Source organism: Hordeum vulgare, chromosome 4H, assembly GCF_904849725.1.
Source record: "Hordeum vulgare subsp. vulgare chromosome 4H, MorexV3_pseudomolecules_assembly, whole genome shotgun sequence".
NCBI classification, from domain to species: Eukaryota; Viridiplantae; Streptophyta; class Magnoliopsida; order Poales; family Poaceae; genus Hordeum; species Hordeum vulgare.
Genome location: NC_058521.1, coordinates 385,739,325 through 385,811,413, shown reverse-complemented (window position 1 = coordinate 385,811,413; position 72,089 = coordinate 385,739,325). Strand labels below are relative to the sequence as shown.

Below are 72,089 nucleotides of genomic sequence, written 5' to 3'. Positions count from 1 at the left end.
TGAGACAATTTTAGAAATCTCCAAGGACCCATGTAGGTGGTGGCATGACAAGGTGGTGGTGGGAAGTTTAGTCCAACCCCGCTAGTGGAGAAGGAGTTGGACCCCTATATAAGGGTAACTCTTCTACATGCTATTGGAGCATGAGAGGAGAAGAGGCCCTTGCGCACTCCTCCTTCATCGCCCACCTCGCCACGCCATGTCGCGGGTTGCAGGAATGAGCCGAGCCAAGCTCATACCTATGCGCTTATTTTTTTCCGGTCAGGAACAGAGAATACGTAACGGATGTGCCATGATCTGAGACGTCGGATCGTGGGCTGCTACCGACTCAGACGTGGGTTCAGCCCACGTCTCTTCACCGGGCCGCCTATATAAGCAGGGCTAACGCCAACCCTAGCCTTCACGAGATCAGATCGCCTCTGCCTCACACGCTCGTTCCTTTTGCTGTTGCTGCCGCCGGCGACTCCGCCCCGTTCACCACGTAAACAGTCGACAGGAGAGCAGCCCTCCGAAACCCTAGCTCTTCGGATCATGTACGAGGGAGGGGCGATTAGGTTCTTTGCTAGCGATCACGCGACTACTCGCCTACGTCTGTCTGCTTCGTCTACGTCCGTGTCGCCCTTGTCATCGCCATGTCTTCACCAAACGAAGCCGACCATCTCGCCCGCTAGAAGGCCGAAGCCGAGAAGAAGGTGGCAGAGGATGCTGCCGCCGCCACCGCTACTGCTACGGTTAACTAGCCGATCGGAGGGTATAACTCGTTTATCCCATTCCTGTTTATTGTAGCCCTAGTAGTACTAGCTATATGCGTAGATATTCCTGCTATATGCGTAGTACTTGCTAGTCTTCTCTGTAATCAGTATGTCATGAATCTAGTCAATGCCATGTTAGTGATTATTTCGTGGAGTAAACTATTAGGAAAATTGCCTATTTACTCAACATATCGTTCCCCATATTTAAAACACAACCCCCGTGCTCTTCTGAATGTTCTGAGGGCAGCGATCTTGTTGGTGTTTTGAGATGCTCTTGCTGAATCTGTGCCTCTCCAATCTTCAGTTGTATTTGTAGGTGTCACGGGACATGGTAGAGTAACAAAAGGTGGAGTCAGATTCGACTGTGACCAGCGTGGTATACTGACGGCCGACTGGATGACGCGGGCAAGGCAGCCTCGCCATCGGCCACCTCCTCCTGGACTAGCGCCAGTGAACAAGAAGTATCCAAATCCGGTGGCCTCTGGATGAGTACCACGTCCGAATGTCCGTAGGCAGCCCCTCGATGAAACGTGTAAGGAAAAAATAAGGGTGTGCCAGTTCAGAGTAGGAGATCATATGATCAGTGGCGGAGCCAGCTATATGGCAAGCCTTGGCATCCGCCAGACCTAAATCTGCCACAAGTACCTTGTACATATACTTTCGGTACAAACGTAAACGTTCCTATACACGTGCATACACCCACTCCTATATATGAACACACACATGCATATCTTATCCCTATGAACACCTCCGAGAGATTGAGCAGACATATTATCTTCAGATTTACAAAGTAACCGTAGACGTCTTGTCCTCGACGGTAACGTCTCCGCCCACTAAATGCGCTTCACCGTAAATTCTAAAATAAATTCAAAAACTAATACAAGCATCCGGATTTAAACACTGAAGGGCTGGGGATATCACTCATATACTAGTATGCATACGTGTTGCATGTTGATGGAGCTTATGTATAGTAGCCTACAAATACTTTTTATTTATACAACATTGCCTATGTGTTGGGCGTCTTCCTGATGGGCCTGATGTAATGTGCTTGCAACTTACCTACACTGAACTAAAACAAAAATGCACAACAATGATCCAACCGGCCGGCTGCGAGTCGCAACAGCTTCCCCGTTTCAAACTTCCGATGATTTTGAGTGCCAATACTTCAATTTTGGATTTTGTGGTTGTATTTGCAGAACTCTAATATATATATATATATATATATATATATATATATATATATATATATGGTACTTTTCTGAGCTTTCGCATAGTTGCATTATAGATGATTTTCTCTTTCATAAATCTTGCCACACCTAAAACTAATTTCTACCCTCACCACTATATATGATTCATCAATGTCTCAAATTGTTCGATGAAATCAGCCACTGAATGAGTCCGGCGAATAGCGTAAAACTATCTATTCAGTAACTGGTGCTTGTCTTGACCAAATCGAGTGCACAACAGGGTCGTGAAGGACTCCCTATTGAGCCCGGCAATTTTCGTTGCACTAACTGCAACCAAATCGCGGCTGGGCCAGAAAAGTTTAGAATCGCCATAGGCACCGAGTAGGAATCATGCGCAGTAAACATCTGGAAATACTACTCATACAGTGTTTTCCAGAGCTGTGGGTTTTCAACGGCGAAGACGGGAAACGTCATCGGCGGTAGAACTTGCCCACAGAAATAAGGACTTAGAACGACAATGGAGAAGAGACTGGGGATAAGATCATGTTTATACCCATGACCAGGGGCACCGCAGGTGACGCGGGGGTCACTGATGTAGGATCCCCGATGTGCAGAGACGCGTCGTGGCCTGGTTACCCGTGGATCTCGCGTGCGACTGCGGGCGATGGTGTAAGCGGCGTGATCCGTTGGATGTTGTCGTGGGCGGCGATGCGGCCTGGAGAGTCACGACGGAGCGCTCCAATTGCGTGAATTGCGCCTCCAGCTCTGGCTTCCAAGTGATGAGGGCATCCACGGCTTGAAGGATGGTGTTGGTGTCGCTGCCTTGTCTTGCATGTTGGCACGGGCGACGGCATCGTCGCTCATCTTGTCGAGGTAGATCTTCAAGATGGGATCCATGGTGGCGAGGAGATGTTCCCGGGCCTGCTTCCGGCAGCGGGTATCCAGGACGGCGATCGGTGGCGGAGGAGAAGGGTGGTAGGTGGCTATCTGATACCACGATGTTAGGTACCCAATCTCGATCTAGAGCAGAATTCTATTAGAGAGTAGCTGGAATGATATAATTTCTATTACAAGCACTTTTTGAGGGAGAAAGGAAAGGATAAAGGGGGAAAGTGGATGAGCCGAGCCATGTCGTGTCCTGATCCAAGCACGGATGCCCTTCTCTCTTGGTCACCTCGCTTTAAGTACTGTTGATCCACTCCGGTCCCACGAAATGTCTGTTGATGTGATGGATCCTGGTTGGCCTCCGGATGATGCAGTCTTCTCCTTGATTGGTACACTTGGCTGCCAGCTTTTCTTGCGCTGCTGACTTGGCTGTAGCTGGGACGCTCGCATCGTGATCGTATCCATGACCGGAGGTCCCACCAGTGGCTCAAAGAGCACCGATGGAATTCCCCCAGATATATGCTTCTCGTCGTGGCATGATTGCCTATGGAGTTCACCCGGAGACGTAGTCGATGACAGCGTGCGAGGTGCTCCACCCGACGTTGCACTAGGTGAGGTCGGCAACAGCTTGCTCGAGTTGAGCGAAGCGCACCTCGAGATCCGGCTTCCAGGCGGCAAGAGCGTCGATTCGTGCAGTTTGCGCGTCCAGCACCTTAAGAATGAAGGTCGATTTGGCATCCCCGGCAGCGGCACGCGTCGGCAGTTGCAGTGCACTCGCTGGCGTTGGAGTCTAGATGTTCGAGGAAGGCGCGGAGGTTATGATACATGCTAGCGAGAAGAGCTTCTCGAGCATGGTGTTGATGGCGAGTCTCCAGGACCCAGATTGTTCAATTGGGAAGGACGGTGATGATGACCCACAAGTATAGGGGATCTATCGTAGTCCTTTCGGTAAGTAAGAGTGTCAAACCCAATGAGGAGCAAAAGGAAACGACAAGTGGTTTTCAGTAAGGTATTCTCTACAGTCACTGAAATTAGAGGTGACGGATAGTTTTGTAATAAGGTAATTCGTAATGGGTAGCAAGTAACAAATGTAACAATGGTGCAGCAAGGTGGCCCAATCCTTTTTGTAGAAAAGGACAAGCCTGAACAACCTCTTATATAAAGAAAAGCGCTCCTGAGGACACATGGGAATTTATGTCAAGCTAGTTTTCGTCATGCTCATATGATTGGCGTTAGTTACTTTGATAATTTGATATGTGTGTGGACCAACGCTTGTGTGCTGCCTTTACTTGGACAAACCTCCCACTTATGATTAACCTCTCTTGCAAGCATCCCAAACTATGAAAGAAGAATTAAGATATATCTAACCATAACATGAAACATATGGATCCAAATCAGCCCCTTACGAAGCAACGCATAAACTAGGGTTTAAGCTTCTGTCACTCTAGAAACCCATCATCTACTTATTACTTCACAATGCCTTCCTCTAGGCCCAAATAATGGTGAAGTGTCATGTAGTCGACGTTCACATAACACCACTAGACAACATATATCTTATGAAAATATCGAACGAATACCAAATTCACATGATTACTTATAACAAGACTTATCCCATGTCCTCAGGAACAAACGTAACAACTCACAAAGCATATTCATGTTCACAATTAGAGGAGTATTAATAATCATTAAGGATCTGAACATATAATCTTCCACCAAGTAAACCAACTAGCATCAACTACAAGGAGTAATCAACACTACTAGCAACCCACATGTACCAATCTGAGGTTTTGAGACAAAGATTGGATACAAGAGATGAACTAGGGTTTGGAGAGGAGATGGTGTTGATGAAGATGTTGATGGAGATTGACCCCCTCTCGATGAGACGGTCATTGGTGATGACGACGGCTTCGATTTACCCCTCCGGGAGGAAAGTTTCCCATACGGAATAGCTCCGCGGGAGCTCTAGATTGGTTGTGTCGAAGTTCCGCATCGAGACAGCGACGCCTCGTCTCGAAAGGTCTGATATGATTTTTTCCAGCTCAAAATCCTTCATATTGCAGAAGATGAACACCGAAGGCCTGCCAGGGGGCCCACAAGCCTGTAGGACGCGGCCAGGGGGTAGGACGCGCCCCTGGCTTGTGACATCCTGGTGGGTCCCCTCTGGTATTTCTTTCGCCCATTATTTTTTATATATTCCAAAACAATTCTCCGTAGCTTTTCAGGACTTTTGGAGCTGTGCAGAATAGGTCTCTCAGATTTGCTCCTTTTCCAGTCCAGAATTCCAGCTGTCGGCATTCTCCCTCTTCATGTAAATCTTGTAAAATAAGAGAGAAAAGGCATAAGCATTGTACCATAATGTGTATTAACACACCATAATGCAATAAATATTGATATAAAAGCATGATGCAAAATGGACGTATCAACTCCCCCAAGCTTATACCTCGCTTTCCCTCAAACAAAAGACGATATCGATAAATATGCCCACATGTTTAGAGATAGAGGTGTCGATAAAATAAAATACGGACATGAAGGAACCATGATTATCTTTAGAACATCAATACATATTGACATACAATATCTTATACTAGAGTAAAAATTCATTCACAAGGCAAAGTATGAACCAAGAACTCTATTGAGAACTAACGAACTATGATTTCAGTCATTGAAGCAATTCCAATTTATCGCAGCGTAGTAAAGAGTCAATATAAGATCTTGTAAGGAAAATCCACACACTCAATCATCTTATGGTCTTTCATAATTGCTAACACTCACGCAGTACCTATGAGGTCAAAGCTTCAATGGGACACAGAGAAAGATAGGGGCTTACTGTTTTGCCTCCCAACTATTTACCTCAAGGGTAATGTCAACAGTAATAACTCATGATCACCCACATCTGAGTGGATATATCTGTCTAGATAATTCCCCAACACATGACGCTTGCCAAAAGATAAAGGCGAAATAAAGGAAATGATGAATATCACCCCGACTCTTTCGTAAAGGTAAGTACTAGAAAGTAAAGGTAACAAATAGGCACTTCGCAGAGGGAAGCAGAGGTTGTCATGCGCTTTTATAGTTGGATGTGCAATCCCTTAATGCAAAAGAACGTCACTTTATATTGCCTTTTGTAATAAAGAACTTTATTATGAAGTCCGTTGCTTTTATTTCTTCTATATCACAAGTTCGTATAAAGTTTATTTTTCTCGCACTAATAAACCACATATATTTAAAGAGCAATTTTTATTGCTTGCACCTATGACAACTTACTTGAAGGATCTTACTCAATCCATAGGTAGGTATGGTGGAATCTCAAGGTAAAACTGGGTTAAAGGTTTTCGGATGCACAAGTAGTATCTCTACTTGGTGCAGGAGTTTCTGGCTAATATGAGGTGGAAGAAAGCAACACATGTTGAAGGATCTACAACCATATAACTTCTATTCGTAAATAAGCAAACATAACTGGTTATGTTGTCTTCCTTGTCCAACATTAACCTTTTTGCGTATGATATTTTAATGAGTGCTTACAATCACAAAAGATGTCTAAGATAATATATTTATATGTGAACCTCTCTTTCTTTATTACTTTCTTTTAATTGCAACAATGACCAATAGCTTTGTTTGTCAACTCACAAAAAATTTCAATCGACATACTTTTTATATGTGAAGTCATCACTCCCCATAAGACCATTATGTATGCTCTTTTGCTTTTATTCTAAACTTTTTTCTATTTCTTTTTCTCGAGATCATAGCAAGCAAGAAAAGCCCTTGACTCAAAACTACTCTTTATTATATAACTCTTGGACTTGCTTACATAGGGGGAACAAAAATAAAAATCAAAACTAGATCACACTAAAACTTTATTCTACTAGATCATCATATAACTAAAAGGATCGAACGACGAAAAACAAAAAGGTAAAAAGGTGTGATGGTGATACGATATCGGGGGTGTGATGGTGATACGATATCGGGGCACCTCCCCCAAGCTTGGCACAAGCCAAGGGGAGTGCCCATACCCATTTGTTCAGTTGTCTTTCTTTGTAGGTAGTGGTTTTATATTCTTAGCGATGATGCCCCTCAGAATGCAATTCTCCTCCTCAAGCTTATTATTTTGCCGTCTGAGATCCATTATTCCCTTGCAAAGTTTTTCAGTGACGGTTAGAGCTCCGATAACCCATGGATGTTCCAGTGTTGCGGGGGAAAAGGCAACACTCTTTTTCATATTTTCATAAGTAAGAATTAGCATTGTGAGGGATAACCGAATTTGGAATTGCTGAGCTTTGAAGTTCTTCCAACATGTCTTCAGGTTGTAAACAAGATGTAACTTCTTGGTCTTCCTCCATAGCATCTATCTTTTCAAGTCAGCCTCCATCTTTTCCTCAGTGGCCTGCCTGGAGTGGTTGGATTTGCTGAATGTCGCCCCCCCCCCCCCGGTGTCAGGTGAAAGGCACGGTTCTCCCTGACCGACTCTTGCAAAGACATCTTGCTCTAAATCTGCTGTAGAAATAGCTCAAAACGAGAACAGGAGATATTGTCGAGATACGAAAGTCAAAATCTTTGGGAGATTATATAATGATTTTTTGCCGACCCGAAGGAGTATTCCACAAGAAAACGGAGTCCAGAGGGTGCACGGGGTGGCCACAAGCATGCAGGGCGTGGCCACGGGGGTAGGTCGCGCCTCCTAGCTTGTCGCCTCCTCGTGCACGCTTCATACTGCTTTAAATTTTCCTAATTTTTTTAATATTCCAAAATTGGTAAAAATTGCCATTGAAAATGTTTTGGAGTCGGTTTTCTTACCGTAGCACATACCTATTCCTTTTCGAGGTCCGAGCGTTCTGGTAGGTCTCCCTAATGTACTCTCCCAGAGTTATGCTATTGATTATATTAGTTTCAACATTTATGGGAGTACCAAAGATATAATGTTTGATTCTTTGCCCATTTACAACCTTCGGATTTGTGCCTTCCACGTTGTTGATCTTGATGGCACCGGAACGATATACTTCCTCAATAATGTAAGGACCTTCCCATTTAGAGGGAAGTCTTCCTGTAAAAAAAATTTAATGGGAGTTATATAGAAAGACATGATCACCTACATTGAATTCACGCTTTTGTATCCTTCTATCATGCCATCTCTTAACCTTTTCTTTAAACAACTTAGCATTCTCATAGGCCTGGGTTCTCCATTCATCAAGTGAGCTAATGTCAAATAACCTCTTTTGACCAGCAAGTTTGAAATCATAGTTAAGCTCTTTAATTGTACAATAAGCTTTATGTTCTAGCTCTAGAGGTAAGTGACATGCTTTACCATAGACCATTTTATACGGAGACAAACCCATAGGGTTTTTGTAAGCGGTTCTACAAGCCCATAATGCATCATCAAGTTTCTTAGACCAATTATTTCTAGATCTATTAACGGTCTTTTGCAAGATCAACTTAATTTCTCTATTGCTCAATTATACTTGACCACTAGACTCAGGATGATGAGGAGATGCAATTCCATGATTAACATCATACTTAGCAAGCAATTTATGGAAAGCACCATGAATAAAGTGTCAACCACCATCAGTCATTAAATATCTAGGGACTCCAAATCTCGGGAAAATAACTTCTTTCAGCATTTTAATAGAAGTGTTATGATCAACACTATTAGTTGGAATATCTTCTACCCGCTTAGTAACATAATCAACAGTAACTAGAATATGAGTATACCCGTTGGATTTTGGAAAAGGTCCCATATAATCAAAACCCCAAACATCAAATGGTTCAATAACTAGAGAGTAATTCATAGGCATTTCCTAATGTCTACTAATATTACCAATTCTTTGACATTCATCACAAGACAAGACAAACTTACGAGCATCCTTGAAGAGAGTAGGCCAATAAAAACCATAATGTAATACCTTGTGTGCAATTCTATCTCCAGCATGATGTCCTTTGTAGGCCTCGGAGTGACACTTGTATAGGGCATGTCCCTGTTCATGCTCAGGTACACAACATCGAATAATACATCTACTCCTTCTTTATAAATGTGTGGATCGTCCCAAAAGTAATGTCTTAAATTATAGAAGAACTTTTTCTTTTATTGGTATGTGAAGCTAGGCGGTATAAATTTAGAACAATGTAGTTAGCATAATCAGCATACCAAGGAGCATTGCCTGAAGCATTTATGATAGTTAATTGTTCATCAGGGAAGCTATCATCAATAGGTAGTGGGTCATCAAGAACATTTTCTAATCTAGACAAGTTATCTACTAAGGGGTTATCAGCGCCCTTTCTATCAATAATATGCAGATAGAATTCTTGTAGCAGAAGAACCCATCTAATAAGTCTAGGTTTAGCATCCTTCTTTTCCATAAGGTACTTAATAGCAGTGTGATCAGTGTGAACAGTTACTTTGGAATCAACATTATAAGGTCTAAACTTATCGCAAGCAAACACAACTGCTAAAAATTCATTTTCAGTGGTACCGTAGTTTCTTTGAGCATTGTCTAGAGTTTTACTAGCATAATGGATGACATTTAATTCCTTATCAACTCTTTTCCCTATAACAGCACCAACAGCATAATCACTAGCATCACACATAATTTCAAAGGGTAGGTTCGAGTCAGGTGGTTGAACAACAGGTGCGGTGATCAAGGCTCTCTTAAGAATTTAAAATGCTTCTACACAATCATCATCAAAAACGAATGGAACATCCTTTTGGAAAAGATTAATGAGAGGCTTAGAAATTTTAGAGAAGTCTTTTATAAATCTCCTATAAAAACCAGCATGACCAAGGAAACTTCTTATACCTTTAATATCTGTTGGACACGGCATTTTTAGTAGCATCAACTTTAGCTTTGTCAACTTCAATACCTCTTTCAGAGATTTTGTGTCCCAAGACGATGCCTTCATTAACCATAAAGTGGCACTTCTCCCAATACAAGACAAGATTAGTTTCTTCACATCTCTGCAAAACTCGATCAAGGTTGCTCAAGCAATCATCAAAAGAAGTTCCGTAAATGGAAAAATCATCCATGAAAACATCAACAATCTTTTCATGAAAGTCAGTGAATATAGCCATCATACATCTTTGAAAGGTAGCAGGTGCATTGCATAAACCAAAAGGCATACGTTTATAAGCAAAGGTACCGAAAGGGCAAGTAAAAGTGGTCTTCTCTTGATCCTATTTTGATACAGGTATTTGAGAGAAGCCATAATAACCATCTAGAAAGCAAAAATGTGTATGTTTGGATAGTCTTTCTAGCCTTTGAACAATAAAATGTAGCAGGTAATGATCTTTCCTAGTAGACTTATTTAATTTCCAAAATCAATTACCATTCTATATCCTGTAACAATTCTTTGTGGGATCAATTCATCTTTATCATTAGGAACAATGGTAATACGTCCCTTTTTAGGGACACAATGAACGGTACTAGCCCATCTACTATCAGCAACATGATAAATTATGCCTACCTCCAGAAGCTTTAGTATTTCATTTCTTACCAATTCCTTCATTTTAGGATTTAATCGTCGTTGGTGATCAACAGTTGGTTTAGCATCAGGATCCATATTGATTTTGTGCTGACATAGAGTGGGACTAATGCCCTTACAATCATCAAGAGTATATCCAATAGCGGCATGGTGCTTCCTCAGAGTTTTCAATAATCTCTTTTCTTCATGCTTTGAAAGGTTAGCACTAATAATAACATGATATATCTCTTTTTCATCAAGATAAGCATACTTCATAGTATCAGGTAATTGTTTAAGCTCGAACACAGTATCACCCTTGGGTGGAGGAGGATCCCCAAGTATTTCAACAGGTAGGTTGTGTTTCAGAATAGGCTGTTCATCAAAGAAAATTTTATCTATTTCATTCCTTTCGTTCATATGCATACCTTTTTCATGGTCTAGCAAATATTGTTCTAAGGTATCAGTAAGAGGCACAGAGATAGAAGCGAGACCAATAATTTCATCTTTACTAGGAAATTCTTTGTCGTGGGGTTGTCTACGAAATTTAGAGAAATTGAACTCATGAGATGCATCCCCAAAACTTACAGTAACCGTTTCTTTTTCACTATCAATCTTAGCATTAACAGTATTCAAGAAGGGTCTACCGAATATAATGGGACAAAAATTATCTTGTGGGGAACCAAGAACAAGAAAATCAGCAGGATACTTTACTTTCCCGCACAAGACTTCAACATCTCTAACAATCCCAATTGGTGAAATAGTATCTCTATTAGCAAGCTTGATGGTAACATCAATTTCCTCTAATTCAGCTCGTGCAATATCATTCATAATTTCTTGGTATAAGGTAAAGGTAATTGCACTCACACTAGAACCCACATCACATAAGCCATGATAACAATGATCTCCTATTTTAACAGAAACAATAGGCACGCCAAGAATAAGTCTATGTGTACCCTTAGTATTAGGTCTAGCAATTCTAGCGGCTTCATCACAGAAGTGAATGACATGCCCATCAATATTATCAACCAAGAGATCTTTAACCATAGCAATATTAGGTTCAACTTTAATTTTTTTCAGGAGGTATAGGTGTTCTAGTACAACTCTTATGAACCACAGTTGAAGCTTTAGCATGTTCCTTTATCCTAACAGGAAAGGGTGGTTTCTCAATATAAGAAGTAGGAATAACAGGATCAACATTATAAATAATAGTTTCTTCTTCAAATTTAATAGGCTCTACCACTTTAACTTCAATGGGAGGATTATATTTAAACCACTTCTCCATGGGGAGATCAACATGAGTAGAAAAAGATTCACAAAATGAACCTACTACCTCAGAGCAAGTCCATATTTAGTGCTAAAATCACGAAAAGCATTGGTGTCTATAAAGGATTTAACACAATCAAACTTAAGGCTTATACCTGAATCATTACCTTCGTCGAGTTCCCAATCTTCAGAGTTGTGTTAAATTCTTTCCAATAAGTCCCATTTGAATTCAATACATTTCTTCATAAAGGAACCACCACAAGAAGTGTCGAGCATGTATTGATCATTACGAGAGAGCCGAGCATAAAAATTCTGAATGATAATTTCTCTCGGGAGCTCATGATTGGGGCATGAATATAACATTGACTTAAGCCTCCCCCAAGCTTGAGCGATTCTTTCTCCTTCACGAGACCAAAAATTATAAATATAATGTCGATCACGATGAACCAGATGCATAGGATGAAACTTCTCGTGAAATTCCAATTTCAATCGGTTGTAGTTCCATTATCCAATATCATCACATAGCCTATACCATGTCAACGCCTTTTCCTTGAAATATAAAGGAAACACTTTCTTCTTGACATCATCCTTGGCCAGACCTGCAAGCTTAAATAATCCACAAACTTCATCCACATAGATTACATGCAAATCAGGATGTAGTGTTCCATCTCCTGCATAAGGATTAGCTAGAAGTTTTTCTATCATACCCAAAGGAATTTCATAATAGATATTTTTAGTAGGTGCAGAAGGTTGAGGAGCATCTCTTTGTGCTTCCGGTCGGGGTGAAGATACCCCGAACAAGCCCCTCAAACGATTATTTTCCATAGTGACAAGTGATAGTCAATTTTAGCACACTATATAAATTTTTCCTTACCCACAAGTATAGGGGACCTATCGTAGTCCTTTCGATAAGTAAGAGTTTCGAGCCCAATGAGGAGTAGAAGGAAATGACAAGCGGTTTTCAGTAAGGTATTCTCTACAGTCACTGAAATTATCGGTGACAGATAGTTTTGTAATAAGGTAATTCGTAACAGGTAGCAAGTAAAAAATGTAAAAATGATGCAGCAAGGTGGACCAATCCTTTTTTAGCAAAGGACAAGCCTGAATAAACTCTTATATAAAGAAAAGCGCTCCCGCGGACACATGGGAATTTATGTCAAGCTAGTTTTCATCATGCGCATATGATTCGCGTTCGTTACTTTCATAATTTGATATGTGGGTCGACCAGCTCTTGGGTGCTACCCTTACTTGGAAAAACCTCCCACATATGATTAAACTCTCTCGTAAGCATCCAAAATTATGAAATAAGAATTAAGATAAATCTAACCATAGCATGAAACATATGGATCCAAATCAGCCCCTTATGAAGCAACACATAAACTAGGGTATAAGCTTCTGTCACTCTAGCAACCCATCATCTAATTTTTACTTCCCAATTCCTTCCTCTAGGCCCAAATAATGGTGAAGTGTCGTGTAGTCGACGTTCACATGACACCACTAGAGAAGAGACAACATATATCTTATCAAAATATCGAACAAATACCAAATTCACATGATTACTTATAACAAGACTTATCCCATGTCCTCAGGAACAAACGTAACAACTCACAAAGCATATTCATGTTCACAATTAGAGGAGTATTAATAATCATTGAGGATCTGAACATATAATCTTCCACCAAGTAAACCAACTAGCATCAACTACAAGGAGTAATCAACACTACTAGCAACCCACATGTACCAATCTGAGGTTTTGAGACAAAGATTGGATACAAGAGATGAACTAGGGTTTGGAGAGGAGATGGTGCTGATGAAGATGTTGATGGAGATTGACCCTCTCTCGATAAGAGGATCATTGGTGATGACGATGGCTTCGATTTACCCCTCCGGGAGGAAAGTTCCCCTAACGGAATAGCTCTGCGGGAGATCTAGATTGGTTGTGTCGAAGTTCCGCCTCAAGACGGCGGCGCCTCGTCCCGAAAGGTCTGATATGATTTTTTCCAGGTCAAAATCCTTCATATAGCATAAGATGGGCACCGAAGGCCTGCCAGGGGGCCCACAAGCCTGTAGGACGCGACCAGGGGGTAGGACGCGCCCTTGGCTTGTGACATCCTGGTGGGTCCCCTCCGGTATTTCTTTCGCCCATTATTTTTTATATATTCCAAAACAATTCTCTGTAGCTTTTGAGGACTTTTGGAGCTGTGCAGAATAGGTCTCTCAAATTTGCTTCTTTTCCAGTCCAGAATTCCAGCTGTCGCCATTCTCCCTCTTCATGTAAATCTTGTAAAATAAGATAGAAAAGGCATAAGTATTGTACCATAATGTGTATTAACAGACCATAATGCAAGAAATATTGATATAAAAGCATGATGCAAAATGGACGTATCAGGCGACGAGGGAAGAACGGCGACGAGAGGGTGGTGATTGGTCTCTCATACCATGTTGTTCGGTGTCCGATCTAGATCTCGATTAACAATCACTCAGTCATGGGAATACACTTCTTTTTTGCAAAGGAAAACATCTTAAATCTACCAGCTGATTTCCATGTCGCGTAAGCCGTCTCGAATGCATGATACGTGTCCAATCCATGACCTCTCGCATCGTTCTAGCCTTATCTTATTCCCATCCGCATGTTCGCACATTCTTTTTCCCCTCCACCTGTTGTCACACGCGGGAGAGGAGGCATGGTGTTGTAGCATGAAGGAGAAGGTTCAAGCCTGGCGCCGCTCATCATTGGCGTTGCAACTCAACACATGAAGGCCGGAGGCAGGTGCCGCTCATCGTCGGTGGAAGCCGCGTCCCCGTAGATCTCGCCATGGCGGTGGAGCTACAATGCAACACAAGCGGCACCTGTTGGGGAACGTTGCATGGGAAACAAAAAATTGCCTACGCACACGCAATATCCATGGTGATGATCATCTACTAGAGGGGAGAGGGAATCTACATACCCTTGTAGACCGCTAAGCGGAAGCGTATATAATGCGGCTGATGTAGTGGAACATCTTCCTGATCCAAATCGCGGCCCGTCCCGCGATCTCATCACGATCCGTCTCGCGATCCCGTCACGATCCATCCCGATATAGTGCCGAACGGACGGCACCTCTGCGTTCAGAACACGTACAGCTCGATGACGATCACCATCTTCTTAGGGGCGGAGAGGTAGCTGAATTCTCCGGCAACACAACGACATGGCGGTGATGGTGGTGGAGCTACTCCGGCAGGGCTTTGTCGTGCCGTATCGAACTAGCTACGGGGTGTCACGAAGTGGTGAAGGGAGAGAGGGTTGCACTATGGCTTGGGGTGCAAAAAGCCTCCCAAACCTCCACTATATATAGGTGGAACAACAGGGAGCGTTGCCTTGCCTCCTACTCAAAGTAGGAGGGTTCAGCCGAACCAAGAGGGAGGAGTCCTCCTCCAGTTCAGTTTGGTGGAGGACTCCTTCCCCACTTGTCCACCTCATTCCTTTTTCTCCTTTTTCCTTTTTAATTTGCTTTGGCCGAAATAGGTAATTGGGCTGGCCTCACAAGCCCACTAAGGGCTGGTGCGCCACCCATAGACCTATTAGGTCCTCTCCCGGGTGAGTGGCCCCTCCACGTAAAACCCCGGAACCGGTTCATCACTCCCGGTACTTTACCGGTAATGCGTGAAATCTTTCTGGAAGCCAAATGCAACATTCCTATATATCAATATTTGTTTTCGGACCATTTCGGAAACACTCGTAACGTCCGGGATGTCATCCGAGACTCCGAACAACCTTAGGTTACCAACATCAATAATTCAACTATACCGAAACATCACCGAACCTTAAGTGTGCGGACCCTGTGGGTTTGAGAACTATGCATACATAACATGAGACACTCTTCGGTCAATAACCAATAGTGGGACCTGGATGCCCATATTGGATCCTACATATTTTACGAAGATCTTCATCGGTTGAACCTCTATGTAAAGGATTCAGTTAATCACGTATGATGTTCCCTTTGTCCATCGGTATGTTACTTGCCCAAGATTCGATCGTCGGTATTTCCATACCTAGTTCAATCTCGTTACCGACAAGTCTCTTTATTCATTCCGTAATACAAGATCCCGTGACTAACTCCTTAGTCACATTGCTTGCAAGGCTTGTTGTGATCTTGTATTACCGAGTGGGCCCCGAGATACCTCTCCGTCATACGGAGTGACAACTCCCAGTCTTGATCCATGCCAACCCAAGAGACACCTTTGGAGATACATGTAGAGCACCTTTAGAGTCACCCAGTTACGTTGCGACATTTGATACACACAGGGTCTCCACACTTAAGGTTCGGTGTCCGGGAGTTGCATGATCTCATGGTCGGAACAGATACATTGACATGTAGAAAACAGTAGCAATAAAGTGACACGATCATATGCTACGTTCATAGTTTGGGTATTGTCCATCACATCATTCTCCTAATGATGTGATCCCGTTATCAAGCGACAACACTTGTCTATGTCTAGGAAACCTTGACCATCTTTGATGAACAAGCTAGTCAACTAGAGGCTCACTAGGGACAGTGTGTTGTCTATGTATCCACACATGTATTTAAGTTTCCAATCAATACAATTCTAGCATGGATAATAAACAATTATCATGAACAAGGAAATATAATAATAACCAATTTATTATTGCCTCTAGGGCTTATTTCCAACAATGCCCCGACCCTGTGAAGCTCGCTGGCAGCGATGCTGCAGTGGAGCTCTCGTCGGCTATCAAAGTTGTAGTGCTCGCGCCAGTTGTCGAAGTTGCGGTGCTTCAACGCACGCAACAACCATGGGGCTAATCGCTGGACACGAAGCTTCAACATAGCAGCCATGGGGCTGCTCGACGTAAACAAAGCTTGAACGCAGCAACCATGATGGTGCTCGTCGATGAGAGAGCCGTAACGCAACAACGATGGTGCTACAATGCAACATCCATGGTGTTGCTCACTGGCGACAGAGCTGCAATGCAGCAACGATAGTGCTTCAAAGCAGCATCCTTGGCATCGCTCGCCAACGACGAAGCTTCAACACAGCATCTGTGGCGTTGTTTGTCAGCGAGAGAGCTGCAACACAACATCTATGGTGCTGCTCGCCGGTGATAGAGCTGCAAAGGTGTGATGATGGTGTTACATTATGTATACAACAGGATATATGTTTAACGTGTAACCTATTCTATCTCTTCTTCTCTTCCTTGTTTAAACCGAACTACTGAGATCATCATCGGTCTCTTTCTTGTACTCCAAGTTTTGCCCAATATAAATACATAAGCGGCCCGAGCAAAGGGTTCAACGCTTCCAACCTATTTTACATGGTATCAGAGGTTCTTCTTCATATACCGAAGATCGCATCTAGCTACCTCTCCCGTAGCCGAGATCATGTATTCTTCTGAAGCCCTATCTTCCCCCATAAGCTCGCTGACCACCTCTGAACCCTCCACCTTTTCACCATCATCCAGCAACAATGTTGCCTCTCTCGGACCGCCACCTCAGGAGAAGCTGGCGAGGGGAAACTTCCTTCTATGGAAGGTCGTTGTGCTCCCTCTAATCAGAGGTGCACAGATGGAGCACCACCTCGAAGGGAAGAGTCTGGTCCCGTCGGCCACCCTCACCATCACCAAGGACGGGAAAGAAGAACAGATTGTTAACTTCGCCCGATCCCTCTGGTACACATAGCAGCAATAGCTTCAAGGGTATCTGATGGGATCCCTCTCCCACGACATCCTTGCACAAGTCACCACGCTCCAGACATCGGCAGAGGTGTGGAGCGCCATCCACGCCATGTTTGCTGCTCAAAGCCAAGCCCAGGTCATCAACACTCGCATCAAGCTATGAACCTGCAAAAAGGTAACATGACCATGGCTGAATATCTTGGCAAAATCAAGACTCTTACAGATGAAATCACATGCTGCACCGGAGCTCCTCTTCCTGATGCCGAGATCGTCTCCAAAATCTTGGCTGGACTCGATCTGGAGTACAATCCAGTTGTGTCTGCCTTGGCGGCTAGGGTTGAGCGAGTCTCAGTTCAGGAGCTATATAGCCAGCTCTTGAGCTTTGACGCCCGCCTAACTCTTCTCCACGGCACCAACATCAAGCAGTCCTCCGCCAACTCTGCTTCCCGAGGCCGTGGACGCAGACGCAGTTATCACGGGCAGAACTGCAACTCCAACAGCAACGGTCGAGGCTGCCGCAACAACCAAGGCGAGGGTGGTCGCTCTGGTGGTGGCGGTTACAGCGACAACACAAGAGGTGGTGGCTTCAACAACAACAACAACCGCCGCTCCTCTTCCTCTCGACGCTCTCGCTGCTAGCTGTGTAAAAAGACACGCCGTGAGGTCATGGACTGTTGGCGTCGCTATGATGAAGATTACGTCCCCGACGCTCGTCATGCCGCCACAACTATTTGTGAATAAGGAGGAAATGGCATCTGTTTCGTCGACTCGGGTGCAACAGACCATGTCACAAGCGAACTAGAGCAACTTGATGTTCGTGAAAGATACCTCGACAATGACCAAATTCACACCGCAAGCGGTGGGGGTATGGATATTTGTCACATTGATCAAGCTTCTAGCAATTCCCCTACTCTCAAACGTGATCTAATCCTTAGAGATGTCCTTCATGTTCCACAAGCCAATAAAAATCTTGCGTCTATGTCTCGTCTAGCCACTGATAATAATGTCTTCTTTGAAACTCACCCTCATTATTTTTTCATAAAGGACCGGGTAACGAGGGAACTTCTTCATCACGGTAGATGCATTGGAGGGCTCTAACCCATCACATTCGGAGCACTAAGTCGCAAGCGTCGTCAAGACTACTCTGCTATCAAGTCGTCTTTGGTAAGGTGGCATGAAAGATTAGGACATCTGTCATCGATCATAGTTAAACATGTAGTCAATAAAGGCAAACTTCCATTGTCACATAGTCAAATTATTGATTCGGTTTGTGAGGCATGCCAATGTTCCAAAAGTCATCAACTTCCTTATCCCAAGTCAAATAGTGTGTCTCATGCTCCTTTAGAGCTTATCTTCAGTGATGTATGGGGTCATGCCAGAGATTACTTTGGAAGAAATAAATATTATGTTAGTTTCATTGTTGACTATAGCAAGTTCACTTGGATTTATTTGCTCAAATATAAGTCTAAAGTCGTTTCCATCTTTCAAGAGTTTCATAGACTTGTTGAAAGGCACTTTAACAGGAAAATCCTGACAGTACAAAGTGACTGGGGAGGGGAGTATGAAAAACTCAACTCCTTCTTTCGTAGCATAGGTATTCAACATCATGTTTCTTGCCCACATGCTCACCAACAAAACGGCTCTGCTAAAAGAAAACATTGTCACATTGTTGAAGTTGGCCTCTCATTGCTAGCTCATGCATCAATGCCTCTCAAATATTGGGATGAAGCATTCATCACAGCAATCTATCTCATTAATCGACTCCCTAGTAATGTCATTGTCAATTCCACTCCGTTGGAACGCCTATACCATCAAAAACCTGACGACAACTCTCTCAAAATCTTTGGGTGTGCTTGCTACCCCAATCTACACCCATAAAATCATCATAAGCTTGAGTTTCAGTCCACTCAATGTGTCTTCCTTGGTTATAGCAATCTTCATAAGGGATACAAGTGCCTAGAAATTGCAACTGGACGTATCTATATCTCTCGAGATGTTGTTTCTGATGAAACTATCTTTCCGTTTGCCAAACTTCTACGTGCTAAAATAGCACTTCTCCCAGACTATGATACAATTTCTGATCACTTGGGTGAATTGTCTAAAGCTGGTCATGTGAATAAATCCATGCAAAATTGTATTTCTGCTAACTCATGTGCAGAACTGGACCATGGTTTCATGTGCAAAGATGCAGCCAACACAGCTGACGCTTGTCCCAAGGAGGATCTCGCTAGCAGGCAATCTGGAGTGCGATTCCACGGGATTCTTCTCCTCAGCGGGTGGCTGACGACTCAGTGGCCGACGGCATGGCGCTCATGGGCGACTCTCCTCTTGCCACCAGCCCGGCTATTCCGACACGCGCGGATCCGGAGGGCGATCCCAAGGAGAGCTCTAACCAGGCGGATCACGGGCATGGGTCTTCTGTGGAGTCCTCTCCTGCTGCAGAACATGATGCACAAACAATTCCTCAAGGTTCAGCTCCGATATTGCCCATTGCTTCTCGCCGGCATACAAGGTCTCAGACAGGTATCATCAAGAAGAAGGAATATACATATGGTACAATAAGGTATGCCAAAACAAAACGAGCTTTTCTCACTACTGCTGGTGAACCAGTTAATTTGTCCGATGCTCTGGCTCACAAAGATTGGGAGCAGCCATGGACAGTGAGTATGATGCACTTATGAAAAATAAAACTTGGCACCTAGTACCACCCAAGAGTGGTAGAAATATCATTGACTGTAAGTGGGTGTACAAAATAAAAAAGAAAGTCTGATGGAAGTATATACAGATACAAAGTGAGATTAGTTGCAAAAGGTTTCAAACAGAGGTTTGGCATTGATTATGAGGATACCTTCAGTCCTGTTGTTAAATCAGCTACTATTCGGCTTGTTTTGTCTATTGTTATTTCCAGAGGTTTGAGTCTAAGACATCTAGATGTTCAGAACGCGTTTCTTCATGGTGTTCTTGAGGAAGATGTGTTCATGCGGCAGCCACCGGGTTATGAGGATCAAGGTACACCACATTATGTGTGTAAGTTTTACAAAGCTTTATGGTTTGAAATAGGCCCCAAGAGCTTGGTACTCTAGATTGAGTATGCAATCACAGCAACTTGGATTTAGATCATCCAAGGCAGACACCTCACTATTCTTCTACAATAAAGAGAATGTCACTATCTTTGTGCTTGTTTATGTTGATGATATCATTGTGACTAGTTCAAGTTCAAGTGCTACTACTGGTCTGCTTAAAGATCTCAAGTTAGAGTAAGCTCTCAACGACTTGGGAGATCTTCATTACTTCCTTGGCATAGAAGTCAAACAAATAAGAGATGGTATACTTCTCACACAAGGAAAGTATACAACTGACATACTCAGGAGGGTAGGATTGGAAAATTGCAAACCTGTAAGTACACCCATCTCAACTTCAGAAAAACTTTCAGTTGAGAGTGAAGATGCACTTGGTTCAGAGGATGCAACAAATTACAGGAGTGTTGTGGGTGCTTTACAATACTTAACACTTACACGTCCTGATATTTCTTATGTTGTAAACAAGGTATGTCAGTTTCTTCATGCCCCTAGCACTACTCATTGTACTACAGTCAAGAGAATTTTGAGGTATCTTAAGTTTTCGGAAGGGCTTGGTCTTCAAATTACCAAATCCTCTTATATGCTTGTTACTGCCTACTATGATGCAGACTGGGCCGGATGTGTTGATGATAGAAGGTCCACTGGTGGATTTGTTGTGTTTCTGGGAACCAATCTTGTGTCATGGAGTGTAAGAAAGCATGCTAGAGTCTGCAAGTCAAGCACTGAGGCTGAATACAAAGCTATGGCAAATGCCACAGCTGAAGTAATGTGGATACAAACACTACTCTATGAGCTTGGAGTTAAAACTACGAAAGCTGCCAGACTATGGTGTGATAATATTGCTGCAACTTATCTATCAGCCAATCCTGTTTTTCATGCACGCACAAAACATATTGAAGTTGATTTTCATTTCGTCAGAGAAAGAGTAGCCAGAAAGCTTCTTGAGATTCGGTTCATTCCTACAGGAGATCAACTTGCTGATGGATTCACAAAACCACTTACTATGAGGAGGTTGGATGAGTTCAAATACAATACTAACCTTGGCAGAAGTTCATAAGGTTTAGATTGAGGGGGAGTGTTAGATTATGTATAGGATAGGATATATGTTTAACTTGTAACCTATTCTATCTCTTCTTCTCTTCCCTGTTTAAACCGAACTCCTGAGATCATCATCGATCTCTTTCTTGTACTCCAAGGTTTGCCCAATATAAATACATACGCTGTCCGAGCAAAGGGTTCAACGCTTCCAACCTATTTTACAGATGTTTGCGGATCTCATGTGCGGTGAAGTTAGAAAAGCTGGAGGAAGACGAAGACGATGATTGAAGAAGGAATCAAGCGGCTCTAATCAATCATTATGAGGCAAATCGAACGGCTTGCTAGGTGGCTGATCTTTGCCAGTTGATTTGTAGCAAGCCCCTATTGCAAAAGAGAAGGAAAGAACAGAGGAAAGGGTCGCCAAGGAAAGAACATAGGAAAGGGTCGCCGTGTCCCATACCGTTTGCCTGATCCAACTGGATGCCTTTGCTTGTACCACGTACCTACCGTTCGGTTGCATGATCCGAGGTGGCCTGGCAGTGACACGACCTCTCCCTTGATTGGCTCGTGCAGTGTCTTCTGTTGGCATGGCAGTCAGCTGCCATGTCTGACGCTCCTCTGACTTGGGCTGCTAACAGGTAACCTCCCAAAAACATTTTAGGCTTTGTTTGGTTTATTTAAATTTAAAGGGGTTTGGAATGGATTGAAAGGGATTAAATCTCCTATAAATCAAAATCCACCTTAATCCCCTCAAATCTCTTTGTCGAAGGGATTAACCAAACAAGCCCTTAAGGTGTGTGCGAAAAACTCAACATCCAATTTCATGGGAGCAAGGAACACCACCGCGTCGTCGGCATAAAGAGAGGCCCAGGTCAGCATAAAGCATGAAGCTTCAAGGATTTGTTCCAGCATTATCGCTATCTCATTCATATACTGCATACACCAGAGATATAGGAGATTTGTTTTCTTAATCGCTATCTCTCATAGACTGCATACACCAGAAACATAGGGATTCATTGTGAACGTTGTGTAGAGCGGTATTACCCCGCGAACTGAGCAGATTCCACATGAGATAGCGGCCAAGTGACTTCTGTCTTAACAGAAGCTTTAAAAATACAAACAACGTGGCAAAATACGATTTGCCGACAGTGTATCAATCACTCATGTACATAACTTCAAACCCCAGTTCAGCACTCGCAATGTAAAAGGTAAAAGGCGAGTTCACTGATCGCTGGACAAATAAGTACTGTAGATAGATAACTTTTGCTAACGGTCGTCAGCCGCATCTTATTTCCTTTCTCCTTGGCGATGACATGAAGTCTCTTCTCCCTGAGACGAGCACACAGCAGTTTAGCAGGGGACGAATATGGGAGACGGAACAGTTAGTGTGTCTCATCTAATGCAAGCGGCACACTCTTCACCTGCATGAACAAAAGAGACGCCGATCAGAAGAGCATCTTTAACGCACAAGTAGTATGATTCTCTGTTCTCCCTCGTCTCGAGACGAAAAAAGAACATCTCAAGAAGAGAAGAGAAGAGAAGAAGTGGATGCAAGTCAAATATGATCTAGAAACTGTGGTATTGGTATGAGCAATTAGTGCCGAGGCTGAGAGGCCACTGCATACCAGCTCACGGAGTTTCAATATGTAGAACATCTCAAGGTAACGCCTAGTCTCCCGCCTTTCAAGCTTCGAGACGTACTTCCAGAAGCCATAAACCCCAGCCAGTGTCATCAACCTCTCGGAGTAAATCTTCCATGTATACCTAGACACCAAGGAGAAAACAATATCACACAGGCGACCATGAAAAAACACCAGGTAGGCACCTGCCCAAAACAGGATTGGCTGGTACTAACTTCTCGTAAATGCGCTGAAGGCCTTTGTCAGATATCTTAACCCAATGATTAGGGTCCTGTTTGCATTGTCCAAAGAAGTCAGCCATCAATGTGGCAGCCTGATCAGGATGGTAAGGATCAATGTGGAAACCAGAGATCCCGTGCTCTATAATCTCGGCAGGCCCTCCATGTAGTGTTGCAAAAGTAGGGAGTCCACAGGTCATGGCTTCCACAACAGTGAGACCGAATGCTTCATACAAAGCTGGCTGTAGCACAGATAAGCTTATATAGTCAGTATGTAAGGCCCTGTTTGGAACCACTCAGATTATATAATCCAGTTTTTATAATCTATTATGTCTCCAAACATGACAGATTATGGTGTAGATTATAAAAACTAGATTGATAGATTATTAAAAACTCACAATCTATTCTACCCCAGCTAAAATCAGATTATGGATTACTAATGACCCAGTACCCTTGTAAAGTTGGAGATAATTACATTCCTGCCACCGCCATCCTCTTTTTTTTTTAAAATGCAGAGGACAGAGAGGTCATTATGCAATGTAAAACCTGGATTACAGTTTATATAATCTGATATCCAAACATGCCTACCTAGATTATTTTTATAAACCAGATTATATAATCTATCTTCATAATTCAGATTATCATAATCTATTGTGGTTCCAAACAGGGCCTAAGCCACTTGGATAAGAATAGGACCCACAAAACTTCTGCCTCTAGAACGACACAAATTACAACTTCACAACTATACCTGCACAAAGGCACCATGAGTATCAGCAATGTAGCGATACAGCTCACCGTTGCGAACCCTGTTCGTCTGGGCAGAGATCCAACGGAACTGCCCAAACAAGTTATATGTCTTAATAAGTTCATGCATCTTCTCTATCTCTGCGATCTCTTCTCTGTCCTTTGATTTCTTGACATCGTTATAGCCAGCGACCACAACAAGGTTTACCAGCGACCTTAGCTTAGCGTTTTTACTATAAGCTTTGACTAGTCCTGTCATGTTTTTAACCCGGTCAAGTCTTGCCATGGAGAAGAGAATTGGTTTCGATGGGTCATCCAGATGTCCACTGCGAAAAACAGTAATTATCATCAGAAAGACCACGTGTCAACACTATTTGCAGGACCATACTACTAATATCACTAAGATTGTGCAGAAAATCATCATCCATTATTCATGGTAATGGTAACTGAAATCTACAAGAAGTGCAAACTTTTAACTCAAAATACTCCTAGTATTGTGAACGCAACAAGATAACAGCGAGTTCTCACATGTGTTCATCGTTTTGCTCTGGGTCATAAATCAAGCTCTCAATTGAACCATGAAGGGCAGTGAGCCGCTTGGCCTTTTCAGTGAATGGAAAATATATAGACATGTCAGCTCCAGGAGATACTATGTTGAACTTTGGATCAAAAACATCAATCCCATGGACAACGCGGTACAGCCCAGGAAGAGTAAAAGCAGTATGGCTCTCGTACTGTCCAACTGTGTTTTTGCTGCATACCATGGAAATGTAAGAATTAAGTATGAGTGTCTTGTCAATAATACCGATGTACGATCGGAACCAATGCAAGATAGAAATGCAACAATTCTACATATTACCCTGGTATTAAATAATTAATGAAACAGCATATAATTTTCATGCAAGTCTGCATACTACTCCCTCCGTCCTAAAATAAGTAACTCAACTTTGTATTAAAGTTAGTACAAAGTCGAGTCACTTATTTTGGGACGGAGCAAGTACATGTGAGCAGATTAGTTAACCAAGATGAAACGACAAAGGAAAAAAAATGGTCTGGCCAACAAGGTAGAATAGAAGAAACCTTCCAGCGATTTCTTGGTACGTGCTGGTGATAATGAAATCAGCATTGTTCATTGCAATTATATCAGCAGTAAACTGACAAGAGAAATGGTACTTCTCATCGAACTTCTTCCAGTATATGTCTGAATCTGGATATTTGGTCTTTTCCAGTGCATGAGCAATATTGCACTGCAAAGAATATTCTGACATGATTGGTAAAGAAAAAAGTTTGAAACCTCAACCATAGTTTAACAAGTCATACCTGAGTAATTCCCATCTTATATGATAGCAATGATGCCACAAGATTTCCATCACTGTAGTTCCCAATTATGAAATCTGGGGTACCCTGTAATTCTGCAGAAATTTCACCAGCTGCATCCTGTATAAAAGAAACATTATATTGCTTCCATTTTGTTACATAAATTAAAAAAAAATCTAAAATAATAGCAAGTGTCAGATGAGACTGAACACAAATTCATACGCAGAGGAAGTGTTCGTGTAGAAATTATAACGAGGAAATTTGTCCTTAAAAGTTGTGGTCCTTTCTACATAAGCAACTCTGCACCTTACATAGTTGTGTTATGTCCAATAAAATATGGCATCATTCCATACCATAGAGATTTCATGATATATATGATATAGATGCAATGTCTTCCTCTTGGGACTCTTTCAAGAAAGAAGATTACAGTTCATGATCATCTCAGGAATCGCTACAAGGGAAGAAGCATCACTGATACTTACCTCAGCAAATTTCTCCAGATAGGGCCACATGTCAAATCTTGAAATCCATTTCCTGAGTATTCCATTTTCATTTCTAAAGGGAACACGCAATATGTATGTGTGTTGTGTTCCACTTATTCTCTCAAGACGCTGATTACATGATGTCCCTTTTGAATCTGGTATTAGTCGAGTAACCTAAACCACATAACAGAAACAAATGATTAGCAGTGCTTCTCTGTCTGCAAGAGTCAGCGGAAAGTACTTGCAAACTATACCATATACATACCACATAATAGAAACACATGTTGATTTTTATATAACGTTCTGAGAGGTAATTAACAGTGATCTGTGGCTGTATTCACTGATTTCCGAAATGGGACACTGTCTCTTTTTCAGTTGGATCATTACCCTCTTGCCAACGAAACAAGATGAAATACAAATTCAGTAGCGTCACCCCATTTTCTTTCTTTTTTTTTAGAAAAGGAGGCTCGCCTCTGGCCTCTGCATCAGAGCGATGCATACGCCCTCTTTATTAAAAGTTCAAACAAAAAAATCTGCAGTTCAAAACAAGCTTACAAAGAAGTTCCGGAACAGATAAACAGCCAGAACCGGCGTACAATAGGACTACAAATCTATCCATCTATTCTACTATTGGACCGCCATCCAAACCGGTTGTAGATATCCTGTGCTACCATCTTCCACCGGGTAGATCCAGTAGCCAAAAACTCCATGTTCTCCGCAGGAGTGAGTAGCGACCATGTAGCGACCCTATTTTCTTCTTAAATGTCAGTTTAAAATAATCACCAAAAAGGACAGTTATGGCTTCATTGGAATGTTCCATGATGAAATCTGACCAACCCACACGATCATCATGCCAGGCTGACACATCCAAGAGGGGTGGTGGCCTTGCATGAAACAACTCACAAGCTTCATCAGAAAGGGGTGTTCTTGAAGGTGGGTTGGGAAGGCGTATCATAAAGTCAAATGGCCGTTTCTTGAACAGACCTTTCCGCATGAAGGATTCCGCACCTGAGGGGTGCGGATGAATTGCTCAGTTCATTCACGGTGGGACATTGACCGTTAGTGCCCCAGAGCAAAATTGTTTGGTTGTGAAGCAGGGTCCTTCTGATATCGTGGCATACCATTTCATAACCACAAGCTCTTGAATAGGGAAATGGAGGTGAGTTTAGGATCGATTAGCCAAAAAATTCAGTTGTTGGAAAAAGCAAGCTTCTATCCTACGGTGGACGACTATTCCGGTCAAATACTGTGTTCAAGAGTTTACCAATTGCTTCTGGAACCAATACTGAGTTTGCCCAAATGAGTGGGTTATTGCAAATCCATATTCTTTCCGCGAAGTGACGAGGGGTGGACGCTTTGTGTCATGGCGTCGGGCCTCTGGCCAACTGGATCCTGAAGCCCATCCTCGGGGTCATCTGCTGGTGAGGGTCGGGGCCTGTGGCTGGCCGAGTCTGACAAGATCTGGCAGAAGCCGGTCGAGCTTGTGGCCCATGGCAGTTGGAGGGGCAGCTGCGATGTCATGGCCACTGGTCACAGAGGGCTGCGGAAGCCATGCCATGGACAGACAACGTACAGCTGGGTATGCAATGATCCACAAGTTCTGCGCCGGTGGCCGTGAACCCATAATCTACAGGTTTGTGGGCGGCAGCCATCCATCTGCTGCAGCCAGCAGTTGTGTACCGTCACAATTTTTCTGCTCTAGTTCAAGCTACAGCCAGCAGTTGTGTACCGTCACAAGTAGAACTTCACACATTGGAGATGGGGCAGCTGTAGGGTGCAGCAGGACTGCAGGAGATAGAAGTATGGAGAAGGACGTGCACCAGCAGCTAGCAGCAGGAGGTCGAGGCCATCCCGGATGCGGCCGACGACGAGATGCTGGAGAGGAAGAGGCCGCTGCGACGGTGTCAGGGCCAGCGACCTTGAATGAGGAACGCGGGGGCGGTGCGCGCTCGCCTTCCTCGTGGAGATGGGTGCCTGCTCGCCTTCGGAGGACGCGAAGGCGGCCAACACAGACACGGCCTTGTCGCAGGAGGCCGGGAGGAGGTCGCCGGGATTGAGCATCGTGGTGACCATGGAGACAACGGCGACATGGAGCCGAAGGATTCGGCGAGCGAATCCAGCGCCGCGGTGCAGGAGACGGCCGAACCAAGTCGGAGGCGGCGGAGCAGGCTTTAGGATCTGTCACCTTGGCCCCCGACGCCGGCTTGGCAGAAAAGCAGGTGCTCGCGGTGTGCGGCGTGGCAGGGTGCGGTGGAGATGGCTGCGAACTAGGCCATGGCGAAGTTGTGGTGGCGTGCTACGGTTGAGGTGAAAGTTGTGGACTGCCACTGGCTAGATGTGCTTTTTTAGGCTACCCATATATGCCAGTTAATTTTTCTGGACGTCCACAAAAGCCATTTATTTTATTTTTCTTGGTAGATGGCATATGTGGGACTAGTGAGTCCCAACGTCATTTACATCCTTAAATCTGCATCCCTAAAAAGGCGGTCCTTCGCTAGGACACGCGGATGGCGCCGTGGTTCTGCGCGTTGCTGGAGTGGACGACGCAGCAAGAGCTAGCGTGTGGTGGTGTGGTCTGATGCGATTTGCCACCACTGCCACTTGTAAGAAAGGAATTATGATTTTGGCGTCGTCATTGAACTTCCTTCTCTGTTGGGATCATGGAAAGTGAAGGCGACAAACACAATATGACTTTAATATGGTGGTGCTTCTGAGTACCTCATCTCGAGCTCGAGGGTGAAAACCCTAGGTGCAACACTATTGGGTTGTACCTCACGATGATGATGTTTTTGCGTCATTGCTTGGACTTCAACCTTTAGGGTGAAAACTCACAATCCTGTCATTGATGGCTAGATCAGCTGGTGGCGACGACCCTTATGCATCGTTTCCTTTCGGAAGGCGTTGCTATTGGATAACCTTTACCGTATTCCTTGTGTTGTCATGAGATGAATGGTAATGATGGTCATTTCCGGATTCTGTCGAACTCTCTGATTTTTTTTCGCATACTGATAGCTTGACTTTGCTATTTACAGGTGTGATACTTTGTGTGTTTGTGTGTGTGGTGTTGTTGTTGGCTCTCGCGCAAAGATCGGACGTGTGCTTATTGTGTTCTGTATCCCCTTGATGCTACATTATGAATCAACATAAACACCCTTTTATCAAAAAGAAGTGGAGTATTATTGTAGACTGCAATAACAAGGGGTTGTGGTAGAGGTTAGAGGACCAAGGGAAAATAAGGGATTTTGATGATTTCCCACACTTTATTAGGGGTTTGACGATTCGCAAGATTGTGTGAATGGCCAGTGGACCCGTCCCCACCCATCAATCCCGGGGGCAAATGATCAGGGGTTAAGATCTAATTTCTCAAAAGAAGTAAGTGCTTGCTAAACAAATGGTTCTTTAAATTATTAAATGTTGATGGGTGTGGCAAGAGTTACTACACAACAAATACATGTACTTCCAAACGCTTTCGCAAGATGCCATGAACCTACGGGCTCTTTTCTCTCAAAAGGTCATATGAGAGTACATCTGGCCATGGGCTGGCCGGGTCGGACTTGGGCTGGGCCTAGAAAAGCCCATGACAGAAAATTAAGGCCCAGGCCCAGGCCCTGCCATCAGGCCTATTTTGAGGCCCAAGCCCAACCCATCTGTTGAAAAGCCCATCGGGCCTGGGGCCGTGTGCTAGGCCTCTTCCTTAAAATCCCAATATGCCAAGCTCAAGCCCGGCCTGGCCCTGCTGATGGGCTAAAAACTCAGGCCCAAGCCTGGCCCACGGGCAAGCCCATCATGCCTAGGCCCTGGATTTTCGGGCCGGGCCTGGGCAGGCCGACCGGGCCGGGTGGGAGATGCCCAGGTATATATGAGAGTCAAAGAGTACCTCAACATGGGTGCTTCCACGGTTGGTAATTGGTAGTGGCGCCACCATAGCAACACGCGGTTTTGAGATGCCCTCTGAGTGAGAAATATAAAATAATGTACAAATTTGTTCAAAGAAAACATGTTTCAGTTGCTGCCGATGTCATGGCCGTAGTGCTGTTAAACGTTTGTTTTTGGCGGACAGTAACTGGTTGCATTCCTGGCCCCATCTAGTTCAGTGTTTAATGTTCATCAATTTAATGATGGAATCATATGTTTTCCCATAGAAGATACATATCTCCTAGTCTTTTGGGGCCAAATCTATGTGCCGATATGGTAAATGAGAAACATCACTTGTAGAAAAATTTATATGGAAACTCATTGTTCCCCTGAAAATCAAGATACTGTTTTGCTACACATGTAGAGGTGTCATTTTAACAAAGGACAACCTAGTAAAATGCAATTGGAATGGCAGCACGAAGTGCTGCTATTGTGGTAAGGGTCTCACAATTCAGCGCTTAATATTCCTCAAATGTTGTTCCGCATGACTTTCTGTGGATGACGGTGTTTCTGGCTTTCAATCACCCCCGCCTTCTAGACAACTTAAAGCTCAAATTCAGGTAAAGTGTGTGCTTTATGTTGTGCAATATGAAATTGTCGTATTTGTTTTTAACAAAAGAAACAAGTTTCTGATTTCCTTCAAGCTACTCATCAGATCCATACGTGTGTTAGTTATATTGATGATGCCCTTTGACCTTTTGTATTCCTGCCTTTTGGCATCCCTTTGTACATGTATATATGCGGGCTTTGGCCTACTAGTAATACAAGATGTTATTCCAAACGTGATATTAGAACTCTAGGTTTTTTTTTCACACGCTCAACTCGTGCTTTTTCGATTCATTTTTTCGTCTGCCGCCCGCTGTTACTTTCTCCGGCTGCCTCTGCCTTCTGATCAGCACGCCCCGCCGTTGCACTTCTCGCCTGCTCCTCTGTGGAAGGCCGCAGCAACTTCCTCTCCCGATTCGGCCGGCCTTCGCTCAACTCCCGTGACGCGCTCGGGCGCTCGCCTCGGATCTCGCCGCCCTTCGGCGGATTCCGGTGCCTTTCGTCGGATTCCGTCGCCCTTCGCCGGTCTTCGCTGCGCCACGCCGGATCCCGCCACTGTAGGACAACCACGTCCGCCTTCAGGTCACCGGCTTCTGGCCAGGCCCGCGGTCCCGTGACTTCTCTGCCGGCCGCAGCACCTCCTGTCGCCGCGGTCACCGACCTCGTCCGCGTTTCATCGGCCTCGTCCGCGTGTCGCCCCTGGCCGCCCGTCCGGATCTGGGCTCTACGCGCCGCTGCTAGCGTCCATGGGTGCACACGCGTGATGCGTGTGTGAAACGGGAGCTCCTGATCCACGCTTTAAGCGCCGGTTCGGGCAACCGGCGCCTACAACGCCCACCAACGGCCCGCGGCCCACTAAGTAAATCCACTACCGTTGGATTTACCGTTTGCTTTTGCTAGGCTTGTTGGTTTTTTACGGATGTGATGTGTTAATGGTTCAGGAAAAAAGACCGTTTCTGGTTTTTTACAATTTTGAATATGTTATGTAAATTAAAACTTCATAGATTTATTAAAAAAAAAGAAATTACGAATTGAAAGAAAGTTTATTAAAATTTGTAAAAAGTTCATCAATTCCAAAAAAACATTCATTGTATTTTCAAAATACGTTCACTCATTTTTTTTTAAAAGTTCATCATTTTTTTTCAAAAAAGTTCATCGATTCCGAAAAAATATTCATCGTATTTAAAAAAAAATGTTCACTGATTTTTAAAAAATCATTGAATTTGACAAAAGTTCGTCATTTTTTGAAAAACGTCATTGATTTTTAAAAGAAGTTCATCGAATTTTATTTAAAGTTCATCATTTAAAAAAAAATCATCGAATTTGAAAAAAGTTCACAGCTTTTGGGAAAAAATCACCTATTTTTAAAAAACTCATCAAATTTGATAATAAATCATCATTTTTTTTAAAAGTTCATCGGATTTGAAAAAAGTTCACAAATTTAAAAAAAGTTCATCAGTTTTAAAAAAAGTTCATCAAATATAAAAAAAATCATCATAATTTGAAAAAAGTTCATCGATATTCAAAATAGTTCATAGAATTTTAATAAAAAAAATCTAAAATTCTGAAAAGGGTTCATTGATTTGGAAAAAAAATGTTCGGTTGAAAAAAAAGTTAAACAAAAAATTGGTACGTTTTTTCAAAAAATAAAAAATTACACAAAAATTAATATGTAAATGAAAAGTAATAAAAATAGTAAAGAAAAGAAAAAAGAAAAAAACGAAGAAAACTAGTCCTGAAAAAACCTAAATGAAAAAACCCATCTAAAAAGCTTCCGAAACCTTCACAAAACCGGAACCCCCCTCCCCCCTAACGGGCCGGCTCATGACCGAACGCTGATTGCACCGGTTAAGAAAAATGCACTTTAACGAGTGCCAAATAGGATTTGCTGTGTGAAACTGCTCTTGTCTCATGTCAAGTTCAGATCGATCCTATAAGTCGCTTTTTCGTTGGGCTGCTGGTGGGCTCGATTGGTTTGACTTCTTCGGCTTGCTTCTCTTCAAGCCTCTCTCTTCCAAAAAAAGAGTAAAGTGGTTTCGGTCGGTATGCCTCTCCCTCACAGCTCGATGTTTTTCGACGGTGTTCCATATATTAACCCCGTGTCGCACATACGCCGTACCTCGGTGCTTGGTGCTCACCAGTTTGGAGGTGGTGATTGTCGCTCTACTTCAACTCTTTTGGCGACATCCACCGGTGTTGCTATCCACCGGTGTTGCTGGCCGCTCTACATCGACTCATTCAGCAGCTACACCGCCTCCTCTATCTGATTCTCTGCATGGTGTTGGTCGTTCTTCAACGACTCTTTCCACGACCTTCGCACCTGATGATTGTTGTCCTACATCGATTCCACTTGTGGCTTCGGCACGCGGTGATGATTGCTCTATGTCGACTCCCCAAGTGGCTTCCACTTGTAGCTCTACATCGACTCGCTATTCTTGGGCGACTCTTCATGCGACTTCCATGGGTGGTGGCGACTGCTCATCGTCGGTAGATGTTTCTACCTCGACATCTTCTATCGTGTCCCTGTCTGCGCGTGAGATTGCACAGGTGTGATGCCTGCTAGATGCTTGGGATTCTTCATCAACAGTTTCTGCAGGTTTTGTGACTGACTCTTCTGGCACTGAGAAACCACTTTTTACTTATTCAGATACATCCCCATGGATTCTTGATACCGGAGCGTATTTTCATATGACTTATGATTCTTCCACTTTGACCTCCTTTCGACATGTTAACTCTCGTGTTTGTGTTCTTACGACTGATGGCACTCCCCTCCCTGTAGCCAGTCGGGGCACTCTTACCACTTCTTCATTTCATGTTCCTTCGGTCACTCATGTTCCTCGACTTACCATGCAGCTCATATATGTTGTGCCGGATTGTTGACTCCAGTTGTAGGGTCATTCTCGACTTTGATTCGTGTTCTGTTCAGGATCGTCGCACGGGAACTATGCTAGGTGCTGGCCTTCGGCGCTTTGATGCTCTTTGGGAGCTCGACTCACTTCGTGTTCCCTCTGCTGTTGGAAATATACCCTAGAGGCAATAATAAATTAGTTATTATTATATTTCCTTGTTCATAATAATCGTTTATTATCCATGCTAGAATTGTATTGATTGGAAACTCAAATACATGTGTGGATACATAGACAACACACTGCCCCTAGTGAGCCTCTAGTTGACTAGTTCGTTGATCAAAGATGGTCAAGGTTTCCTGACCATAGGCAAGTGTTGTCACTTGATAACGGGATCACATCATTAGGAGAATCATGTGATGGACAAGACCCAAGCTATGAACGTAGCATATTGATCGTGTCGTTTTATTGCTATTGTTTTTTGCGTGTCAAGTATTTGTTCCTCTGATCATGAGATCATATAATTCACTGGCACCGGAGGAATACCTTGTGTGCATCAAACGTCACAACGTAACTGGGTGACTATAAAGGTGTTCTACAGGTATCTCCGAAGGTGTACGTTGAGTTAGTATGGATCAAGACTGAGATATGTCACTCCGTGTGACGGAGAGGTATCTCGAGGCCCACTCGGTAATATAACATCACACACAAGCCTTGCAAGCAATGTGACTAAGTGTAAGTCACGGGATATTGTATTACGGAACGAGAAAAGAGACTTGCCGGTAACGAGATTGAAATAGGTATGTGGATACCGACGATCGAATCTCGGGCAAGTAACATACCGAAGGACAAAGGGAATGACATACGGGATTATATCAATCCTTGACACTGAGGTTCAACCGATAAGATCTTCGGAGAATATGTAGGATCCAATATGGGCATCCAGGTCCCGCTATTGGATATTGACCGAGGAGTACCTCGGGGCATGTCTGCATAGTTCTTGAACCCGCGGGGTCAACACACTTAAGGTTCGGCGATGTTTTAGTATAGTTGAGTTATATGTGTGGTTACCGAATGTTGTTCGGAGTCCCGATGAGATCACAGACGTCACGAGGTTTTCCGGATGGTCCGGAGACGAAGATTGATATATAGGATGACCTCATTTGATTACCGAAAGGTTTTCGGGCATTACCGGGAATGTACCGGGAGTGACGAATGGGTTCCGTATATTCACGGGAGGGGGCCAGCCCACCCGGGGAAGCCCATAGGCCCTAGGGGTGGCGCACCAGCCCTTGGTGGGCTGGTGGAACAGCCCAAGGGGGGCCTATGTGCCAAGGATAAGAAATCAAAGAGAAAAAAAGGAGGTGGGAAGGAGGAGAAGGACTCCACCTTCCAATCCTAGTACTAGGATTGGAGGAGGACTCCTCCTATCCCTAGCCGGCCCACCTAGGGGGCCTTGGCCCTCAAGGCAAGCCTCCCCTCCCCTCCTCCTATATATAGTTGAGTTTTAGGGCTGATTTGAGACAACTTTTGCCACGACAGCCTGACCAGAAACACCACGGTTTTTCCTCTAGATCGTATTTCTTCGGAGCTCGGGCGGAACCCTGCAGGAGTAGATCCTTCACCACCACCGGAGAGCCGTCACGCTGCCGGAGAACTCATCTAGTTTTCCGTCTTGCTTGCTGGATCAAGAAGGCCGAGATCATCGTCGAGCTGTACGTGTGCTGAACGCGGAGGTGCCATCCGTTCGGCACTATATCGGAGGGGATCGTGGGACGGTTCGCGGGGCGGATAGAGGGACGTGAGGACGTTCCACTACATCAACCGCGTTTCTTAACGCTTATTGCTGTGCAATCTACAAGGTATGTAGATCTAAATCTCCTCTCGTAGATTGACATCACCATGATAGGTCTTCGTGCGCGTAGGAATTTTTTTTGTTTCCCACGCGACGTTCCCTAACAGTGGTATCATGAGCTAGGTTCATGCGTAGATGTCATCTCGAGTAGAACACAAAGGGTTTTGTGGACGATGATGTTCGATTTTCTGCCGTCCTTAGTCTTTTCTCGATTCGGCGGTATTGTCGGATTGAAGCGACCCGGACCGATATTATTCGTACGCTGACGAAAGACTGGTTTCATCGATTGACATGCAACCTCGTTGCATAAAGATGACTCGCGGGTGTCGGTTTCTTCAACTTTAGTTGAATTGATTTTGACCGAGGCGGTCCTTGGAGAGGTTAAATAGCAATTTGCACATCTCCGTTGTGGTTTTTTGCGTAAGTAAGATGCGATCTACTAGATACCCATAGCAGCCACGTAAAACATGCAACAACAATTAGAGGACGTCTAACTTGTTTTTGCAAGTATGCTTGTGATATGATATGGCCAATGACGTGATGTTATATATTGGATGTATGAGATGATCATGTTGTAATAGTTAATATCGACTTGCACGTCGATGGTACGGCAACCGGCAGGAGCCATAGGGTTGTCTTTAAACTAACATTTATGTTTGCAAATGCGTTTACTATATTGCTAGGATGTAGCTTTAGTAGTAATAGCATAAGTAGCACGTAACCCCGATGGCGACACATTGATGGAGATCATGATGATGGAGATCATGGTGTGGCGCCGGTGACAAGAAGATCGTGCTGGTGCTTTGGTGATGGAGATCAAGAAGCACATGATGATGGCGATATCATGTCACTTATGAATTGCATGTGATGTTAATCCTTTTATGCACCTTATTTTTCTTAGAAGACGGTAGCATTATGAGGTGTTATCTCACTAAAATTTCAAGACCAAATTGTGTTCTCCCCGACTATGCACCGTTGCTACAGTTCGTCGTTTCGAGACACCACGTGATGATCGGGTGTGATAGACTCAACGTTCACATACAACGGGTGCAAAACAGTTGCACACGCGGAACACTCGGGTTAAGCTTGACGAGCCTAGCATGTCCATACATGGCCTCTGATACGTCTCCATCGTATCTATAATGTTTGATTGTTTCATGCCAATATTCTACAACTTTCATATACTTTTGGCAACTTTTTTATACTATTTTTGGGACTAACATATTGATCCAGTGCCCAGTGCCAGTTCTTGTTTGTTGCATGATTTTTGTTTCGCAGAATATCCATACCAAACGAAGTCCAAACGCAATAAAAATTTACGGGGATTTTTTTGGAATATTTATGATTTTTGGAAAGAAGAATCAATGCGAGACGGTGCACGGAGTGCCCACAAGCCCACCAGCCGCAACCAGGGGGTGGGCCCGTGGCTGGCAGGCTTGTGGCCACTCCTTAAGGCGGTTGGTGCCCTTCTTTTGCTGCAAGAAAGATAATATCCGAAAGAAAATCGTGTTACAATTTCAGCCATATCGGAGTTACGCATCTCCGGGAATTTAAGAAACGGTGAAACGCAGAATCTGGGAGCGCAGAAACAGAATGACACACAGAGAGAGATCCAATCTCGGAGGGGCTCTTGCCCCTCCGCCGCCATGGAGACCATGGACCAGAGGGGAAACCCTTCTCCCATCTAGGGAGGAGGTCAAGGAAGAAGAAGAAGGAGGGGGGGGGGGCTCTCTCCCCCTCTCTCCCGGCGGCGCCGGAACGCCGCCCGGAACATCATCGTGTGACGGCGATCTACACCAACACCTCCGTCATCTTCACCATCATCTCCATCATCTTCCCCCATCTATATTCAGCGGTTCACTCTCCCGCAACCCGCTGTACCCTTTACTTGAACATGGTGCTTTATGCTACATATTATTATCCAATGATGTGTTGCTATCCTATGATGTCTGAGTAGATTATCGTTGTCCTATCGGTGATTGATTAATTGCTATGATTGGTTTAATTTACTTGTGGTTATGTTGATGTCCTTTGATGCCCATCATATGATTGCGCGCGTGGATCACACCATAGGGTTAGTTGTATGTTGATAGGACTATGTATTGACAGGCTAGAGTGATAGAAGCTTCAAACCTAGCATAGAAATTGATGCATATGAGATTGAAGGGGACCAATATATATTATTGCTATGGTTGAGTTTTACCTTAATGAACATTAGTAGTTGCGAACGCTTGCTAATAGTTCCAATCATAAGTGCATAGAATTCCAAGTAAGGGATGACATGCTAGCAGGGCCTCTCCCACATGATACTTGCTATCGATCTAGTAACATAGTCAATTGCTTAGGGACAATTCCGCAACTCCTACCACCACTTTTCCACACTCCTTAGACACTCGTAGTTGTTTCTTTATCTAACCAGCCCCTAGTTTTACTTACGTGTTCTTTATTTTCTTGCAAGCCTATCCTATCGCTCCTACAAAGTACTTATAGTTTCATACTTGTTCTAGGTAAAGCGAATGTAAAGTGTGCACAGAGTTGTATCGGTGGTCGATAGAACTTGAGGGAGTATTTGTCCTACCTTTAGCTCCTCGTTGGGTTCGACACTCTTACTTATCGAAAAAGGCTACAATTGATCCCCTATACTTGTGGGTTATCAAGACCTTTTTCTGGCGCCGTTGCTGGGGAGCAATAGCGTGGGGTGAATATCCTCGTGTATGCTTGTTTGCTTTATCACTAAGTAGATTTATTTTTTGTTCTAAGTTGTTCTCTATCTTTAGTTATGGATATGGTACACGAAATACCAAAAAAATTAGGTGTACTTGCTACTCATGGAGATGGGGAACCTCCTAAAACCCTCGAGGCTCGTTATGTGGAGAATATTATGCACTTCTTTAATAATCCCGAGAAAGCCCATTCAATTATATAATGGGACACACGTTGGATCAACCTGAATACTTTAGGGATTATCGCTTGACTCAAAAAGGGAAACTTTTATGGGATCAAATCCATTTGTTGAAATGGTATGCTTGGGAACTATGCAAGAGATATGGTGTTACTTGTTGCTCTAGGATGAAGGCTTCACACCTTCCCTTTTCTTGTGAATTTAATGATCATAGAACCTTGACTTCTTATGCTAATGGTATATATGATTACTATGATGTGGAGCAAATAGAAGAGTTTGTTGCTTTTATGGGTGCTTATGAAATTGAGGCTGTGTTTAAAGGGTGTGAGGATAATGATGATGCTCCTTACCGATCTGAAAATTTGGCTATGCTTCGTTATTGTTATACTAATTATGAATATAATGCACATATTAAACGATTTAAGGAGAAATTCTATGCTGCCCAAGAAGAGACTATTATTTTGTAGAAAACTATGAAAGAAGAAAATGCTGAAACTGTGAGCTCATTAGATGAAAAAGATGACGAGGAGAGCGAAGAACAAAAGGAGGAAGAACGGACTAGCTACCCGTGCCCACCTTTTAATGAGAGTAACTCTTCTACTCATACATTATTTAATTTCCCTTCGTTCTTACCGAAGGATGAATGCTATGACCCCTTGGATTCGTTTGAAATATCCCTTTTTGATGAACTTGATGCATGCTATGCTTGTGGCCATGTTGCCAATATGAATGATGCTTATGAAGATGAGCTAGCTATAGTCCCTCATGTTAAACATGATGATTTTGATGAATATAATATGCATGTGCTTGCTGCTCCTACTTGCAATTATTATGAGAGAGGAACTACATCTCCAGCTCTCTATGTTCCCAATACGATAAAATTGCAAGAAACTGCTTATGCTATGTATTGGCCTTTACTTAATGTGCATGAATTGTTCTTTTATGACATACCAATGCATAGGAAGAGAGTTAGACTTCGTCATTTCTTGATATATGTTACCTTGTGCTCACTACTAAATTTCAAATCATTGCTAATTAAAATTGACTTTGATATACCTTGGGATCCGGAAGGATCCATTACTTGAGCACTTTATGCCTAACTTAATGGCTTTAAAGAAAGCGCTGCCTGGGAGACAACCCGAAAGTTTTAGAGAGTCATTTATTTCTGTTGAGTGCTTTTATTTAGTTCAAAAACAAAAAAAATATAAAGGGGAACTTAAAACTTTTTCAAAAAGAGAAGCGATTAAAAGGTGATGCATTGTGGAAGTGAGGGTCGACCTTGAACACTTGTGTTCATGCTCATGAAAACAATGTAGAATCTTTCATGAAAGTTTCTCACAAAAATAATTATCCCCTTATACAATTCCTTTGTGTTTTTAAAAATAATGTGCCAAGTAAAACCTTTACGATTAGTTTGGGTGATAGTTGTTTGATCACGCTGAGAAAAGACAGAAACTTTCTGCTCACGAAATTAATTTTCATTTTTATTCTGAAACAACTTTTGAGTTGATTCTTTTTTCTGATGATTGATATGCAAATTTTCCAGACGTTCGTAATTTTTCAGCTTTTTTGAGATATCATAAGTATACGGAATATACAGATTGCTATAGACTGTTCTGTTTTGACAGATTCTGTTTTCTATGCATTGTTTTCTTATTTTGATGAATCTATGAGTAGTATCGGGGGGTATGAACCATGGTGAAGTTGGATTACAGTAGATATAATGCTAATATGAATTTAGAATGAGTTGAAAACATTACTTGAAGTGGTGATTTATTTTATTATACTAACGGATCTCACGAAGTTTTTGTTGAGTTTTGTGTGATTGAAGTTTTCAAGTTTTGGGTGAGAGCACGATGGATGAAGGAATAAGGAGAGGCAAGAACCTAAGCTTGGGGATTCCCGAGGCACCCCCAAGATAATACTCAAGGAATACTCAAGCGTCTAAGCTTGGGGATGCCCCGGAAGGCATCCCCTCTTTCGTCTATAATCTATCGGTAATTTTACTCGGAGCTATATTTTAATTCGTCACACGATATGTGCAAATGCTTGGAGCATCTTTTGTGTTTATTATTCCTTTTCTTTTATGCACCATGCTGGTATGAGATAGTCCTTGGTTGGCTTTATAGAATGCTTCTTGTGCTTCACTTATATCTTTTGAAGTTTGGATTGCCTGTTTCCCTACACATAGAAAACCGCCATTTGTAGAATGCTCTTTTGCTTCACTTATATTTGTTAGAGCGGGGCATATCTTTTGTAGAAAGAATTAAACTCTCATGCTTCACTTATACCTATTTAGAGAGTTAACAGGAGTTAGTCATTCACATGGTTAGTCATAAAATCCTACATAAAACCTGCAAATCACTGAATATGATATGTTTGATTCCTTGCAACAGTTTTGCGACATGAATATGTGATATTAGAGTCATGCTAGTGAGTAATTGTGTATTTTAGAAATACTCGTGTTAAGGTTTGTGATTCCCGTAGCATGCACGTATGGCGAAACGTTATGTGATGAAGCCGAAGCATGATTTATTTATTCATTGTCATCCATTGTGTAGAGGTCAGCATCGCACGATGGTTAACTCCTACCAACCTTTCCCCTAAGAGCATGCGTGTAGTACCTTGTTTCGATGACTAATAGACTTTCGCAATAAGTATGTGAGTTCTTTATAACTAATGTTGAGTCCATGGATTATACACACTCTCACCCTTCCACCATTGCTAGCCTCTCTAGTACCGCGCAACTTTCACCGGTGCATTACACCCACCATATAGCCTCCCTCAAAACAGCCACCATACCTACCTATTATGGCATTTTCATAGTCATTCCGAGATATATTGCCATGCAACTACCACCTTTCCGTCTCATGACATGTGCCACCACTTCCATATTGCCATTGCATGATCGTAAGATAGCTAGCATGATGTTTCCATGGCTTGTCCGTTTTTTGATGTCATTGCTATGCTAGATCATTGTCACGGTACACTACCGAAGGCATTTCATATAGTCATCATTGCTCTAAGTATTAAGTTGTAAGTGTGATGATCATTATTAATAGAGCATTGTCCCATGTGAAGAAATAAAAGAGGCCAACGAAGCCCATTTATAAAAAAGAGGCCAAAGATGTCCACCAAAATAAAAATATATATATATATATAAAAGAGATCAAAGAGCCCAAAAAAAATGAGAGAAAAGAGAGAAGGGACAATTGCTACTATCCTCTTTCCGAACTTGTGCTTCAAATAGCACTATGATCTTCATGACAAAGAGTCTTCTATGTTGTCACTTCCATATACTAATGGGAAATTTTCATTATATAACTTGGCTTGTATATTCCAATGATGGGCTTTCTCAAAATTGCCCTAGGTCTTCGTGAGCAAGCAAGTTGGGTGCACACCCACTAGTTTCTTTTGTGAGCTTTCATACACTTATAAGCTCTAGTGCATCCGTTGCGTGGCAATCCTTACTCACTAACATTGATATCTATTGATGGGCATCTTCATAGCCCGTTGATACGCCTAGTTGATGTGAGACTATCTCCTCCTTTTTTGTCTTCTCCACGACCACCATATTCTATTCCACCTATAGTGCTATGTCCATGGCTCACGCTCATGTATTGCGTGAAAGTTGAAAAGGTTTGAGAACACTAAAGTATGAAACAATTGCTTGGCTAAAACCGGGGTTGTGCATGATTTAAATACGTTATGTGGGGAAGATGAAGCATAGTCAGACTATATGATTTTGTAGGGATAACTTTTTTGGCCATGATATTTTGAGAAGACATGATTGCTTTGTTAGTATGCTTGAAATACTATTGTCTTTATGTCAAATGATAGACTATTGCTTCGAATCACTCGTGTTTTAGTATTCATGCCATGATTAGATTATATGATCAATATTATGCTAGGTAGCATTCCACATCAAAAATTATCTTTTTTATCATTTACCTACTCGAGGACGAGCGGGAATTAAGCTTGGGGATGCTGATACGTCTCCGTCGTATCTATAATTTTTGATTGTTTCATGCCAATATTCTACAACTTTCATATACTTTTGGCAACTTTTTATACTATTTTTGGGACTAACATATTGATCCAGTGCCCAGTGCCAGTTCCTGTTTGTTGCATGTTTTTTGTTTCGCAGAATATCCATACCAAACGAAGTCCAAATGCAATAAAAAATTACGGGGATTTTTTTGGAATATTTATGATTTTTGGGAAGAAGAATCAACGCGAGACGGTGCACGGAGTGCCCACAAGCCCACCAGCCGCGGCCAGGGGGTGGGCCCGCGGCTGGCAGGCTTGTGGCCACTCCTTAAGGCGGTTAGCGCCCTTCTTTCTCCGCAAGAAAGATAATATCCGAAAAAAATCATGTTAAATTTTTAGCCCAATCGGAGTTACGGATCTCCGGGAATTTAAGAAACGGTGAAACGCAGAATCTGGGAGCGCAGAAACAGAAGGACACACAAAGAGAGATCCAATCTCGGAGGGGCTCTCGCCCCTCCGCCGCCATGGTGACCATGGACCAGAGGGGAAACCTTTCTCCCATCTAGGGAGGAGGTCAAGGAAGAAGAAGAAGGAGGGGGCTCTCTCCCCCTCTCTCCCGACGGCGTCGGAACGCCGCGTGGGACATCATCGTGTGACGGCGATCTACACCAACACCTCCGTCATCTTCACCAACATCTCCATCATCTTCCCCCATCTATATTCAGCGGTTCACTCTCCCGCAACCCGCTGTACCCTCTACTTTAACATGGTGCTTTATGCTACATATTATTATCCAATGATGTGTTGATATCCTATGATGTCTGAGTAGATTATCGTTGTCCTATCGGTGATTGATGAATTGCTATGATTGGTTTAATTTGCTTGTGGTTATGTTGCTGTCCTTTGGTGCCCATCATATAATCGCGCGCGTGGATCACACCATAGGGTTAGTTGTATGTTGATAGGACTATGTATTGACAGGCTGGAGTGACAGAAGCTTCAAACCTAGCATAGAAATTGATGCATATGGGATTGAAGGGGGACCAATATATCTTATTGCTATGGTTGGGTTTTACCTTAATGAACGTTAGTACTTGCGGACGCTTGCTAATAGTTCCAATTATAAGTGCATAGAATTCCAAGTAAGGGATGACATGCTAGCAGAGGCCTCTCCCACATGATACTTGCTATCGATCTAGTAACGTAGTCAATTGCTTAGGGACAATTCCGCAACTCCTACCACCACTTTTCCACACTCGTTAGACACTCATAGTTGTTTCTTTATCTAGCCAACCCCTAGTTTTATTTACGTGTTCTTTACTTTATTGCAAGCCTATCCTATCGCTCCTACAAAGTACTTCTAGTTTCATACTTGTTCTAGGTAAAGCGAACGTAAAGTGTGCATAGAGTTGTATCGGTGGTCGATAGAATTGAGGGAATATTTGTCCTACCTTTAGCTCCTCGTTGGGTTCGACACTCTTACTTATCGAGAAAGGCTACAATTCATCCCCTATACTTGTGGGTTATCAGCCTCGGAACACATGAGACCGAAAGGTCGAGCATGAATCGTATAGTTGATATGATTAGTATAGAGATGCTTACCACTGAAACTATTCTCGACTCACGTGATGATCGGACTTGAGATAGTGGATTTGGATCATGTACCACTCAAATGACTAGAGAGATGTACTTTTTAAGTGAGAGTTCTTAAGTACTATGATTAATTGAACTAATTATCATAAACATAGTCTAATGGTCTTTACGAATTACGATGTAGATTGCGCTATAGCTCTACTGTTTTTATATGTTCCTAGAGAAAATTTAGTTGAAAGTTGATAGTAGCAACTTTGCGGACTGAGTCCGTAAAATCTGAAGATTGTCCTCATTGCTGCGCAGAAGGCTTATGTCCTTAATGCACCACTCGGTGTGCTGCACCTTGAGCGTCGTCTGTGGATGTTGCGAACATGTGACATACACATTTTTGATGACTATGTGATAGTTCAGTGCATAATACTTAATAGCTTAGAAGCAAGGTGCCGAAGATGTTTTTGAAACGTCGCGGAACATATGAGATGTTCTAAGAAATGAAATTGAGATTTCATGCTCATGCCCTTGTTGAGAGGTATGAGACCTCCGACAAGATTCTTTGTCTACAAAGTAAAGGAGAAAAGCTCAAATAGTTGAGCATGTTCTCAGATTGTCTCAGTACAACAATCGCTTGAATCAAGTGGGAGTTAATCTTTCAGATGAGATAGTGATGGTTATCCAAAGTCACTGCCATTAAGCTGCTGGAGCTTCGTGATGAACTATAAACATATCAAGGATAGATATGATGATCCTTGAGCGATTCGCAATGTTTGACACTGCTAAAGTAGAAATCAAGAAGGAGCATCAATTTGTTGATGGTTAGTAAAACCACTAGTTTCAAGAAAGGCAAGGGCTAAAAGGGATACTTCATGAAACGACAAACCAGTTGCTGCTCTAATGAAGAAACCCAAGATTGAACCCAAACCCGAGACTGAGTGCTTCTGTTATGAGGGGGACGGTCACTGAGACGGAGCTACCCTATATACTTGGTAGATAAGAAGGCTGGCAAAGTCGACAGAAGTATATTTGATATACATGATATTGATGTGTGCTTTACTAGTACTCCTAGTAGCATGAGGGTATTGAATACCGGTTCGGTTGCTAAGTGATTAGTAACTCGAAATGAAAGCTACGGTATAAACGGAGACTAGCTAAAGGCGAGATGACGATATGTGTTGGAAGTGTTTCCAAGATTGATGTGATCAAACATCGCACGCTCCCTCTATCATCGGGATTGGTGATAAAACTTAAATAATTATTATTTGGTGTTTGCGTTGAGCATGAACATGATTAGATCGTGTTTATTGCAATACGATTATTCATTTAAAAGAGAATAATAGTTATTCTATTTGCTTGAATAATTACCCTCAATGGTTTATTGAATCTCGATCATAGTGTTACACATGTTCATAATATTGGAGCCAAAAGATACAAAGTTATAATGATAGTACCACTTAGTTGTGGCACTGCCACTTGAGTTATGTTGGTGTAAAATGCATGAAGAAGCTCCATGCTGATGGATCTTTGTACTCACTCATTTTTGAAACGATTAAGACATGCAAACCATACCTATTGGTGTAAACGCATGAAGAAACTCCATGTGAATGGATCTTTTGGACTCACTTAATTTTGAATCACTTGAGACATGCAGATCATGCTACATGAAACAAGAGAGTAACTTGTTGGGAGTAATACATTTTTGATGTGTGCAGTCCAATGAGTGCTGAGGCACGCAGTGGATATCATTATGTTCTTACTTCACTGACGATTTGAGTAGATACAGGAGTATTTACTTGATGAATCACAAGTCTGAAATATTAAAAAGTTCAAAGCTGTTTCAGAATGAAGGTCGTCGTGACAAGAGGATAAACTGTCTACGATATGATCATAGAGATGAATATCTGAGTTACGAATTTTTGGTACACAGTTAAGACAATGTGAAAATTGTTTCGTAGTTCATGCCACCTGAAACACCATAGTGTGATGATGTGTCTGAATGTCATAGCCACGCCCTATTTGATATGGTGCATACTATGATGTCTCTTATCGAATTACCACTATCGTTTATGGGTTATGCATTAGAGACAACCGCATTCACTTTAAATAGGGCACCGCGTATTTTCGTTGAGATGACATAGTATAGACTATGGTTTGGAGAAACCTAAGTTGTCGTTTCTTGAAAGTTTGGGGCTACGATGCTTATGTGAAAAAGTTTCAGTCTGATAAACTTGAACCCAAAAGAAGATAAATGCATCTTCATAGGATATCCAAAACAAGTTGGATACATATCCTATCTCAGATCCGGAAGCAAAGTGTTCGTTTCTAGAAATGGGTCCTTTCTCGAGGAAAGGTTTCTCCCGAAAGAGTTGAGTGGGAAGGTGGTGGAACTTGATGAGGTTAGTGAACCGTCACTTCAACCAGTGTGTAGCAGGGCGCATGAAGATGTTCCTGTGGCGCCTACACCAATTGAAGTGGAAGCTGATGATGGTGATCATTAGAGCTTCAGATCAAGTTACTACAAACCTCGCAGGTCGACAAAGGTCACGTACTACTACAGAATGGTACGGTAACCCTGTCTTAGAGGTCATGTTGTTGAACAACAATGAACCTACGAGTTATGAAGAAGCAATGGTGGGCCCGGATTCCGACAAATGGCTGGAGGCCATGAAATCCGAGAGAGGATCCATGTATAAAACAAAGTGTAAACTTTGGAAGAACTATTTGATGGTAGAGATCTTTAAAAGGAAGACAGACGATGATGGTGATAAATCACTATTAAGAAAAGCTCGACTTGTCGCAAAGATGTTTCCGACAAGATCAAATAGTTGACTATGATGAGACTTTCTCACTCGTAGCGATGCTAAAAGTGTGTTAGAATTATGTTAGTAGTTGCTGCATTATTTGTGAAATATTACACATAGGATGTCAAAACATTGTTTCCCTGACAGTTTCCTTGAGGAAAGATTGTATGTGATACAACCAGAACGTTTTGTCGATCCTAAAGATACTAACAAGTATGCAAGCTCCAGCGATCCTTTTATGAACTGGTGCAAAGCATCTCGAAGTTGGAATATACACTTTGATGAGATAATCAAAGCTTTTGGGTTTATGCAAGGTTTATGAGAAAACTTGCATTTCCAAATAAGTGAGTGGGAGCACTATAGTATTTCTGATAAAGAATATGTGATTGGCATATTGATGATCAGAAACAATGTAGAATTTCTGTAAAGCACAAAGGTTGTTTGAAAGGGGTTTTTCAAAAAAAGACCTGAATAGTGCTACTTGAACTTTGAGCATCAAGATCTATGGAGATAGATCAAAATGCTAAACAAAAATTTCAAAAGAAATGCATGCCTTGACGAGTTTTTGAAGGAGTTCAAAATAGATCAACAAAGAAAGAGTTCTTGGCCGTGATGTAAGGTGTGAATTTGAGTAAGACTCAGAAGCCCGACCACGGCAGAAGAAAGAGAAAGGACGAAGGTCGTCCCCTATGCCTTAGCCGTAGACTCTACAGTATGCCATGCTGTGTACCGCACGTGATGTGTGCCTTGCCACAAGTCTATTAAGAGGTACAGAGAGTGATCCAGGATTGAATCACTAAACAACGGTCAAAGTTATCCTTAGTAACTAATGGACTAAGGAATTTTTCTCGATTATGAAGGTGGTTAAAGAGTTCGTCGTAAAGGGTTACGTTGATGCAAGCTTTGACACTAATCCGAATAACTATGAGTAGTAAAACGGATTCCTAGAGTAGAGTAGATATTTGGAGTATTTCCGAATAGCACGTAGTAGCAGCATCTATAAGATGACATAAAGATTTGTAAAGCACACACAAATCTGAAAGATTCAGAGCCGTTGACTAAAACCTCTCTCACGAGCAATACATGGTCAGACCCCAGAACTATATGAATGTTGGATTCGTTAAAATTACATGGTGATGTGAACTAGATTATTGACTCTAGTGCAAGTGGGAGACTGTTGAAAATATGCCCTAGAGGCAATAATAAATTAGTTATTATTATATTTCTTGTTCATAATAATCGTTTATTATCCATGCTAGAATTGTATTGATTGAAAACTCAAATACATGTGTGGATACATAGACAACACACTGTCCCTAGTGAGCCTCTAGTTGACTAGTTCGTTGGTCAAAGATGGTCAAGATTTCGTGACCATAGGCAAGTGTTGTCACTTGATAACGGGATCACATCATTAGGAGAATCGTGTGATGGACAAGACTCAAACTATGAACGTAGCATATTGATCGTGTCGTTTTATTGCTATTGTTTTCTGCGTGTCAAGTATTTGTTCCTATGACCATGAGATCATATAATTCACTAGAACCGGAGGAATACCTTATGTGCATCAAACGTCACAATGTAACTGGGTCACTATAAAGGTGTTCTACAGGTATATCCGAAGGTGTCCGTTGAGTTAGTATGGAACAAGACTGGGATTTGTCACTCCGTGTGACGGAGAGGTATCTCGGGGCCCACTCGGTAATATAACATCACACACAAGCCTTGCAAGCAATGTGACTTAGTGTAAGTCACGGGATATTGTATTACGGAACGAGAAAAGAGACTTGCTGGTAATGAGATTGAAATAGGTATGCGTATACCGACGATCGAATCTCGGACAAGTGACATACCGAAGGACAAAGGGAATGACATACGGGATTATATGAATCCTTGACACTGAGGTTCAACCGATAAGATCTTTGGAGAATATGTAGGATCCAATATGGGCATCCAGGTTCCGCTATTTGATATTGACCGAGGAGTACCTTGGGGCATGTCTGCATAGTTCTCGAACCCGCAGGGTCTGCACACTTAAGGTTCGGCAATGTTTTAGTATAGTTGAGTTACATGTGTGGTTACCGAATGTTGTTCGGAGTCCCGGATGAGATCACGGACGTCACGAGGGTTTCCAGAATGGTCCGGAGACGAAGATTTATATATAGGATGACCTCATTTGATTACCGGAAGGTTTTCAGGCATTACCGAAAATGTACCGGGAGTGACGAATGGGTTCCGGATGTTCACAGGAGGGGGCCAGCCCACCCGGGGAAGCCCATAGGCCCTAGGGGTGGCGCACCGGCCCTTGATGGGCTGGTGGGACAGCCCAAGGGGGCCTATGCGCCAAGGATAAGAAATCAAAGAGAAAATAAAAAAAAGGAGGTGGGAAGGAGGAGAAGGACTCCACCTTCCAATCCTAGTTGGACTAGGATTGGAGGAGGACTCCTCCTATCCCTAGCCGGCGCACCAAGGGGGCCTTGGACCTCAAGGCAAGTCTCCCCTCCCCTCCTATATATAGTGGAGTTCTAGGGTTGATTTGAGACAACTTTTGCCACGGCAGCCCGACCACAAACACCATGGTTTTTTCTCTAGATCGTATTTCTGCAGAGCTTGGGCGAAGCCCTGCAGGAGTAGATCCTTAACCACCACCGGAGAGCCGTCATGCTGCCAGAGAACTCATCTACTTTTCCATCTTGCTTGTTGTATCAAGAAGGCCGAGATCATCGTCGAGCTGTACGTGTGCTGAACGCGGAGGTGCCGTCCGTTCGGCACTAGATCGGAGCGAATCGTGGGACGGATCACGGGACGGTTCGTGGGACGGTTCGCGGGGCAGATCGAGGGACGTGAGGACATTCCACTACATCAACCGTGTTTCTGAACGCTTCCTGCTGTGCGATCTATAAGGGTATGTAGATCCAAATCTCCTCTCGTAGATGGACATCACCATGATAGGTCTTCGTACGCGTAGGAATATTTTTTGTTTCCCATGCGACGTTCCCCAACATCCGCTGCCACCATCGCTAGTCTCGCAGCCCCTCTTGTTGCATCTACCAGCTCTTTTCAGCAAAGGCATCATCGCCTTGACCATTTATGTGGTTCTCGTATCTCGTCTTTGGTTCATCGAGGTGTTCTAGGGTCTGTCTCTTTTTTTTGCGGGGTAATGAAGAGCTTTATTCATACGAAGAGGCGCCAACACTATTAGACATGAGGCTGGTTACCAGCAACCCCCCCCCCCGGGGGGGGGGAGTCCATCCAGCACTCCAACACCTCCAATGTGTTTGCATGTTTTGCACAAAGGTGGCCCTGAACGTTTGCATGCCTCCTTACATGATGAATATCAAAAGAAATAAAAGTAGTAGGTTGCTCCTCAATATCTAAGAGTAACGACGCTATAACAGAGCGCGAAGTCCGGCGTGATTTTCAGAGGTTCACTACCTCCAAGCTATGTGTCTCAATCTGCACCCGTGCAAATCCACGAAGCAGTGCCACCACCACGCCTTCACGCACAGCAGAACCCTCCGCAACAAGAGGGCCTGTAATACCCGGGCATGGCTTGCATCAAGCTGACACAAACGACGGGGATGACCGAGCCACACCACCGATACCTGCTGTGTGCTCCATCACAGATATCTCAACATCACTTTTGATTTTGATCACCTCTCCGTCTGGTGGGCGCCACCCATGACCTGGTAGTATGCTCGCATGCTTGGTTCGAAGCTCTAGCACCGCAAGAGCTTCTCTAACCATCTTCAGTGACCGAACCGGGTCCATACTTTCCTTGTCATGACTAATGCTGTTCCGAGATATCCAGATAGCCCACATCACCGTGATGGTCTTAGCTCGATCTGAAGCACCGAAGCGAGGGTCACACGAAATATCCCTGGACCAAGTAAATCCATGCAATTCTGCAAGCTTGATATCCAGCCACTCACGCGCTTCTCTCCAGAAGCACTTTGCATGGGTGCACTGTATCAGTGCATGATACATATCTTCATCTGCTGCCAGGCAAACTTTGCACCTGGCTAGAGTCGTGACATGCCTGTACTTGAGGGTGCTCTCGATCGGAAGTATCCCCCGTAGCACACGCCACCAGAACACACGAACTTTTGGTACCACATTCAGCTTCCAAAGCCTTGTCCACAACTGCTTGTTTGTCTCTGAAGATTCTGTAACCGACCCTTCTTCTAGAGCAAGATGCTCGTTGCGAATCATGTCAGTTCGGTACGTTGATTTTACAGTGTAATGCCTATTTTCTCCGCTGACCATGCCCAACTATTATCTCCTCCCATCTGCCTTAAAGGGATATTAAGAATAGCTTCTGCCTCAGGAGAAATGAAATTTTTCCTCACAATATCGACCTTCCATGTCCCAGAATCAACATCAATCAGCTCTGAGACCGTGGTCATGCTTGTCGCGCCAATTTGCACCGACGGCTTCATGGAGATAAGCCCCGGGATCCACGGGTCTCTCCAGATCGAGACCGTCGTACCATCAATCCTATTAATCATACCGGCCTCTAGTGCCTGCCAGAATCGCGCTCCAGGTAGCAGATGCATGCAGGTGCGCCATAGTGCTGAGGAAATCGGTGTTTGGTAAGTACTTCCCTTTGAGAACTCATGCATAGAGTGACTCCGAGATCGTGACAAGTCTCCATCCATGCTTTCCGAGAAGGGCCAGGTTGAAGAGCTGCAAGTCTCTGAATCCCACCCATCCCTTTACTTTCGGGGTGGAAGTGTATCCCAGTCCAGCCAATGCAAAGATCGGTGATCATGGGAGCTACTCCACCAGTATCTCGCCATGCATGAGATGATTCCCTTGCAAACTTTTTTAGTTAATTTGCAACAGCTCATAGAGAATGCTGGGATCACTTGAGCCACTGACTTCAGACGCACCTCTCTTCCCGCACATGAAATCATGCGCTCTGTGCCTCCCTGCAACTTACTTCGGATTCTCTCTGTGAGATGATCGAAAGTGCCACTGGTAATCCGCCCCGTTGCAGTAGGTAAACCGAGGTATCTCTCGTTGAAAGCCTCGACAGAAATGCCAAGGTTTGTCTAACTGGATCGGTTGTGTTTGGACTGAAGAAGATGGAGCTCTTTTCTCGATTCACACACTGTCCAAAGTAGTCCCCATAGATCCTTAGAACAAGATTCAACCTTTGGGCACTTTCCTCTTTTGCATTCATGAAGATTAGACTGTCGTCTGCAAAGAGAAAATGATTGACCCAAGGTGAATTATTGCTTACTCTGATTCCTCTATCCACTTGTGCACCACCCAGATTTTTCAAAAGTGTGGTGAGTCCTTCAGCGCAGAGAAGGAACAGATAAGGCGAATAAGGGTCCCCTTGGCGGAGACCCCTAGATGGGGTGAAGTAAGGCAGCAACTCCCCATTCACACGAACTGTAAACCTGACAGAAGTCACACATTTCATCGCTAGTCTAACAAAACTCGAGCTGAAACCCAATCTTAACATGATAGCTTCCACATAATGCCATTCGACCCGGTCGTACGCTTTCATCATGTCAAGTTTGACAGCACACACATAATTTTTGCTCTTCTTCCTCCTCCTCATCGCATGTATGCTCTCATAAGCAATTAATACATTATCAGTGATAAGTCGTCCAGGAATAAAAGCACTTTGTTCTTCACTAATAATTTCTCCGAGGAACTCCCTAACTCTGTTAGTAGTGCATTTGGAAGCAACCTTATACAAAACAAAGCATAATGAAATTGGCCTGTATTGGGAAATACGCTCCGGTTACCTGACTTTTGGGATAAGGGTTATGGACGTGTCATTCATACCCACTGGCAGCTCCCTGCCATTCAAAAAATCCAGCATAGCCAGCACTGTGTCGTCTTTGGGAAGACCCCAATGCCGTCGGAAGAAACCCGCTGTGAAACAATCCACCCCTGGTGCTTCGGATGGGGCCATCTGAAATAATGTCGTCCGAACCTCATCGGTCGTAAATGGCTCTTGTGGAGGTGCTCATTCATAAACGGCGTCACCTTGGGCGAAACCAGGTTGGGCAGTTCGTCCTTGGGCTTAAAACCCTCGGAGGTATATAGGGCTTCATAGAATCCCTTGACTTCTGCATGATTTTCTTCAATAGTTTGACATGTTGAACCGTTGGATCGCTCCAAGCACTCAATCTTGTTAGTACGCTTTCGTTGAGCTGCTTGAGCATCAAAATATCCCGTGTTACGGTCCCCTTTCCGTAGCCAAAAGACTCTAGACCGTTGTCGTACCCAAATTTCCTCCTGTCGGAGAGCATCACACAATTGTTTGCCCACTGCGCGCTCTTCGTCGGCAGGGCCACGCCCAGTGGAGCGTGCTTGTAGGTGATCAATTTTGGCACGCATCTTCTTCTCTTTGCGTGTTAGATTCCCGAACTCCTTCGCCGCCGAGGTAGCCAGCACATGTTGCATGTCGCTTAGGGCATTCACCACCCCGACTAAACCCTCCTGTCCAGCTTCCTTATGCCATTGCTGAAGCACAAGATGGTCGTAATCAACATGAGTTTGCCAAACATCCTCATACCAAAATTGCCTATGTTGGCTTTTGAACGTGCGTATGCAGCTGTACAGGCGTGGCTACGCGATTCTTGCTTCGGACGGCTACTTGACGGAATTTGCGTAACTAGCGACACGAATAAAACTGATCGATGGATTTGATGGCTAAAGGCCCATGTCGAGCCTTTGCTTTGTATTGCTTTTCGTTTTTCTGGTGTCACAATCAACACCCCTAGGGTGTCTTTTATACACGTCCACAAGGGACTATGAAAATAGACTAGGACTAGGAATCCTAATACTACTAGGACTCAGTTTGGCTTTCTTTCCTAATCCTAAAGAAACAACATGATTAACTTCTACATTCACCTCCTTAATCTTGTTGCTTGACTTCACTTCTTGCAGTCCGACTTTCCTCCTCATCTCGATGAACTTCTGTCGACCGAGGGACTTGGTGAAAATATTGGCAAGTTGGTCTTTCGTGTTCACATGTTGAACCTCGATCAACCCTTCTTCAATGCACTCCCGGATATGGTGGAACCGGGTATCTATGTGCTTGCTCCTTTCGTGATGAACCGGATTTTTGCACAACGAGATTGCAGCTTGGTTATCGATCTTCAGTGACACCTTCTGCACCTCCCGCTTTGCAAGAATAGCTAGGAGTCTTCTCGGCCACACTGCTTGACAAGCCGCCGTGCTTGCCGCTATGTATTCTGCCTCGCATGAAGACAGTGCCACCACCTTTTGCTTCTGAGAATTCCAGCTAATCGGATTTGGGCCAAGGTAAAAAACCATGCCCGTTGTGCTCTTTCGGTCATCAACATCACCTGCCATGTCACTATCTGAATATCCACAAAGGATCAATCCTTCCTTTCCCTTTCTGTACGTGCAGCCAAGATTAATTGTGACTTTCACATAGCGTAGAATTTGATTGACCGCGCTCATGTGTTCGGTTGTCGGATTCTCCATGAATAGACTCACGATCCCGACTGAATAAGCCAAGTCAGGTCGGGTATGCACCAAGTATCTTAGGCTACCCACAACGCTTCGATACATTGTGGTGTCCACCGGCGGATTTGAGCTACGCTTGCTCAACTTGTGACGTTGGTCCATTGGAACTTGTGTCACGTAGCAATCTTACATGCCACACTTGTCCAATAACTTGACCGCGTAAGCCGATTGACATAGGGAAATCTCCCCGAAGCTTTGCTTCACTTCGATACCCAAGTAATAGCTGAGTAATCCCAGATCACTCATGCTAAATTTGTTCTTCATTTGCGTCTTGAAACGTTCAATTTCTTGTACGCTATCTCCGGTGATAATCAGATCGTCGACATAAACTCCAACTAGCAGGTTTGAGTCTTTGGAGTTCTTTGTATAGACTGCGTGCTCGAGGGGACATCTCTTGAACCCGAGCGAGACCAGACTTCGGTCTAACTTTGAGTTCCAAGCTCTTGGCACTTGCTTCAACCCATAAAGTGCCTTCTTGAGCTTGTAAACTTTCCCTTCTTCGCCTTTCTTTTCGTAGCCGAGGGGTTGTTCCACGTACACTTCTTTTGTGAGATCGCCGTTGAGGAAAGCAGATTTAACATCCATATGATGAACCTTCCAATCCTCTTGTGCTGCCAAAGCTAGGAGCACTCTCACCATCTCGATTCGAGCAACCGGTGCAAACACCTCATCATAGTCAACTCCTTGAAGTTGAACGTAGCCCTTTGCAACGAGTCTTGCCTTGTACTTCACAATGGCACCCTTCGTGTCCTTCTTTAACTTGTAAACCCACTTCAAACCTATCGTCTTTTGGTTTGGAGGTCGGGTTACCAAAGTCCACGTGCCATTGCTCTCAATTGCCTTCATCTCCTCATCCATGGCGTGCGTCCAGCTAGGACTTTTGCTCGCCTCTACGAAGTTCGCCGGCTCCTCAACTCCGAACAGACATAGTCCAGAGTACTCGAGCGTAACTGGCTTTGTGTACTTGTAGACTTTCTTGAGGGTCTTGTAGCGACGAGGCCCTGAGGAATCCATTGTGGCTTGCGAAGGAGGCGACACAAATTGTGTCGATGTTGATGCACTTGAGGAATATGGCTGAGTCTCGGGCGTGTCATCGACATCCGCGTCGTCGGCGTAGTCGTCGTGATCATGACCATCATCTTGATTGTCATCGTCACTATGCGCCTCGTTGTCGATGTTGTCGTCGAGATCTCCACCCGTGCCGTGCGCTTTGTTATCGCTATCTCCTTGCGACCTATGCACTTCGTCGTCGGTGTCGGCACCATGATGATCACTACCATTGTGGCCACCTTCGTTTGGCGTCTTGCCAACCACCTGGACATCTTCTCCTGCGTCATCGTCAGTTGGAAATTCAACTGCAAATATGTTACTGTTTGGAGCATCGTCGGCTGCGGCGCTCCAATTCCACGCTTGGTTTTCTTCAAACACGACATCGCGTGAAATCCGTAGACGCTTGGTTTGTGGATCATAGAAACGGTATGCCTTGGTGCCAGAACTGCTCTCGTATCCGATGAACACCATCTTGGTGCTACGATCGGCAAGCTTTGAGAGATGTGGCTCCGCCGTCTTCACATGTGCCACGCACCCGAACGTCCGTAGATGAGACACATTCGGCTTACGTCCATAAATTGCTTCATACGAAGTCTTGCCGATCACCGCCTTCGTTGGAGCCCGGTTGAGAAGATAGACCGCCGTCGAGACAACTTCTCCCCAAAGGTCCCCGGCAGGTTCTTGCTCTTGAGTAAACTCCTTGCCATGTCAACGACGGTTCGATTGCGCCTTTCAACGACCCCATTCTGCTGCGGCGTGTAAGGTGCCGTGAGGAACCTCTTTATGCCAATCTTCTCACAGTAGTCGTCGAACTCATTCGATGTAAACTCTCCGCCGCGATCTGTCCGTAGAGCGCGAACCTTCAACTTGTGTTCCATCTCTGTTGTAGCCTTCAACTTCTTGAACGCTTCAAACGCCTCATCTTTAGATCGTAGGAGAATGACCCACATATATCTCGAGTAGTCGTCTACCACAAGGAAGAAATACTTCTTTCCAGCGTGAGTTGCCGGGGTGATAGGGCCACATAGATCACCATGGAGCAGCTCGAGTGCATCACTTGCACGATAGGTAGACTGAGCAGGGAATGGCCTGCGGTGCTATTTTCCAACCAAGCACCCGTCACATACTCGATCAACATGGTCGATAACTGGCATCCCGGATACCATCTCCATCTTTGACATCTTATTCAAGGCGTAGAAGTTAACGTGTCCAAATCTAGCATGCCATAACCATGAATCATCATCACTCTTGGCAAGCCAACACTCCGGTTGAGATTGATCAAGGTTGAGGATATAGAGCCAATTCCGTGTGCGATTAACACGAGCTAGCACGTTCCGGAGGTTGTCGAAGATCGTCATCACTCCGCTCTCTATATTCACCTTGCATCCATTCTCGTCAAGCTTCCCAATAGAGATGATGTTGTTGCGCAGCCGTGGGATGTAGTACACTCCGGTGAGTATCCGATGTTCGCATGTGAGACCCTCAAAGAGGACAGATCCTTGCCCGCAAATCTTCATAGCTGAACCATCACCGAACTTGACCGAGCCTTCAACATCGTATTCCACCTCGAGGAATTTCTCCTTGCACCCCGTCATGTGGTTACTGGCACCCGTGTCGAGATACCACGACACGTTCTGATCACCGGATAACTTTGGTGTCACTTTTTCCTCATGAAGTAGCACCTTCCGGCTTGGTTTCACAACCACCGTTTCAGCGAGATCACAAACTTTGGCCATCAGAAGACCTGGACCTTCGTCTTCGTGCTTTGCCAAATTTGCCTTGATCTCCCGCTTGTTAGGCTTTGGACAATCCTTCGCAAAGTGACCCATCTTATCGCAGTTATAGCACTTGACCTCGGACAAGTCCAAGTTCCGTGGTTTCTGCTCTTTAGATTGGCCCGCCTTACCACGACCTTGTGGTTTGCCTTTTCCTTTGCCTTTTCCGGTTTGTCCATCGCCCTTCGTGTTGCTTGAGCCTTCGCCGCCGTCACGCCTTCCTTTGCTACTTGGGGCCTCCCAATCTGCGCGCGAATACATGAGTTGGTCGCTACCTCCTCCTTTGCCTTTCGGACAACCACGAGCATTCTCTTCCCATGTCCGCAAGCGTCCGATTGCCTCCGTTATGGTCATGTCGTCGATGTCGTAAAGCTGCTCGAGCGTGCCGATGATGTACGTGAATTTATCAGTCACCGAACTGAAAAATTTCTCCACAATCTCGGTCTCATCGAGATTTGCACCAAGCGCGCGGATCTCTCCCACCAAAGTAGTAAGACGCATGGCATAGTCGTTCACCGATTCAGTTTCCTCCATCTGCAACTTGTGAAATTGGCGCTTCAGCACTTGTGCCCGAGCCTTGGTGACGCGATCTTCTCCGATCCTCATCTCCTTGAGTGCGTTCCACGCCTCTCTTGTCGTCTCGAACTCCGCCAATGTCATTAGCACGGAATCCGGCATGGACTGGGCTATGGCGGCCATGGCACCTTCGTCGGACTCGTCATCGACGTCGTCGTCCGTGATTGCCTGCCACACTCGAAGGGTTCGGAGAATAATTTTCATCTTCACCGCCCACACGCCGTAGTTGGCGTCGGTGAGCATCGGGTACTGGATGGGGATGTTGCGATGCGCCTGGACGTTGGCGCCGCTCGTTCCTCCACCACTGGTTGCTGACTTGACGCCCTTCTTCACCTTGTCGCCGTTCTTGTTCGCCTTGGCACCGCCCTTGCCGGACTTGACCGACTCAACGTCGCTATCCGTCATCGTAGATCGTCGAGGCTTTGATACCAATTGTTGGCTTTTGAACGTGCGTATGCAGCTGTATAGGCGTGGCTATGCGATTCTTGCTTCGAACGGCTACTTGATGGAATTTGCGTAACTAGCGACACGAATAAAACTGATCGATGGATTTGATGGCTAAAGGCCCGTGTCGAGCCTTTGCTTTGTATTGCTTTTCGTTTTTCTGGTGTTACAATCAACACCCCTAGGGTGTCTTTTATACACGTCCACAAGGGACTATGAAAATAGACTAGGACTAGGAATCCTAATACTACTAGGACTCGGTTTGGCTTTCTTTCCTAATCCTAAAGAAACAACATGATTAACTTCTACAGCCTAGCAGTTCTTGCACCTGGTGCGGCCAAATTTTCCCTTGGATCTACCATAACAAAACAATGATTAGATTCCATGGTTCCAATATGCCGAACACGTGTGTTAGGGAACATGTTGACGAACTTAAGATTGCCAAGACCGCGGTCCAGCCTGGCTTTAACATTTGCATCTCCCTGATGTCCATTATCCCATGTATGCTCCGCTCCTGACCAGCCGAGGCCGAGTAGCGAGCAATCATCAACTGCCACTCTGAACGCCCTCATTTGATATTCAGACCGATCCACACGAGAGAAGTGTTCAAACGTAGTCAAAGTCTCATTGAAATCACAAACACAAAGCCACGCATCATGCTGTATTCCAACGAGTGTTCGAAGAAATCTCCAGCTACGTGGCCGATCCTTCACTGTTGGAGCTCCATAGAACCCCGTGACCCTCCACTCTTGCGAGGCTCGGGTCTTTTTCTTAACCAGAACATCAATACGGCATGAGCTATAATTTTTCGGTTCCACATCTAGCTCATCCTTACAGAACAAACCAATACCACCACTAAGGCCAATACTTTTCACCGCAAAACACCATGCAAAACCTAAAAGATTCTGCAAGATCTTCACCCTTAGTGCTGAAATTTTGGTCTCCATCACAAATAGGAGACATGGCCCTTCTTGCTTCACCACACTGTGAAGCTCTCGAACTGTCGAAGGGTTCCCAAACCCTCGACAGTTCCATCTTAAGCAACTAATTGCTTCGGACAGGGCTGACTCACTGCCGCTGCCGAAGAATCCGAATTATTCAGGGTAGGTTTCTTTTTCTTTGGCTCCCTCTTAGTTTGCGAACCCTCTGGTGAGTCCGTGAGAGAAGGATTCTCCTTAGCTGATCCATCTTCTGCCTTATGGGGATGAATTGCTAGGAGGGGCCGATCCACCCTTCTATTCATCTGGTTCTGAGCCTGAGGCCCTCCCTTTATCTTTTGTTGGTTCCGCGGTTGCTTGACCGGGGACGTAACCTTAGTCATACTCTTGGCTGTTGTGCTTGAGTTGCGCGTATCCGCTTTACTCTTTGAGGCAGCAAAACTCTCCCTCGTCGAGCTATCCCCCGACATGGTCTTTTTCCTCTCATCCTGCGCACGCAGACCCTTCCCAAACGGAAGATCACCATTGTCATCTCGTGTTCCAGGCATAGTCCATAAAAGGTCTGAATGACCCAAGTTTCTACATGAGAAGCAGAAGTGCGGTTCGTTCTCGTAGAGAATATCATATGGATCCATGCACTGCCTAGTATCCACCTCCTCAAGGGCTTGTCGACCTCCATGGTGACTCTCGCCCTTAGGTAGCGGGTGCATGATAAAACTGGACATCTGTTGTTTTTTGTCGATCTGATGTGCAATTGCTGTACTCCATGGTTTAGCCCGGAGATTGAACGGGAGGTTCAGCACTCGAGCCCATAGTTGCAGCTTATCAAACTTTAACTCAGACGGTCGCATGCACTCATCAAATTCTGACAATATTACGACATTCTTACCGACATGCCATGGTGATCCCTCCCACACGTGATCCCGATCCCTTTGACATGCAAATTCTGCAACAAACATGTTTTCCTCCACAGGTTTGAAGGACAAACCCTTAGGGTTACCCCACGCTGGCCGAAGCGCGTTGGAGATCGTCTGGATGTGGAGAGTATGTCGATGAAGAAATTTTCCGGTCAACATCCACTTCTCCTTCGATCCCTCCTCCAGATCGTCAAGCACCAGTGGGGTTGCTTCCTCATCAATTATCTCCATCTTGCCTAGTGCCTCCGCAAGTTTTTCCCTCGTCGTCCTTGGCGAGAGCGCCTCCTTCTCTTTCCCCCGATCAGCAGGTGAGGCCATCGCTGACCAGCAGTCCCGATTCGCGCCCCGCCTATCAGATCAACGTGTGCCGCCAATGGTCCTCCTGAGAAACCCTAATCGCCTCCTGAGGGGCTCCAGGGAAAAGCTCTCTTAACCCTAGGGTCTGTCTCTGGTAACGCTTTGTTGGATTGTCTAGGTTGTAGGCTTGGTAAGCAAATTCGACTACCATATCCTCATAGTGAGTCAGTGTCCGAGCACCCTTTTGATCTCGTTCGCTCTGATATCTAGGGTCCGGCTCCCTTCGCATTGAAAGGGGGTCATCGCTATTATATTATCTTTATACATGATTTTTCTCGGTACACTTGGATCTATTTCATGTCTTCTCGTAGTGAGGTCTTATCTATATACAAAAAATTTGCTGTCATGGTTCATACCCAGTTTTCCACTCATGTTTGGCTAGTGAGCACATCTCCCAAGCATTGTGAGGTTTCCTTGCTGAGCAGGGTACTCTTCCTAAGTTCTCTTGTCCTAGTGCTCATGCTCAGAATGGAGTGGCTGAGCACAAGCATCGTCGCCTTCTTGAGACGTCGTGTGCGATGATGATCGCCGCCTCCCTTCCGCCTCACTTCTGGGCTGAGGTTGTTACCACTTCTACCTATCTGATTAATATTCATCCATCTGCTGCTTTACAGGGTGGTATTTCTCTTGAGCGTTTTTCTTGTCGTTCTCCGGATTATTTAGTGCTTCGTTTATTTGGTTATGTTTGCTATGTCTTGCTTGCCCCTCGTGAACGCACCAAACTGACCGCTCAATCTGTTGAGTGTTTCTTTCTCGGATACAATGATGAGCATAAGGGTTATCATTGTTGGGATCATGTCGGTCGTCGGATGCGTATTTCCCGGGATGTCACCTTTGATGTGTCTCGTCCCTTCTACCCGCGTCCATCATCCTCGGCCTTTTCCATGGAGGACATCTCTTTTCTTGCATTTCCAGATACACCTCCCTCTGTGCCCAGTATTCCTACTCCTCGTCCTGCTATTGCAGATCCGACGCCGTCCTCTCCTATAGTTTCTTCTCCTCCTTCACCGCATGACTCCCCACATTCATCACCGATACCTTCATCTTCTCCACCTTCACCACCGACACATTCCCTTTCTTCACCTCCAGTGATTCCGCCTCTTCCCTCCTTTCCTTTCCATTATACTCGTCGTCTACGTGTTGTGGATGAGTACTGATGTGCCCCCTACTTCTCGTGTGCTGTCTTCCTCCTCCCAACCGACTTATGATCTTTGTTCTCGGCCTTGTCTGCCCCCTGGTCGATATTCTCCTTCTTGCTATGGTCTTTCGACCGTTGTTGAGACGACTTCTTATAGAGATGCCGTTGTTCATCCTGAATGGCAGTTTGCCATGGCAGAGGAGCTTGCTTCCCTTGAGCGCACCGGCACGTCGGATCTGGTTTCTCTTCCTCCCAGTTTTCATCCCATCACTTGTAAGTGGGTCTTTAACATTAAGATTCACTATGATGGTTCTCTTGAGCATTATAAAGCACGTCTTGTGCCTCGTGGTTTTTAGCAGGAGCATGGCCGTGATTATGATGAAACTTTTGCTCATGTGGCCCACATGACCACTATTCGCACACTTCTCGTCGTGGCCTTTGTTTGTCACTGGTCCATGTCTTAGCTTGATGTTAAGAATGCCTTTCTTAATGGTGAGTTGTGTGAGGAAGTTTATATGCAGCCACCACCTAGGTATTCAATTCCTGATGGCATGGTTTGTCGTGTTCGTCACTCTCTCTATGGCCTTAAGCAAGCCCCTCACGCTGGGTTTGAGCGTTTTGCCTCTGTGGTTACTCCAGCTGGTTTTTTGGCCAGTGTTCAAGATCCAGCGCTGTTTGTCCACCTTTCCTCTCATGGTCACATTGTTCTTCTTCTACATGTTGATGACATGATCATCACTGGCGATGATCTTGAGTACATTGCATTTGTTAAGGCCCGTCTCAGTGAGCAATTTTCTATGTCCGATCTTGATCCTCTTCGTTACTTTCTTGGGATTGAGATTTCCTCCACCTCTGATACCTTTTTTACTTCCCAAAAAAAGTATATCCATGTCCTTCTTGCTCATGCGGCTTAGTGATGAGTGCACTGTTGAGACTCCTACGGAGCTTAATGTTCACCTTCGTGCTTCTGATGGTGAGCCCTTGTCAAACCCAACTCGTCATCGTCATCTTGTTGGGAGTCTTGTCTATCTCACTGTCACTCGTTCGGATATCTCCTATCCTGTCCATATCCTGAGTTAGTTTGTTTCTTCTCCCACTTCGGTTCACTATAGTCATCATGTTCTACGACATCTTTGTGGCACGATCTCTCATCGTCTTTTTTTCCTCGTTCCACCTCGTTACATTTCCAGGCCTATTCAAATGCTACCTGGGCTAGTGATCCTTCGGATCGCCGGTCACTTTCTGCTTATTGTGTCTTTCTTGGTGGTTCTCTCATTGCCTAGAATACGAAAAAACAGACTGCTTCCTGTTCTAGTGCAGAGGCTGAGTTGCGAGCTATGGCTCTTCTCACAGCAGAGGTGACTTGGTTACGCTGGTTACTTGAGGATTTTTGTGTTTCTGTTACTACACCTACTACACTCTCGTCAGATAGTAGAGGTGCTATCAGTATTGCGCGGGACCCCGTGAAGCATGAGCTTACCAAGCATATTGATGTTGATGCTTTCTTTGTGCGCGCTGGTGTGCATGACCATGTTATTGCTCTTCAGTATGTGCCTTCCGAGTTACAACTGACGGATTCCTTTATGAAGGCTCAGACTAGAGCACAACATGGATTTTACCTCTCCAAACTCAGTGTTGTGGATCCACAATGAACTTGAGGGGGGTGTTAGAGTTATATTGATGATGGCCTTTGGCCTTTTGTATTCCTGTCTTTTGGCATCCCTTTGTACATGTATATATGCCGGCTTTGGCCTACTACTAATACAAGTTGCTATTCCTAACAACGTGGTGCTCACTTAAGCGTGGGAAAGCACAGAATTCTATGGAGTTTGGGTGCAGCCACTTAAAGATGTAACATGAGGTATGTTCAACCAGTTTGGATGGCGGTCTAGCAATAGGATGCATAAGTCTGAATGTAAACTCTATTGCATTTGCTCTGATCTTTATTGAAAATTGTTGTTCTTTCTGTATGGATTGATACTTTGCAATAACATGGCTGCATGCATCAATCGATGTAGAGGCCCCGGGGCTCCCTCCTTTTTCGGAAAAGGTTACCATATACAAGAGCATGTCATAATATAATGAGACAACGCAATGGATCAACTGGATAATGTACCCAATGAAAATGATTTTAATGGACAACAAGAGTGAGAAGAGGAGAAAATTGAACTTACAATGAGAATTTTAGGGGTAACATCAAGGCCTTGTTTCTTTAACCTAAGAACCATTTCATTCTCCAGTGCACGAACTTGGTCCAATATATAAACAATCTGAGTACAGCAAAGAACAGAAAAGATGATGTATTAAAGGGATGAGCAAATAGCACATTAAACCTGGGACGACTATACATTGATGGCCATGCCATTGTTTGGTACCTGCCCTCCAGTATCTGGCATGCCCAGCACGTTAGCTTGGCCGAAGTATCCATGAGGAGAAACGATCACAACATTAAAGATCATTGGGATCCTCCCCAAGAATGTCTCTAGTGTAGATGGATCTGGAGCTTGAAGAATATCCAGGAGGAGATGTATCATCTCTAAGACATGTTCAGCTGTATCACCCCAACCTTTCTCCAAGCCCCATTCTTGAAATCTGAAGGTCACGGAAAATCCATCACATGTTAAAGCTACATTATTCTTGCCTGATGTGATTTATTCCAAAGTCGCACTCCGTAAATCACGAAATAACCTCAGACATACACTATGCAGCAATTACCAGTGACAAGTAAATTTGTGGATGCAAGACCTAGTCAAAGGTATTTCAACAAAACTAACATACTTTCTTTACCACAATAGCTACTCCCTCTATTTCTGCGTACAAGGCCACTTCAAATTTTTATGTCTAACTTTGACCATTAATTTTACCAACAGAAAGTGAATTATATGCCACAAAAAGTATGCCATTGAATGCACATTTCATGGAACTTTCTGATGATATATTTTTGATGGCATATAACCCATATTTTGTTGAACAAAACTACATGTCAAAGTTTGGCACAAAAAACGAAGTGGCCTTGTATGCCAAAATGGAGGGAGTATTAAATGTCTGTATGGAGGACTTAAGGAGCTGGAGTTCAAGTTAAGCTTATATGTTCCAACAAAAGTTTAGAGAGGGCATCTCTTAGAAATGCTTGAAGCCTCAAAGAGTCGAACCCCAGAATTGAGTTTGGTTACACAGGACTAACTGTAATAAAATTTGTGGTTTGTAGACTCCCCCGCATATTTGTGCATATATTGAGTGGCTAGACAAAAAACAATCAGCGGATGACAATACTGAGACATGTACCGTCAATGCCAGGGTGACTGCTGCTTGCCCAAACGATCAGATTGGTTTTAACTTTTCGAGAAGTGTTCATTTTTTGCTAAATTTTCTGACAAGGGTCAGAATTGTCGATTTTCACTCTTAGAAATGCTCAGAGCCTCAAACAGTCAAACATCAGTAGTGCTTCTCCAAACAAAAAAAAATACAAACTGAAATGCAAAAATGACTCTGGGAGCACAATGTGATAGGGTATACTAACTGATTAGCAAATTGTGAGTATGGTGTTTCAGCTGGGAGCTTTGACAGGTTCTCCTCAGCTTTGGTCAGGACAGACTGAAGCCTTCCCACGCTCTGTATCCTGTCATTTAGCATCATCACCTGCGGAACACACATGCAAAGCTTCCCAAATTAACAACAAATATGCACATGAAACACAAGTTTCTCGCAAAGATTTCCTCGGCGGTAGCAAAACTCACATGCCCCTTGTGCCGGTGCTCGCGAAGGAAATCAAGCAGGGGCTCCAGGCAATCCCTGTTGCGGAACAAAATCGAAGAGAGATGCCTGTTGAGAAACTGCACGCCATTTCCAATCGACGATGACCGACTCGGGCGTGGGATTAAGGCAGTGAATGGTTCAAAGTCAAGCTCCAGCACGTAGGGGTTGTTGTGCCTGCCAGGTCACGAGGTAAAATTATGGTGATAGAAGCTGAAATAAAACAATGCCACTTGTGACAATTTAGCTGGTTTTAATTTTAATATCATCACTCTGCAAGAGTCGAACCACAGCTCCAGCAGTCCAGCATAGAGCCGTACTGATTCTGAAGGCTACTTTTTTTTTCAACCGGGCTCACACCCCTTTCCATTAATTTGCAATCAACGGAAATACATCAGTCTGTTGTAGTCTGAATTACCCAAGAACTAGCAAACCGAAAGGAAACTGACCATAAACCAACATAAGCGCACAAGGGGACTGAAAGGGGGGAGCGAGTTGGAGCATCGCCAGGAAACCCACTGTAGGTGATGCTGAAACGAATCACCCACCATGGGGCGAAAACCTGACGACACTGAACCACTGCTCAACTAGAAACCTGGAACGCGGAACTCTAATAACACTTAGCAACAACAGCTGTCTAATAAGGCTACAACACACCAGCGGGCATCAAATCCCAGTAGAAAGACAGGCTAAGCAATATGAAGCAGCCGATTAGCCAGACCGAATCCCAGCTCCATCACCCAGGAGAAGTCTGAAGGCTACTAAGTTGTCAATTTCTTAACATGGCCTCAGCCGTCATGGCGGCCTCTCAAGCCCAACATTAACCTCTCACTAAAAAATTGACCATGGTAAAGGCAAAAGGAGCCAACGCTGGAGCTGAGATGGCAGGAAGGAACAGGGAGGGAGCAACACATACTGGCCGTCGACGAGCTCCTCCTTGAAGCGGAGATACTCCGAGACGCTGAGCTGTTCGACGTTGAGTTCGTGCACGTTGACGCGGACGTACTCCCAAACCCCCGGCCGCGGCCGCACCGCGATGGCCACGAACGGCGGCAGCACGATCGCCTCCTGCTCACGAGAGGCATAAATATTCAGGGACACCCGCGCGTGCACGGAACAGCCGGTGTTGCGACGTGACGACTCACCTGGGAGGAGCGCAGGACGTCGAGGAAGGGGCCCTCAGCGAGGGCGCTGCCGCCGGAGACCTGGACCTCGTCGAGCGTGTCGAGGATGCGGTGCGGCTGTAGGATCCCCTTCCCCTTGCTCACGTACCTACGGGAACCAACCGACCAAAGCAGGGGCAAAAAAATCGTCAGCAGAGCAGAGGCATACGAGCGAACAATTGGGCGGGGTGGCTGATCGGCGACTCACTTGGAGAGGAGGGCAACGAGCTCGTTGCGGTGGGCGTGGAGGGTGTCCTCGACGCGCTCGCGGATGCTCGGGGTGCGGTCAAGCTTCGGGGCGGCCATGGCTAGCTGCTGTGCTGCTGACTCGTGTCAGTGTGCTCCCGTCCCGCGACGTTGCGAGCGCTGCTGAGGAAGGCGAAGCCGAGTTGCCCAACTTTATAAGATGAGATGCAGCGCCTTCCTGACGCGTGGTGGAGAGCGTTAGCGAAAACGACTATACGTCTTTTCAGATGTTCCGAATCACCTACAAATGTATATAAACATTATTTAGAATATAAATTTATTTATTTTGCTTCTAGGACCTATTTGGGACTACTCCACTTCATCAAAATCAGTTTCACTTCATCAAATTCATTTTGGAGCAGTTTCATACACAAACTATAGCACTATCAAAAAAAATGTTTGAATTACATCTAGCTCCAGCTCCAAAAATAAAAAATTTGATGAAAAGAAACTATTTGAATGGTTGAGGGGGAGAAATGAAGAGGTATCTATTTACTAATGGCAGTGATGGCTAATTCCCCACCAACTTCAGCTTCTAGAGTTTTTTGAAGCACCTGTCAAGATTTTCATAAAAACTTTAAGCTATATCCCAGATTCTAGTTTTTTGTGGAGCGCCATATCACGGAGCTACCCTGTTTGGCTTGTTTTTCTGGAGCGGAGCTGAATTTTAAGGAGTAGAGCAGTCCCAAACAGCTCCTAGTCTCCTAGTGAAATCTCTAAAAAGACTTATATTTAGAAAAGAAACGGAGGAAGTACATGTTGAAAGTTTTTTTTTGAATTGGCCATTTTTGGATTCCATTTCAATAGCAGGAAGAGAGCGGAAAACAGGGATTGATCAAGTGATCGATGGTGTGAGAAAACAAATACACTGCCAGCTTAGTTCTCATGGTATGCCCCTAAAAGGATGTTCAATGCATTTGGCTCCGGCGATTCTCCATTGCTCCATGTCCCGACGGTAGGCTTTAGTGGTGGTGTTTGCGCTTGAGGTCTTTTCCCTGAAAGTGCACGCATTGCGCTCGATCCAAATGTACCAAACTACCAAGAAGAGCATCGATCTGGTTCCCTTCCTTGTGCATGGAGGAGCTTTGTCGATGATCATCTGGACACACTCAGTCGTTGTTTTTCCCCTGCCACAGTTGTTATGTGATAAGACACCACATCCAACCCAAGTTGCCACTCTGTTCCAGGCTTGGATGGCTAGTGAGCACTCCCAGAAGAGGTGCGATGAAGTCTCGAGGTGCCGCACACAGAGCTGGCAAAAATATTTGTTGTCCTAGCCGCGACGCTGAAGTCTGTCGTTGCACCAGAGCCTGTCCAGATGCAACAACCATAGGAGCATCTTCATCTTGCCCGGAGCCCAGACCCTCCATATGGATGTTTTTAAGTTCAGCGCTGGGTTTTCATTGAACTGGGCATCGTAGGCAGGCCATGCAGTGTATTTGCCGGAACTGCACGGTGTCCACCTAATCGTTTCCGCCCTCCCTTCTTTGAGAATGATTCCGACGCTCGTGATTTTCCTAGCGAGATGCAACACCAGGTGCATGATGCTTTCATAGTCACTCGAAGGTCCAAGATCCAACTGTCCTGGTGCAACGTCTCCCGGACTGGCCTGTTTTTGCGGATGGATTGGGCGATGATCGCTAGGTATGCTAGGCATAGCTGACTGCCGCCTATCCAGGAGGAGGTCTAGAAAGACGTTGTTGCACCATTGTCGATGGTCACCTCCGTGCAGGCCGCAAACAGAGCGTGATCGGCGGCGTTGCATGGGGTGCCCGTGCCAACCCAGGGGTGGGCCGACTGGGTCCAGGCCAGCCAGAGCCATTGGAGCCGCAAGGCTCGATCAAAAGTCGGCAGATCGTGAATGCCCAGGCCCCCGGCATGTTTCGGTCTGGTGACCGCCTGCTAGTTCACCTTGCACTTCCCTCCAGAGATCGCCTCGTCTTGCGCCCAGAGTAAACGCCGCCGGGCCTTGTCGACGTCCTTGAAAATTTTATTCGTGCTCGTAGGATTTTGATGGCGAATGTGGGCATGGCCGAGAGCAAACAACGAACTAGCACGCGCCTGCCCGCGATGGGCAACAGTCTTCCTTTCCAGCATGCGAGGCGCGCCCAAATTCTATCTAAGATGAATTGAATGTGCGCTAATCTAAGCTTGCCAGTGATGATCGGGAGACCTATGTATCTAGTGGGTAGAGCCGCAATGGTTCCCACAAAATTGTGAAGTGCAACAACAAGGGCAACCCCATCGCACGCGATGAGGATGGCCGATGATTTTGACAGGTTCACCCTTAGGCGAGTGGCCTCGCCAAAAGGGTGCGGGATGTTTAGTAGCTCGTCAATCTCATGTCGCACAGGGTTAATGAAGATTAATGCGCCGTCGGCGTAAAGACTAGTGTGCATGCACGCGGCCCTCCCCGGAATAGGGTGAAGCAGGCCGTCCCTCATTGTCGCCTGTAGAAGATGGCGTAGAGGGTCGATGCAGAGGATGAACAATAGTGGGGAGAGTGGGTCGCCTTGCCGCAGGCCACGACGGTGCTCAATGCTATCCCCCGGGATTCCATTGAGTAGACACAACGAAGAGGAGGTTGTAGGAGTAGGACCACGAATCCCTCCAACGTGTCGGGAAGCCCATTGTTTGCAGCAGCTCGAAGATATATTCCCAGGATACGCTATCGAATGCTTTGGCTATATCTAGTTTCAGAAGCAGGGCTGGAGTCTTGCGGTGATGCAGAGCGCGTACGCTGTTCTGAACGAAGAGGAAGCTGTCATGTATGCATTTGGACCGCTAAAAAGCAGACCGCGCAGGGGATATTAGCATGCCGATGACCACTGCGAGCCTCATCGACAACACCTTGGCGATAAGCTTGGCGATGGAGTGAATGAGGCTGATAGGACGATAATCTCCCGTGCAGGTGGCATCATCTTTTTTTGGCAGCAAGGCGATCATTGCAAAATTTAGGTCGGAGAACTTGCCCCTAGTAAGTCTGAAAAAGTTATCAAAGACTGCCATGACGTCGTTCTTGATCGTGCTCCAGCATGCCCTGAAGAAGGTGGCCGAGAACCCATCTGGTCCTGGCGCCCTGTCAACAGGTGAAGCGAGTACCACAACCCAAACCTTTTTTTTTCAGAGAACGGTTTGTCTAGGCCTGCGTTCTGCACCGACATCAGATCAATAGCTTCTGAGTTAATAGAGCAGCCATGATCTTGCTTGGTGCCCAGCAGGTTGACGAAGTGAGTTTAAGCGATGGCCGCTTTGTCCTCGTGGGAGGTGGCCATGCATGATTGTGACTGCAAGGACTGTATGAAGTTCTTCATCCGAGAATTAATTTTGGCTTGAAAGAAAGAAGTCTTGGCGTCCCCTGCTTTAAGACAAGTGATCCTCGACGCGTGCCTCTTGCGCGTGCGTTCAATCGCGGCGAGACCAGTGATTCGCTGCTTTAGTTGTTTCCGTAGGTGGAACTCCGAAGTAGAGAAGCGTCGTTTCTCTTGGGCGATGTCTAGCCTCAGCACAATTTCTACGGCGAGGTGGAATTGAACCTTGCCCTCAGTGAACAATGTCCTGGCCCGAATCCGGAGGTCGTAAGCAGTCCGCTTCATTTTTGCTTGATCCATGCAATAGGGCAGACGAGAATCGTCAGACTTAGCGAGGCCCGCTGCAGAGTCTCCTGAAAGTGGTCCGGGGGGGGTCTTGTCCAGAAGGATTCAAATTTGAAGGGTGGTTTGCGCGTGGGTGCCGCCGAGTTTGCGAGAAGAAGAGGACAGTGATCCGAACAGGCGATTGAGGCTGCCATGAACATGTGGCTAGGGAATAGAACATCCCATTCGAAGTTGCAAAAGACCTTGTCAATGCCGACGGGAGTCGGGTTTTCCCGCTCATTTGACCAGGTTAAACGCCTATTCTGACACTTTATTTTTTTGAGACCGGAAGTGTCGATGGCCCTTTTGAATTTCCCCATTACTCTTCTATTTAGGTTGAGGTTGCTCTTGTCACGGGCTTCATAGATAATGTTGAAGTCGCCGGTGATTAGCCATAGCTCACCCATTGGCGGGGCAGTTTTGATCAGCTCGGTCAGGAAGGCATCTTTGCGGGCGTCGTCGGAGGGCCATATACGGTCGTCAGCCAAAACGATGCATCGCCCTACAGGACTGTGACCTTGGCCGTGATCGAGAAGCAACCCACGGGATGATTAGCAAGGTCAACCAGCCGCTTGTTCCAGAGAACTGTTGGGGAACGTAGCATGGGAAACAAAAAATTTCCTACACACATGAAGACCTATCATGGTGATGATCATCTACGAGAGGGAGATCGTATCCACATACCCTTGTAGATCACTAAGCGGAAGCGTTAATAAACGCAGCTGATGTAGTGGTACGTCTTCACGATCCATCCCACGAACCGTCCCACGATCCGTCCCATGAACCGTCTCACGATCCGTCCCATGATCCGTCCCAATCAAGTGCCGAATGGATGGCACCTCCGCGTTCCGCACAGCTCAATGACGATCTCCGCCTTCTTGATCCAGCAAGAGGGGGCGGAGAGGTAGATGAGTTCTCCAGCACGATGGCGTGGTGGTGGTGGTGCTATTCCAGCAGGGCTTCGCCTAAGCACCGCTGAAACTAGAGGAGAAACAGATCTAGAGAGAGAGGGCAACACGTGGCTGTTTTCTATTGTGCCAAAAACCCTCAAAACCCTTAGTATATATAGGAGGAGAGGAGGGAGAGGGCTGCGCCCTAGGGCTGCCTTCTCTTCCCTTGAGCAAGGGAGAGGAGGAGGATTCCTACTCCAATCCTATTTGGAGTAGGATTCCTCCTTCCCACTTGGAAACTCTTTCCATCTTGTTTTTTTCCTTCTCAAACCTTATGGGCCTTAGTGGGAGCTTATTACAGACCACTAGGGGCTGGTTTATCTCTTCCCACAGCCCATGAGGCCCCTTGGGGCGTGACACCCCTCCCCATGGTCCCCGGCACTCCCGGTACACTACCGATGAGCCCGAAACTTTCCCGGTGACCAAAACAGGACTTCCTATATATCAATCTTCGTTTCCGGACCATTCCAGAAACCCTCGTGATGTCCGAGATCTCATCCGGGACTCCGAACAACCTTCGGTCACCAACACATATAACTCAACTATACCGAAATGTTACCGAACCTTAAGTGTGCAGACCCTGCGGGTTCGAGATCTATGCAGACATGACCTGAGACACTCTCCGGTCAATAACCAACAGCGGGACCTGGATGTCCATATTGGCTCCTACATATTCTACGAAGACCTCTATCGGTTGAACCTCTATGTCAAGGATTCATATAATCCCGTATACTATTCCCTTTGTCCTTCGGTATGTTACTTGCCCGAGATTCGATCGTCGGTATCTCCATACCTAGTTCAATCTCGTTACTGGCAAGTCTCTTTACTCGTTCCATAATACAAGATCCCGTAACTAACTCCTTAGTAACATTGCTTGCAAGGCTTGTTGTGATGTTGTATTACCGAGTGGGCCCCCGAGATACCTCTCCGTCACACGGAGTGACAAATCCCAGTCTTGATCCATGCCAACCCAACAAACACCTTCAGAGATACCTGTAGAGTACCTTTATAGTCACCCAGTTACGTTGCGACGTTTGATACACACAAGGTATTCCTCCGGTGTCCGGGAGTTGCATGATCTCATGGTCATAGGAACAGTATATTTTCATGAAAATCATTATTTACAGTAGGTAATGAATTATTATCATGGGTACTAACCACTCTAATCAGCTTATGATGAGTTTCGTATGAAGGGAGTTTTCAAGTATGCGATGGAAGATGATGAAAGAAGATCCAGGAGTGTCAAGCGCTCAAGCTTGGGGATGCCCCCATGCACCCCAAGAAATATTCAAAGAGACTCAACCGTCTAAGCTTGGGGATGCCCCCATGCATCCCCTTCTCTATCAACAATCATCAGTTCGTCCATCTCCATGCTATATTTTTTGTCACTTCATATGTTATGTGCTATGTTTTTAGCATCCCTCTCTTTAATTTTTAGTTTGTTTTAGTTTTATTTGCTGTTCATAACAA

General features: G+C 44.7%; 2 protein-coding genes and 1 non-coding gene across 3 annotated transcripts; 1 reads left to right on the top strand and 2 right to left on the bottom strand.

Annotated features, from left to right (window-relative positions):
• The first annotated feature begins 17,450 nt into the window (after window positions 1-17,450).
• Window positions 17,451-17,590, top strand: LOC123451590. The gene has a single exon (XR_006632428.1). It is a non-coding gene; the product is annotated as a small nucleolar RNA Z247 (small nucleolar RNA).
• Window positions 17,591-22,312: 4,722 nt separating this feature from the next.
• Window positions 22,313-66,179, bottom strand: LOC123448679 (sucrose synthase 4). Its single transcript, XM_045125646.1, has 15 exons — window positions 65,997-66,179; window positions 65,771-65,897; window positions 65,542-65,693; window positions 64,610-64,802; window positions 64,393-64,511; window positions 63,248-63,464; window positions 63,047-63,142; window positions 25,721-25,894; window positions 25,242-25,358; window positions 25,002-25,168; window positions 24,450-24,674; window positions 23,926-24,247; window positions 23,175-23,419; window positions 22,945-23,083; window positions 22,313-22,740 (listed from the first exon to the last, which is right to left on the bottom strand). Exons 1-15 carry the CDS (start codon window positions 66,092-66,094, stop codon window positions 22,702-22,704), a joined length of 2,430 nt encoding a protein of 809 aa, XP_044981581.1. The 5' UTR covers window positions 66,095-66,179; the 3' UTR covers window positions 22,313-22,701.
• LOC123448680 lies at window positions 26,065-28,444 on the bottom strand. The gene has a single exon (XM_045125647.1). It carries the CDS (start codon window positions 27,791-27,793, stop codon window positions 27,452-27,454), a length of 342 nt encoding a protein of 113 aa, XP_044981582.1. The 5' UTR covers window positions 27,794-28,444; the 3' UTR covers window positions 26,065-27,451.
• Window positions 66,180-72,089: the final 5,910 nt, after the last annotated feature.

Excerpts from the sequence above, each read along its gene's own strand:
- LOC123448679 (XM_045125646.1), bottom strand. The coding sequence starts at position 66,094 with ATGGCCGCCCCGAAGCTTGACCGCACCCCGAGCATCCGCGAGCGCGTC. Across the intron at positions 65,898-65,996 it reads CTCGTTGCCCTCCTCTCCAA|GTACGTGAGCAAGGGGAAGG; the intron begins GTGAGTCGCCGA and ends TGGTTCCCGTAG. Across the intron at positions 25,895-63,046 it reads TTACCCCTAAAATTCTCATT|GTTACTCGACTAATACCAGA; the intron begins GTAAGTTCAATT and ends TATGTGGTTTAG.
- LOC123448680 (XM_045125647.1), bottom strand. The coding sequence starts at position 27,793 with ATGGTCACCACGATGCTCAATCCCGGCGACCTCCTCCCGGCCTCCTGC.